The sequence below is a fragment of the Thalassophryne amazonica genome, chromosome 8 (genome assembly GCF_902500255.1).
Source record: "Thalassophryne amazonica chromosome 8, fThaAma1.1, whole genome shotgun sequence".
Taxonomy (NCBI): domain Eukaryota; kingdom Metazoa; phylum Chordata; class Actinopteri; order Batrachoidiformes; family Batrachoididae; genus Thalassophryne; species Thalassophryne amazonica.
In genome coordinates this window covers 5,350,116-5,422,204 of record NC_047110.1, presented here as the reverse complement: position 1 = coordinate 5,422,204, position 72,089 = coordinate 5,350,116, and the positions used below count along the sequence as shown (strand labels likewise).

The 72,089-nt window shown below is 44.8% G+C and overlaps 2 long non-coding RNA genes across 2 annotated transcripts; both read right to left on the bottom strand.

Moving 5' to 3' along the window:
• Positions 1-16,704: 16,704 nt before the first annotated feature.
• LOC117515017 lies at positions 16,705-22,419 on the bottom strand. The gene is made up of 3 exons (XR_004561994.1): positions 22,408-22,419; positions 18,845-18,847; positions 16,705-16,787 (listed from the first exon to the last, which is right to left on the bottom strand). It is a non-coding gene; the product is annotated as an uncharacterized LOC117515017 (long non-coding RNA).
• Positions 22,420-48,742: 26,323 nt separating this feature from the next.
• On the bottom strand, positions 48,743-70,978 carry LOC117515016. The gene is made up of 4 exons (XR_004561993.1): positions 70,846-70,978; positions 63,714-63,719; positions 56,299-56,304; positions 48,743-48,754 (listed from the first exon to the last, which is right to left on the bottom strand). It is a non-coding gene; the product is annotated as an uncharacterized LOC117515016 (long non-coding RNA).
• Positions 70,979-72,089: the final 1,111 nt, after the last annotated feature.

Below are 72,089 nucleotides of genomic sequence, written 5' to 3'. Positions count from 1 at the left end.
TGGCAGGGCTTAATTTGGTACATTATTTTAAGTCTGAAATTGATCGGGATTGATCAGAAGTTGCTATATTTATTGTTTATTTGAAAAATATTTACAGAACAGCCTCAGAATTGAGATTCAATGTTTTTGGTCACAATTGCAAAGGAACTATTTACAGAACAAGTAAAAACTTGGTGGTGAACCCACTCCTGTGAGACCTGGAGGGGGGTGATCGGGAAGCACGGCCTCCCCGATCTGAACCCGAGTGTTGTTCAGTTGTTGGACTTCTGTGCTAGTCACAGTTTGTCCATCACGAACACCATGTTCAAGCACAAGGGTGTCTATAAGTGCACGTGGCACCAGGACACCCTGAGCCGGAGGTCGATGATCGACTTTGTAGTCATATCATCTGACCTTCGGCCACGTGTCTCGGACACTCGAGTGAAGAGAGGGGCAGAGCTGTCGACTGATCACCACCTGGTGGTGAGTTGGATCCGCTGGGAGGGTAGGAAGCCGGTCAGACCTGGCAGGCCCAAACGTATCATGAGGGTCTGCTGGGAATGACTGGCGGAACCCTCTGTCAGCGAGGTCTTCAACTCCCACCTCCAGGAGAGCTTCTCCCAGATCCTGGGGGAGGTTGGAGACATGGAGTCCGAGTGGACCATGTTTTCCACCTCCATTGTCGATGCGGCTGCTCGTAGCTGTGGTCGCAAGGTCTTTGGTGCCTTTCGCGGCGGCAATCCCCGAACCCGGTGGTGGACACCAGAAGTAAGGGATGCCGTCAAGCTGAAGAAGGAGTCCTACTTATCTTTGTTGGTAGGTGGGACCCCAGAGGCAGCTGACAGGTACCGGCAGCCCGTGCGGTCGCAGAGGCAAAAACTCGGGTCTGGGAGGAGTTCGGGGAGGCTATGGAGGAGGACTATCGGTCGGCCTCGAAGACATTCTGGCAAACCGTCCGACACCTCAGGGGGCGGAAGCAGCTCTCCACCAGCACTGTTTACAGTGCGGATGGAGAGCTGTTGACCCTGACTGGGGATGTTGTCGGGTGGTGGAAGGAGTACTTCGAGGATCTCCTCAATCCCATCGTCACGTCTTCCGAAGAGGAAGCAGAGACTGGGGACTCAGAGGCGGACTCATCCATTACCCAGGCCGAAGTCACCGAGGTGGTTAGAAAGCTCCTCGGTGGCAAGGCCCCTGGGGTGGATGAAATCCGTCCTGAGTACCTTAAGTCTCTGGATGTTGTGGGGCTGTCTTGGCTGACACGCCTCTGCAACATCGCGTGGCGATTGGGGACAGTGCCTCTGGATTGGCAGACAGGGGTGGTGGTCCCTCTGTTTAAGAAGGGGGACTGGAGGGTGTGTTCCAACTATAGGAGATCACACTCCTCAGCCTCCCCGGTAAGGTCTGTTCCAGAGTACTGGAGAGGAGAATTCGACTGATGGTCGAACCTCGGATTCAGGAGGAGCAGTGTGGTTTTCGTCCTGGTCGCGGCATACTGGACCAGCTCTACACGCTCCATCGGGTGCTCGAGGGTTCATGGGAGTTTGCCCAACCAGTCCACATGTGTTTTGTGGATCTGGAGAAGGCGTTCGATCATGTCCCTTGGGGCACCCTGTGGAGAGTGCTCCGGGAGTACGGGGTCCAGGGTCCTTTGCTAAGGGCTATCCGGTCCCTGTACGACCGCAGCAGGAGCTTGGTTCGCATTAGTAAGTCAAACCTGTTTCCAGTGCACGTTGGCCTCCGCCAGTGCTGCCCTTTGTCACCAGTTCTGTTCACTATTTTTATGGACAGAATTTCTAGGCGCAGCCAGGGTGTAGAGGGGGTCTGGTTTGGGAACCACAGAATCTCGTCTCTGCTGTTTGCAGATGATGTGGTTCTGTTGGCTTTGTCAAATCAGGACCTTCAGCATGCACTGGGGTGGTTTGCAGCCAAGTGTGAAGCGTCCGGGATGAAGATCAGCACCTCCAAATCCGAGGCCATGGTTCTCGACCAGAAAAAGGTCCTTTGCCCTCTTCAGGTCGGTGGAGTGTCCTTGCCTCAAGTGGAAGAGTTTAAGTATCTCGGGGTCTTGTTCACGAGTGAGGGACGGATCGGTGCAGCATCTGCAGTGATGCGGTCGCTGTATCGGACCGTCGTGGTGAAGAGAGAGCTGAGTAGGGGGGCAAAGCTCTCGATTTACCGATCGATCTATGTTCCGATCCTCACCTATGGTCATGAGATTTGGCTCATGACCGAAAGAACGAGATCGTGAGTACAAGCGGCCAAGATGAGTTTCCTCTGCAGGATGGCTGGGCACTCCCTTAGAGATAGGGTGAGGAGCTCGGTCACTCGGGAGGAGCTCGGAGTCGAGCCGCTGCTCCTCCACGTCGAAAGGAGTCAGTTGAGGTGGCTCGGGCATCTTTTCCGGATGCCCCCTGGACGCCTCGCTGGAGAGGTGTTCCGGGCACGTCCCACTGGGAGGAGGCCCCGGGGAAGACCCAGGACACGCTGGAGGGACTACATCTCTCGGCTGGCTTGGGAACGCCTTGGGGTTCCTCTGGAGGAGCTGGGGGAGGTGTGTGTGGATCGGGAGGTCTGGGCGGCTTTGCTTGAGCTGCTGCCCCTGCGACCCGACTCCGGATAAAGCGGAAGAAAATGGATGTTTTTTTTTATAAACTCAGAACATGAATATGTTTTTGATCACAATAGTAAAGGAACTATTTACAGAACAAGTTTTTTTTATAAACTCAGAACATAAATATGTTTTTGATCACAATAGTAAAGGAACTATTGACAGAACTTTTTTATAAACGCAGAACATGAATATGTTTTTGATCACAATAGTAAAGGAACTATTTACAGAACAAGTTTTTTTTTTATAAACTCAGAACATGAATGTTTTTGATCACAACAGTAAAGGAACTATTTACAGGACAAGTTTTTTTTTTTTTATAAACTCAGAACATGAATATGTTTTTGATCACAATAGTAAAGGAACTATTTACAGAACAAGTTTTTTTTTTAAACTCAGAACATGAAGAACATGAATATGTTTTTGATCACAATACAGAGGCGATTGCTCTGAGACTGCAAGTGAAGCTCAGCTTCCCCTAAAATGTCAAAAAATAAGTGATCAAATATATACTGTTGTGTGTACATGTCATTGACTAAATATGTGCTACAACGCGTTCAACTTTTGTTCAGAATCAGCTTCTTATCACTGGTAACGACGTGGCTTTCCTCTCACTCATTCCCGCAGCTTCACAGTGCTTTAAACATTGTAGACGCTGAGCGTCCACAGAGTTCAATAGCGAAGCAAAGAGTGCAGCAAAACGAGACGAGTCATTGGATAATTGCTGGGCTTTGTCCCACCCATCGGACGCTCAGCGTCTCTGGGGGTCTATGGGGCAGTGGGCGGGCCTCGGCTGGCCCGGACGCTCAGCTTCTGCATGATGATTGGATGAACTGTCTGAGGCTGAATCCCTTTTTGATTGACAGCGAAATGAGCGAATCAACGATCTTTTGGTGTAAACATCCGTGGGAGCATTTTTTAATTTTCATTCTGTTCTGAGTTGAACCGGAGACTTTCCTAATCCTCTTAGCGGCATTTTCTTTGTTAAAAACGACTAGCGACAAATCAAGCTTCTATTTCTGGTGGGTTTTTTTTGTAGCTGCTTGTGTTTGAAGACTGACTTCTATCACTCTTTCTGACTTCTATCGCAGTTTCTGTCCCTACCGAGCAGCGGGTGCTGCTGAGCCCCTCCACCGTCACAAAGCACTCACAGGCGGACACACTTCACACTATTCACACATTTTTCATTCACACATTCACACTTCACACATTTATACATTTTTAACTTATGGTTCAAATTTTAACCAAAGTAATTTTGGACAAGTTATTTAAAATTACTGTCATGTCTGAAGTTTTATAAAGTGAAAATATCAGATATATGTTTCAATTTTAAAGTAATGTGCTAATTTTTAAGGTTTTAGTGAGCACATGCTGTGCCCAGCAGTGCATTATGGGTAGGACAGAGTAATCTCAGTACATTCACGACATGAGAAATGCATTTCAGACACTCTGTTCAGGCTCCACGGACAACAGCATTAAACTCTAGTGCCTAAAACTCTCGTGAATATATTCTCTGGGTTTATAGACGTTGTTATTGTATTTGCGTTTGTTAAATTCCACGCATGTTAAATGTAGCAGACACGGATTATCTGGAATTTTGTTTTGGCAAGCTTTCAAGATCTCTACTGCCATCTACTGGCCAGTAGTGTTAATGGCAGTATTCGTCCTGAAGCTGAGCAGACACTGTATGATATTTTTAATCACTGTACTCTCAGTTCAAACTGTACCACAAAAGTTCAGAGCGCACAATTTATGTTCTCACACACATTGTATGTTCAAAAACCACACGTCAAACTCATGTTTCCAGAAGCAAAACGTAAGCTTTTTTTTCAAACTTAATTTACAAAAACTCTCGATGGGAGACATCAAAGTTTAAAAACAAAACAACAACAACAAAAAAAAACATTACAAGACAGGTCTGCAGTGTTTGCACATGCACAGTGCGAGTGGTTGGATGCTTGTTGCTCTTCAGCAGCAGGATACCCTCACGACGGCAAACCAGAATAATATCAAACAGGTTTGATTTTCATCAGCGATCAGGAGGTGGTCGTGAGATGTTAAATGCAGCTTGTTACTCCATGTACACTACACAATACAGGATGCGCAATTAACCTGAAACTCAGTCCAAAAAATCTCGCACGAATGAAAAATCATCTGAAAAAGGGCTAAAACTTGCACAGTGTAAAGCCAACATTTATGTGTCAAGACAATATTGAGTGCACGTTTTACATCATAAAACGTGCGCACGGCACTAATAAAATGAGCGCACATTCTCTCCACATGCAAAACATTTTGCGATGACACTTCCAGGGCTCCGTAAAAATGCCTGTTTCTTCAAATAAAAATGGAATATTTTACAAAAGCACATTTACGAGGTCTGTTAGAAAAGTAACGGACCTTTTTATTTTATGCAAAAAATATATGGATTTGATTCATATGTTTTTACGTCAGCCAAGCTTGAACCTTCGTACGCATGCGTGAGTTTTTTCATGCCTGTCGGTTGCATCATTCGCCTGTGGGCAGGCTTTGAGTGAGCACTGGTCCACCCCCTCGTCGGATTTTTATTGTCAGGGAAATGGCGGAATGATTTGGGCTTTGCTCCATCAGAATTTTTTCAGAAACTGTTAGAGACAGGCAGCTGGAAACCATTCGGAAAATTCATTTGGCTTTCGGTGAAATTTTTTTGGGCTTCACAGAGATTAAGGAGTGTTACTACCGCTTTAAGGACGGCCCACAATGGCGCACGGCGCGCCGCGCTCCGAGCCACGATCGACAGGTAGAAACGACCATTTCATTTCTAAACAGATGGCTGTATGGCTCCGGGACCGTCGTGTGCAATTTCTCTGGTTATCACAAGAGCTGGACATCAGCCATTTTCCGGCAGATTTCAGTTTTAACAAGAGATTTTGTCATGGAAAGCCGCGCAGAGGCTTCGCGCATCACGACGGATTCGTTGATGGAGCGAGACAAAGAACACCTCCGTTTTGGAGTGTCAGAGGACAAGTTGGGACATGCCCAGCTCTCCACAATTTCTCTTATACTCACTCGACTGGTAAGCCACTGAAAGCCAAGATAGGCATGTTCCAACTTGTCCTCTGACACTCCAAAATGGAGGTGTTCTTTGCCTCGCTCCATCAGCGGCTCCGTCATGATGCGCGAAGCCTTCGCACAGCTTTCCATGACAAAATCTCTTGTTAAAAAAAATCTGCCGGAAAATGGCTGATGTCCAGCTCTTGTGATAACCAGAGAAATTGCACACGACGGTCCGGGATCCACACAGCCATCCGTTTAGAAATGATCTGGTGGTTTCTGCCTGTCGATCGCGGCTCGGAGCGCGGCGCACCATGCGCCATTGTGCGCCATCCTTAAAGCTGTAGTAACACTCCTTAATCTCTGTGAAGCCCATACAATTTTCACCGAAAGCCATATGAATTTTCCGAATGGTTTCCAGCTGCCTGTCTCTAACAGTTTCTGAAAAAATTCTGATGGAGCAAAGCCCAAATCATTCCGCCATTTCCCTGACAATAAAAATCCGATGAGGGGGGTGGACCAGTGCTCACTCAAAGCCTGCCCACAGGCGAATGACGCAACCGACAGGCGTGAAAAAACTCACGCATGCGCACGAAGGTTCAAGCTTGGCTGACGTAAAAACATATGAATCAAATCCATATATTTTTTGCATAAAATAAAAAGGTCCGATACTTTTCTAACAGACCTCATATCTGTAAACACCAACACATGACACACGTCACATTAACGTGTTGGTTTACATAATGAATGACTGAACCAATCAGTGTTTAGCAGAGGCACTTTTACCCAGAATCCTTTGCGATCTGTCTGTGTTTGTTACAAAACCTCAGATTTAGTGCGTTATTCAACATTAAAAGATATATTATATTTTAACTTTGTACAAATGACAGAACTGACATTAATGGAGTTATTCTATCAGTATTCACACAAAACCATAAGTCAGCATGACTTTATTTTCCAAGCCCTCCGCCTTACCGGAGCGTTGTGATTGGTAGAGAGCTAGCTTCGTGGCTGCTCTCAGGGTGCTTCTGTGTGAGAAGCCATGTAGTAAACAAGAGCTTCCAGCACGGGGCAGGATGTTCAAACATAAAAGTGCGGACTCATTGTTTGGGTCTGTTGTCACTTTTGATGCTTCCAAAAGCGATTTTGGTGTTAATACTCAAATTCAGCTTGTTAGTAGTTGCAAATATACCAGACATACTGGAATTTATTGGTTATCTGTAACCTCTGATACATTTTTGGGTGGTTTATTGGTTTATCTTTATCAAAGATAACTTTTCAGTTATCTGATTATCTGTTATCGAAGTTAATTTTTTGGTTATCTGTGCCCACCACTGGATATACCTTCCACTCAAAAAACTTGCTTCTGCCCCTTTGGCACCTCTTCTGAATTGTTTGGGTGACGTAAAGGCTTGGTTGGCCCACAACTTTTTAAGTCTAAATGAGGGTAAAACAAACGTCATTTATTTGGAAATATTGACCCTCTCTTGGACTTGCGCCCTCTTACATAGCATGTGAAACAATCCCATATGGAAAAGATATACATAAATTTTATAACGTTTGTATCTGTTCTATCTGGAACTTGTAAGTAATGCATGTGACAGCCAAACCAGATATAAAATCCTTAGTAAATTTGTACAATATGTAACTTATATAAATTGGGACCTTAAAAGAACAATACGAGGTCTATTAGATAATAAACCGACCCTTTTATTTTTTTTTAAACTTTATTGATCTGAGTCACGTGAGATTGCATCAGCCAACCTTGATCCTTAGTGCGCATGCCTGAGTTTTTTCCCGCCTGTCGGCTGCGTCATTCGCCTGTGAGCAGCCTTTGTGTGGGGAGTGGTCCTGTGCGCTCGGCGGATTTTTCTTGGAAGGAAAATGGCGGAACGATTGGAGCAGCGCTACTGCATCAAATTTTGCCAGAAACTTGGCGACATCCAAGTGGAAACCATCAGAAAAATAAAGACGGCTTTCGGGGATGACGCTATGGGCACCACACAGATTAAGGAGTGGTACAACCGGTTTAAAGACGGACGCATAACGGTGGAGAGCGCGCCGCGCTCCGGCCGACCATCGACGTGCCGAAATGACAAGATCATTTCCAAAGTGAACGCTGTGGTGATGCGGGACAGTCGAGTGACCATCCAAGAAATTGCGGACGAAGTGGACATCAGTACTTTTTCGGCACATTCAATTCTTACAGAAGATTTGGGCATGAAGAGAGTGGCTGCGAAGTTCATGCCGAGGTTGCTGACGGCAGAGCAAAAGCACCTCCGTGTGGAAGTCTCACAGGACATGCTGGACTCCAATCACACTGATCCCAGCTTTATGGACAGTATTATCACCGGCGATGAGTCCTGGGTGTACGGGTACGACCCGGAAACAAAATTCCAGTCGTCACAGTGGAAGCATTCCACGTCACCACGACCGAAGAAGGCGCGCCAAGTGCGCAGCAACGTGAAGGTAATGCTGACTGTTTTTTTTTACTCCTGCGGTGTGGTACACCACGAGTACGCACCACAGGGTCAAACAGTAACGAAGGAGTATTACAGGGATGTCCTCCGTCGCCTCCGTGAAGCTGTACGGCGCAAGAGACCGGAGTTGTGGGCCACAGGAAATTGGCGCCTCCACCACGACAACGCGCCAGCTCATTCCTCCAACTTGATTCGGACTTATTTGTCTAAAAACCAAACTCCTGTGGTTCCACAGGCTCCATACTCTCCTGACATGGCCCGTTGTGACTTCTGGCTGTTCCCAAAAATTAAAAGACCATTAAAAGGAACACGTTTTGAGACGAGGGAGGACATCATGGCTGCAACGACGGCGGAGCTGCGCGCCATCCCGAAAGAGGCGTTTTTGGAATGCTTCCAACAGTGGCGACACGGCTGGGAGAAGTGTGTGGAGTCCCAAGGAGTGTACTTCGAGGGTGATTAGGTTTCCAACCCTCCAGGTAAGCCAGTTTTTTTTTCCCGGCCAAAGGTCGGATACTTTTCTAATAGACCTCGTATATGACAGTAATTCCACATACAGAATCCTTAGTAGATATGTGTAATATCAAACTGAGACTTATAAGCACAACATATGTCAAATATAAAGTTTATTACTGGAACCGATGTAACTTGTACGTTTTTTCTATTTCTTTTCCATATGGGATCTGTCACCAACCTGGGCGTCATTATTGACAAAGATTTTAAATTTGACAAGCAGGTGAATGCGGTTGTCAAATCTGGATTTTATCATTTGCGTCTTTTATCTAAAGTTAAACCTTTTTTAACTTTTAATGTTTTTGAACAAATCATGCACGCTTTTGTTTCCTCTTGTTTAGACTACTGTAATGCACTTTTTATCGGCATCAGCCACAATGCACTTTCCCGCTTACAGTTGGTCCAAAATACTGCTGCGCGCCTCTTGACTGGTAGCAGAAAGCGAGAGGACATTACTCCGATTTTAACGTCTCTGCACTGGCTTCCAGTTCGTTTTAGAGTTGATTTTAAGATTTTATTGTTTGTTTTTGAAGCTTTGAATGGACTGGCCCTGGCATACATCTCGAACCTCATGCAAATTTACCAGCCTCCCCGTGCTTTGAGGTCCAAGGGCCAGCTCCAGCTTGTGGTGCCTGCGACGAAACTGAAAACCAGGGGGGACAGGACTTTTTCTGTGGTGGGCCCTCAGCTGTGGAATGATTTGCCCCTTAACGTCCGAACATCCCCCACTGTAGAGTGTTTTAAGTATTGTCTTAAGACCCATTTTTATGCTCTGAGTGCAGTTGCAGTTGATGCACACATAAAGCAACTTTGTCCAGATTTAGGCCCATAGTGCTGCCTTCACTGTGGACACACACAAACACACACAAGGAACTTAATATATTGTATACCAGAGATTTATTTCCAGGTGTCTGTTGTACTGAGGGACAGATTTTGGTGAGAAGATTTAATAGACTGCACAGAACAGAGCTGTGACTTCTGGTCATATGGTTGTGTTTTAGAGAGTCCTTTTTTGTGACTGTCAGTCTGTATTGAATGAGTTTTGGTGGTTGCTCAGCCCATTTGTGCAACAGAATAACTCTGGCTGTTGGATCCATGTGGATCCTGTTGTCTTGGATATGGAGCTGAGTGCTGTCGTGGCAGATAGGAATGCTTTAAGAGCACCACATCCAAAACCTATGATGTATTTAATGTTTGAAGCACTGGCACGGGCTCAGGCTGTGTTGGGTGTGGTGATGTCTGCAGAGTGGTGGCGGCAATGTTGACAGCGTCAATATTGCTGTGAGTCACAGTATTGATTCTACAACTTCAATTCCAGTGAAGTTGGGACGTTGTGTAAAATGTAAATAAAAACAGGCTACACTGATTTGCAAATCCTCTTCAACCTATATTCAATTGAATACACCACAAAGACAAGATATTTAATGTTAAAACTGATAAACTTTGTTTTTTTGCAAATATTTGATCATTTTGAAATGGATGCCTGCAACATGTTTCAAAAAAGCTGGGACAGTGGTATGTTTCCCACTGTGTTACATCACCTTTCCTTCTAACAACACTCAATAAGCGTTTGGGAACTGAGGACACTAATTGTGACTGTCATTATTGGGTATAAAAGGAGCATCCTCAAAAGGCTCAGCCGTTCACAAGCAAAGATGGGGTGAGGATCACCACTTCGTGAACACCTGCGTGAAAAAAATAGTTCAACAGTTTAAGAACAATGTTTCTCAATGTTACAGTTACAACTTGAGAGGAATAATATTATTTGGTAATCCGAAGATGAAACTACAAAAAATATATAAATAACTAAGTGAATCCAATGTCTGTGTTTTGTTATTACTGTATCCCTTGTGATGAGTGTAGTTTCCTGGGGTAAAAAGGGGGTGGCTGATGGATATAAATTGAAGGATCAAATTGTAGCGGGATTGAGTCAACCATCTGTTAGGGGTACAAGATATCCAAAACATGTAGATAGATTTAATTATATCCATTCACTGTTAAACTGAACACTCCATTTTAGTACAATAATTAAGTTAATGAAACTCAAATTTTGAAAAAGTTATAGTCACTCATTTCCATTAATTAAACTAACTCAAAAATGACTTGTCATAACAACACAGTTCCTTTAGGTGCATTTAAAGTTTTGCGGCATTTAAGTGTTGGTGATGTATTTCCAGTCCATTCTATTCACTCATTTTAATTGAGTTTATGTAATGGAGGCCAGCAGGTGGCGATGTGCATATGTAGGTAGTGAACCTCACTCCCAACAGCTTAAAATAATTCTCTCACAAGGTCAGAGTCCTGGGTTTTTAGGCTTCTGGTTAGAGAGATTGACTTCCATGTCAGAGATCATGAGTTCGCGTCCTGAGGGGAGCGAATGGACAGTCATAACAACACAACACAGAGTCAACAACTAAACTAAGGAATGCATCAAAAAATCTAATCCAAAATGTAATTCAAATTTTTAGGCAGAAAGTTATTTGTCACTGCAACTCACTCATTGAGTTCTGCAGTGATTTCAGTGTGCAAAGACTGAATAATCTGACCAGAGACACTGTGACTGGACCACATGAACAACTAAAAGTTATACTGATGGATTACCAAGACAGATTAACTTGGACTTTGGTATAGCCGAAGGGGGATGTTTGCCACATGTTTGGCCACAGAGTGCTGTGCATTTATCCCAAAAACAGTGTTGTATTTGACGGTTCTGTAACCAGAGCCCGGACGGGACTAACAGACACTCTCAGGAATTGGCTGAAAAATCTGCAGTTAATAACATAATAGTTGACTGGTTTTACAAACATTTTGGCAAGTGGAAAGGACTGGTAGCTTCAATTCTAATTTCCCTGACTGTAGTAACTGTACTGGTCCATTGTATAAGACATTTGTCTCTCAGATGCATCACTGCTGCCTTAGACAACAAATTGGGGCTCCTCATCACTAATAAATGTCACAGCACTCTCCTAACGAAACCAGACCTTCAATGAAGACCAGTATGTTATTACTGCCATTACCTGTCCTATGTTTTATTTTTCTCTCTTCTTCTCACAATTTGTATTTTTCTACTTTTTAGTGAGTCACTGTTACAACACTGTAGATCAGGGGTGGCCACGTTTGGTCCTCGAGAGCCACCTTCCTGACACTCTTAGTTGTCTCCCTGCTCCAACACACCTGAATCCAATGAAAGACTGAGTCTTTTCGAATTAAATCTGCTTCTAATGATTCCTGTATGTATTTGTTCATCACAATGCATTCCGGTGCTGACAGAGAGAATAGTCCAGAGAAGACTAGTTCCCGGCATAAGCTCAATGGCACATTCATATGGGCGATGCAGTGGTAAAGATTTAGCTTTAGCTTTGCTGAATACCATGGCTAGGTCATGGTCACACAGCAGAACTCCGGAGAAGTCTGGGTTTGAATCCAGTGTCATAGCAACAGGTTCAGGTAGACAACAACCAACACAAGTGGGTCTCCAGGAACTAACTTGCCGTTCGACCAGTCAAAGTTCAGGCAATGTTTCTTCAGCAAGGGATGCTCCAAAATAGCTGGAAGCATCATTTTATTGAACACATGGAAACAAATCATCTCAGAATGATTCTCAGCAATAAATGGACTGAATGAGTGCGATGGGTGATTTGACCTAGTTTGTGGCTATCCACTGTGTGCATCACCAGAGGGTGCGAGAGACGATACAATTTAAGGTGCAGAGACCTGGCAAGAGAAGACAGCAGCAAATTAGCATCAGAACCAGAATCAATAAACACCGGAAGAGATTCAGATGACTGTTCTGAGATTAATTTAGCTGAGATCACATTCTGAGTTGAGGAGGAAGAAATGGAGTTTTGACTCACCCGTAGTACTGATTTTGACCGCATGGGGGCACCCCTGACCAGACAATTGGAGATCACATGTCTAGCCAGAAACACAGATCCTCATCCCTATGGTGCCAGCTTTCCTCTGTGGACAGACATATGACCCAACTGCATGGGTTTGTTGGTGGTGCTATGTGGAGAGCTGGAGCTGAGGTGGCTCAGACCTCTCGTGCAGGCAGAATAGCTGAACGCTGGGCTGAGAGGCAGGACTCTTGTCCGGGTTGGTTTGACATCCAACGATCAGTGCGGCTAGCTAGGGCGATGAGCTCGTCCAGATCTTCAGGGAGGTTGACAGTGATGAGATGGTTGTGGATGTGGTCAGCCAGTCCGTGGAAGAAGACGTCTTTGAGGGCAGCAGGATTTCACTCGCTGTTGGTGGCCAGGATGTGGAAGTCGATTGCGAAGTCGGCAACTCATCAGGTCCCCTGCTTAACCCTCTAAAGTCGATTGATGCACCACATCACATGACCTAATTAAGCAGATGTAGCACACAATCTGCTCCACTCTGTCTGTCTGAATGCATGTTGAACGTGTGGAATTCAACATGCATGTTGTGGCTGGCGTGCCTGGCTGGCTTTTGTGTGTCTTCTGTTTCTGTCTTTTGGTTTTCCTCCCAGGTGGTGCGCATTTGGGACTGAGTGGCTGTGTAGCTGAGTTTATCAGGACCTCACCCTGATCACCTGAGGCTGATCACGTGCAGCTCGTCAGGACTCACAGCTGTGGTGCATCTACACGGATTGGAACATGGTGGCATTTAAGTCTGGAGTGCACAGTGTGTGTTTGCCAGAGACTCGACCTTGTGACCAGACGGGTGAGATCGTCGTCTCAAGAGCCATCTCATCATCAGTGGATGCAGAGAACGTCCAGGTTTGATGCATGGTCTGTGAAAGAGGAGGGGGTGAGGTCTCACGCTCGTCAGCACACTTCCTGAGGTACGTTAGATTTTGTGACTAACATTTATACAGTCAGTAAATGTGGTGTCCCTCACACCTTATTGTATTGAGCTGTTATGTTGGTCGTTTTAATTAGCTTCCACTGCAGTGAGTTTGTGAACAGGATGTTCCATGCCTGCAGGGTGGGAAGCTGATTAGTAATTAAGCCAGGAAGTGTTTGCTGTTTGTACACCTTTGAGCGTTCTCTCTGTGTGTTGAGTGTGGACTCACAAGATGATTTCTTCATTCACAGACTCGGTTTGTCGCGGCCACCTGGGGGGTGTCGGCGGGGTCCTGGGGTCCGAACTGGTTCTGGCTCCGGACCGTTAGCGCTGCTGGGAGCGCACCGCAATCCACCACGCCAGACCGTGCACTTTTATATTTATCACATCACTGTTATGTTTATTAAACTCTGTTATCCTTTGTACCGTGCTCTGCTTATTTTATACTGGGTCCTTCAAACGCTGGTCGGTTCTCCGGGCTGCATCCGACACATAACAATGCACACAACTTTTTAAATTTTGTTAATAGGCTAAGCATAGCTTGAATTATGATTAATAATTTATGCAAGTTTTTTGGGGGTGGGGAATAATATTCTCATATTTGCGTCGTGTTTTGCAGACACCCGCAGCTGGAGGAGCGAGAGGGCTGGAATGAAATACGACACCCTCAACTGCAGCAGGAGAGAGGGGTGTAACCATTGGTGGAAAACTCAGGAGCTAGCCAATCAAATTCACCAACTCCATGTGGGTTTGATGACAACCCACAGACCCCATGTGGGTGTGTGTGTGTGTGCGTGTTTTGCGAGTGTGACTTCTATGTCCATCGCTAGAGCAAACAAGTTAAAAAAAAAATTTCTTTATCACTGGTGTAAAAATATATTATCAAACAAACAATGATCCCCAGTCAACGTAATTTGGTTGCTGACAGAAGAAAACTGTGGTTTCGTGTGGAGCAAAAAGCAGATGGCAGTCAGTTTTGAAAGTTGTGTTATCTTTGCCATGCTTGTAGTGTGTTTTAGCGTGTGTGGTGTAGTTATTTTATTTATTTAAAATAATCAGGTGTCTGGAACAGCGCGTCAAGTCTCTCTCTTGTTTTTTTGTACTGCATTTATTGTTCTGGTCTGGACGGACGAGAGCAGGTGGATTCACCGATCTGTGCGCACACATTTGCCCAGTGGATCGGACCGTGTGCTTCTCTTTCCATCTTCTCCAGGACTCGGCGTTGCAGAACTCTGCTCTAGCACTGACTCCTGGAACACAGGAGTTCAGGTAGGGCCCCCCCCCCCCCCCAAAAGTCCAAAACACCTTTTTCAATTGTTTTTAAATACAAAAACAAGGAATTTGGGAAAAATACACTTGGATATTGAGGTGGAATATCTCCAAATTTTTGGAGCTTCTGATGTGCATTGAACAAGAATTGTTTTTCTGAGTGGCACAAATATAATTTGTGTGGCATCTTATTGCATGTAAATAGTCACAAAAAAGAGACACTTGAACCATTTCCTGCTTTTTAATGTGAATTGTTGTATATAACTTTATGCTACAGTTGTACATATATTTTTGAAATTCACAATTTATATGTTGTGGGCTGCCTGTTCCTGCTGCTGCTGTCGTTCTCTTCTGCACAGGTGGCGCCCCTCAAGCTGATCGACACACCTGATCCTCATCTCATCAGTACCTGCATATTAACCCTGGCTCTTCACTCCATCATCGACAGAAACTTATCGTATCTTAGTGTATCTTTCACGGTAACTGGCCTCTTGTTGTGAGTTCCTACGTAGTGTTAATTCTGAGCTCCCAGGCTCTTAGATTGCATTCTGTATTTTTGCTGCAGCCTGTCTGATTTTTCCAGCTCAGCATTTTGTCAGTTACTTTTCTACCTTCAGGTTGTTTCTACAGCTTCAGCTCATAACAGCATTCTGGACTCAGCTAAGACAAACTGTTACTAATTGACTGATTTATCTACTTCTGGAATTCACCCGGTTCAGTACTCACTCACCTGTGTATCTTCTCCAGACCACGTCGACAGCTTGCAGGCGGCCACCTGGCTCCGGATCCACACCACCTGGGTTGATGCCATCAGGACTATGATTCCCTGGTTCCACCGCTGAGTGGGCCGGTCTCCACTCTGCCAGGCTGCCTTCTGCACAATATACTCTCGTGTAAATAGTACTCCAGTGTAAATAAACCAGTGTTCTGATTTACTCTGTTTCATCTTTGCTCTCAACTTTTGGGTTCGCCGTTCACTCCAGCCCGAACCGTAACATTATATTTACATTCTCAGTTATAAAAATGGTTCGTTAAACATATTTCTGGTTTTCACGGTAAAAAAAACTAACTTTTCTGATTCAAATGTGAGGTTTTAGGGTGAATTTAGGGTCACTGTTTTAATGCAGTATGTCAGAATGAAAGAAAAAGTGTAAAGTCACCAGTGATGCTGGTAACTACTCTAATTAGTTACTCTAATCTGACCACTTTTTTTTCGCCTTTATTTAGTATCTGCTGCTAAAAACAGCTGATCCTCCACGACGCGTCTAAACTCTCTTTCTGAGGAGCACATGATGTGAAAACGCAATATAACTTTCTTACCTGTAAATCTGGTCATGTTTTCTGCATAAATGTTATCCATTCTTTGGGCTCAGACGCCAAAGCAGGGGCGAATCCTGCTTTGGCTTTTACTGTTACAATGCTGTCAACAGTTAAATATGAGGTCAAGAAAGACGTCTTTATTTTACTTTTTATAAATAAAGTATTTATTTTCATTGAAGTCAAGAAAGGGTGACTATAAAGTGAGTTTTGGCAAAACAGGCATCATTGTCATGTTGAGGTGGCAGAGGGTTGTTGTTGGCAGCTGGGGAAAGTAACTAAAAAAAAGTAACTATTAATCTAACTTAGTTACTTTTACAACTGAGTAATCAATGAAGTAACTAAGTTACTTTTTCAAGGAGTAATCAGTAATTGGATTACTTTTTCAAAGTAACTGTGGCAACACTGAAAGTCACACAGGTGAGGTTGTGCTGAAACAAATGACACAAACAAGGCCGGGTAAACAGGTTTTGAGATAAATTATGAAGGTAACACCAAAAGTAGTCAGAAATGCCCAAAAATAGCCAAGACTCCAGAGGGTTAAGCTTCATGAGGGAACGTGCTGCTTCACATCCTGGTGATGTGTGCTGGAATACTTGCTGCAAAGCCATCTTGTAAGCTTGGAGAGAGTGACATGAGGAAGCTTGCCTGCTCCACTCTGCTGTAGCCCACGCCACAGTCCGGCTGATAAGCTGAGTGATCATGAATGCTATCATCGTCCTTTCAGATGGAAACATTGATGACATTAATTCAAAATGGAGTTCACACTGGGTGATGACTGGCTTGACGTCTCCGGACTCACTGGAGAAACGCTCTGGTTGTGACATCTGGTTGCAAAAAAAATTGGTTCAGCTGTGGATGCCGGCTGGGCTGAACGCGGTCCCAGAAGTGGATTGCTGGTCATCACGGGAGCCAAATCAGACGAGACCTGAATGTTCAACTTCAAAAGTAGCTGCTCCATCTGTGAGCTCATCATGGAAGACAAAAGAATCTTGTTATTTAGTGAGGTCGCTAAATCCTGAGCTTAGAGCAGCAAGACGGTGTTCTTGCTGGGCTAACTACCGACTATGATGGTGTACCACCAGCTGGAAAGCATTAGAGTCTGCTGTGTCCATCGTTGGCCACTTGAAGCTGGCTGTGACTGCGAGGTTACTGGCATTAGGTGACAAGTATCCCAGCCTCATGTACAGCGTCCGTGTGGCAAGGAACACAGTCAGTCTCATCATCCCTGAGGGTCTGCCAAGCCATTGTGGAGGATTACAAGGATGAGGTCATCAGCTGCCTCACCACTCCAGAAGAATGGACACCTATTTCAGAGATCTTCAGAAACAGGTGGAATATTCCTCATGCTGTGGGGGCTCTAGATGGCAAACATGTGGCTATCAGGAAACCTGCCAAGAGCAACTCCCTGTACCACAGCTACAAGCTTCTGATCTGTGGTCCTTATGGCCCTTGTGAATGGAGACTACAACTTCCTGGGGCTGGAAATCGGTGCATGTGGAAGAATGTCTGATGCACAGATCTTTAACGAGTCTGAGCTCAAGTATTGCCTTGAAGACGGGAGCATAAGTTTTCCTTAGCCAACCCTCATTTCCAAGGATGACGAGCCTGTGCCATACTTCATCCTGGGAGATGATGACATTGGAATCAGGACATATCTCCTGGCCCACAGATGGCCCTCTTCAGGCTTGAACTTTTTCACTTAGCTACATGTGTTTTTTTTTTAGTATTTTATGTATTTTGTTTAATTTTATTGATTCATTTATTCTTGTTATTGTATGAGCATGCTGACTGAAATAAAGAAATGCAAATACAAGCATATGTAGACAATTGTTGCAATATCATCATTAGAATGACAACATGAAATAATGACATGATAATTTAACATCACAATGAACACATGGAAATAATGAAATTAAATACTTACACTAACTGTGACCTTCTTTTTGACCTGGACAGTGAGGTGGGGCCTGAGAAATTCAAAGTGGTGCAGGATCCAGCAATCCCATGCAGTCAGCTCCATGCTGCCGGAACATGAGGGAACCTGCTTCAGCTTGCCCAACCCAGATCTCATGTTGGCGGACCACTTCTTCAGCTGGTCACTGCCTTTGCCCATCTCCATGGCCTTCTGTTCCCAGAGCATGTCCTTCAGGCCCTTCTTGATGTAGCTGGGGTGCTTTTTGTTGAGGATACAGTCTTGCTCGGGGCCTTGAGCCAGTCAACCATCTCCTGCTCCTGCTCCTTGGTGAGGACAGCTTGACCAGCACCCTCTTGCACTGCTTCTGGGAGTTGGAGGCTTTACTGGGAGGGAGCTCATTATCACTGTCAATGGAGACCTGTGCTGCTGGATGAAGAACCTCGGTGACTATGTCTATTGGGGAGCCAGGGGGAGGGGCTGTGGACCCAACTTCAGCCTCTGAAGGTGCTGGGACATCTTCAATAACAGGAGCTGGCTCTTCAGGGGCTCCTTCGGCTGCCGCACCTCTGACCCATACATGGCCATGACCAGTGGTGGTGTGTTTGGCCTTTGCTTCCTTCTTCCTTGGTGGCACGACATCAAGAACTGGTGAAGCTGATATGGTTTGCAGTACAAACAGTCAAGATAGGACTCAAGTGCAAGACAGCCAGGACACAAAGGGCTGAGTTCACACAAACAACTGCTTTACTTCCACAAGGTGGCAGTGTGAATACAATAATGATTAAACAATCCAAAGTGACAAGACTCCAAAAATAATGCAAATAAACTGGGTGCAAACGACTAATAATGTGTGTCGTCCTGGTTCCTGCCCTCTCTCTCTCTTTTCCCAGGTGGCATCCCTTGTGGAGCTGATGAGCACACCTGCTTGCAATCTACATGCCTCCATATAAGCCCTGGTTCTTCAGCTCATCGACGCCAGAGACTCAGTGTTCACAACCTGGTACCTGGCCTCTCAATTTCCGTATTGAGCCTGTCTGTCCGCCACAGTGTTCTTTGATTCACTGTTTTCTGCATACCACGCATCTCTAGTCATCTAGTCTGTAGTTCTGGTTTGAGTGATTGTAGCAGCCCTCTCATTGCCTTCTCTTCCTCCACAGTGACCTCATCCTCCATCAGCTTCCCAGGGGGCCACCTGGACCACGGACCACTCAGCTCCCCATCTTGGACTGCCACCTGTACTCCAGTGCTACGTGGGCTGCGACTACCTGAGTCCACCACAATGCGGGCCGGGTTTCCACGCTGCCTACCTCCAAGACTGTATTCACTATTTATGCAACATTTGTGCTGTGACACCTTCCTGGTTCATTAAATCCTATTGTTTTCTCATTCAGTCTCCCTGCTTTGGGTCCAAGCCTGGTTTTCGGGTTAGAATCATAACAGAAGTCTCTGTCCAACATCATGGACTCCGCAGGGTCAGACCAACTTCAACAAGCCCTGTCCGCCCAGCGAGCCTTCCTGGGTCAGCAACAGCAACAACTTTCCGCACTCTGATCTGGTCCAGGACCTCACCCGACAGGTTTCACACACACACACACACACACACACACACACACACACACACACACACACACACACACACACACACACACACACACACACACACACACACACACACACACACACACACACACACACACACACAGAGTCTTCACTTACAGCTAAAGTAGATAAACTCACCTTAGTTTCACCCCCAGCCCAGGACTCTACTCCGGTTCAGCTTTTGCAGGCCTCCACGTCTCCCATTCCAGTCCCAGAACCATTTATCTGCCACCCAGAACCATATGCCGGTGATGTAAACACATGCTCCTCTTTTCTCATGCAGTGTTCCTTTGTTTTTTCCCAGCGTCCGTCACAATATTCCACCAATCACAGTAAGGTCTATTACTGTTGTGTGGGCCGCCAGAAGAGGAGGTACTGCTGGCCCACCACCAGAGGGCGCCCTGCCTGAAGTGCGGGCTTCAGGCACGAGAGGGCGCTGCCGCCTTACAGGAACAGCCGAGGTGACAGCTGTCACTCATCAACTATGACAGCTGTCACCGATCATCTGCATCTCACCCAGGATAAAAGCAGGATGACACCTCCACCACGTCGCCGAGATATCGACTTCTTTGAGAGGTAACTTTCTCTGCCTGTATTGATAGTCCAAGATTGATAGTCCAAGAGCTATTGTGTTGCAGCTGTCTAACCAGAGGACCGGCGTGGGTCGCGACTGTTTCGTCCTACTTCCCGTCAGATAAGTGGTTAAACAGACGCTGCATGACTGTGTGTTAGAGGTGGAGGTGGAATTCCCACCGATATTGTTACGGGGTGTATACACACCCACACTTGACTGTCTTTGTTCTCCGCCAGCAGTACCAGATCCGACACGCTGAGACGGTGGCCACTTGGGGACTTCGGGACTTGGTGGCTCCAGTATCCTTCGGGTTCGGTGGCGGTGGAAATCGTGTGGTTCCGGTTCATCTCCAGACGGACGTCTCCTATCGTCGAGCCTGCCCACACGACACCTTCATTCATTGACTTGTATCTATTCTATAATCTGCTGTGTGTGGTTGTGAGAGAGAAAACTGACCCACCTTTCGTCAAAAAAGTGACAGCTGCCAATCAAAATCGGCCACGTCACTAAGCCCCGCCCCCTCTATGACGTCATAGCCAATCAGAATTGATGACATCACTATGTCCCGCCCCTAAGCCCCTCCCCTAGTCCCGCCTCCAAGCCCCACCCCTTATGACATCACAGCCAATCATACTCGATGATGTCATTATGCCCCGCCCCTAAGCCACGCCCCTAGTCCCGCCTCCGAGCCCCCGCCCCTTATGACGTCACATCCAATCAGAGTCGATGACGTCAGTATGTCCCGCCCCTAAGCCCCCGCCCCTGGCTCCTCCCCTAGTTCCGCCCCTGGCTCCTCCCCTAGCCCCACCCCCAAGCTCCTCCCCTAACCCCGGCCAAGCACCGCCTCCAAGCCATACCTCCCCTCCCACCCAGGGTCTAATATTTTAATGTCATTTTATTTCATGAATTAAAGAATGATTAAAAATACCTAGATCTTTTTAATGTATTAAAGAATTAACTAATTCTGAAATAATTAAACATAAATCACTGTCTATTATTTAATGCCCCTTTAATATCTTTAATTCTTAAATTATTACGTTTCCTTTTCTGTTTTTTAATTCGTAAATTAAAGAAGGGGAACAAATAGCCGTCTCTCTCGGCTGTAAGTCTTTGCAGCAAGACGGTCAAATACCCACGCATAGAGCCGCTCGCGGAAACATGACCCCACGGCTGTAAAACCTGTTGCAGACGCTGTGTCTGTGTGAGTGCGTGTGTGTGTGCGTGTGTGTGTGTGTGTGTGTGTGTGTGTGTGTGTGTGTGTGGCGGGACACCCGCTGAGCGGAGATGCTGCCCCGAGGTGATGAACCCGAAGAACAATAAACAATGCTCCTTATCACTCACGCCAGATGATGTTTTCTTTTAAGATATTAGCCGATCGATCATGGGGCGCGGGACACCCGCTGAGCGGAGATGCTGCCCCGAGCCCGAACAATAAACAATGCTCCTTATCACTTACGCCAAACGGTGTTTTTAGAGCAAAAGGTAAGGAATTACGCCCCGTGGACGAAGAAGGGTTTAAAAATCCCCTTTCGACGATAGAGTGACATACAGCATTCACCATGGCGAGACGAACTCCGATCCTCCGCTACATCTGCGAGACCCCGGTTAACATCACCATGACAACAGAAGGCTCGCTTGCCCCAAAAAAAGCGAGAATGTACGTCAGCCGTCTGAGCCAGCCGATACCGGAGGAAGATCTGACGTACAGCCTGGAGGGGCACGAACGTTTAACTTACACGTTCGACCCGTATTATGCCCAAGTAAGTTTCTTCACTCTGGCCGAGGGTGAGACTGCCACTCGAGGAACCCCACGGGTGGCGCTTACTTCTGCCGATTGGGGTGTCTTCTCCGCGGCGGCGGGCTTGATGATTCGCGACACGGTCAACCCTGAACCTCCAGGAGATCGGACGCCGGAAAAGAAGAAAACACGCTTCCAACTCACCTGGCTCAGCGCCCAGGGGCCTCGCTATAGGGTGATATTCCAGCGTGGACCTCCTGACACTGTCTCTGAGGGTGAAATTAAGTTGGAGCGGGTTAGTGCCAGCGGCCACGTCAGAAGCGTCACAGCTGCGGCTGAGAGCTGGCATGAGATGTTCAACACCTGCAACGACAGGATTACGGGCCTCTTTACAAGGTGCCTGGCCTGGAGGGACGTTATCGAAGTCCGAAAAAACTTGGCCCCTCTTTTTACTTAAAAAAAATAAATAAAAAAATAAAATAAAAAATAAAATAAAAAAAAATAAAAAAATAAAAAAAACTCTGACGTAGCTCCTCCCCGCATGCACGGGGATTTCTATAAAAACCAGGGGACCACATCTCATTCAAGCATCGGACGACGAACCAGCATGAGCTCCTCAACCTCTCCCATTGCAGCGGCCGACGACATCGCTTGTGACTGCGCGCTCGACTGTGGAAGAGACCAGCCCTCCCTGAGCCAGGCTTCACGGACCCGCGGTGGGTACGAGAGCCCGTGGGGAGTTCAGCTCGAGGCGGTCTGTGGCGAGATCCATCCTTCTCACGCGCTTTCCAGCCCGGGAGGCGTGGGGTCTCTTCCCGCTGTCACGGAGGCCGCGAGTCCGCGGGAGGTACAAGACCTCGAGCCGGCTGAGAAATACGCCACATCTTTCGCATCTGACCGGCCAGACGGGTTCCTGTCAGAGGAATTCCTGAAAACGGTGAAAGTCGGCGTGGCACACTTACTTTTGGCTGTGATCAAAAGTTACAGACAAAAACTCTGTTACGGGTGTGAGATCGATCACCCCAGCCAGCGCCAGCACGAGTGCCTGGACCCGTTAAATGAATATTTCTTTACCGGACATTTTGAGAGATTAATGGTGAGACTCTGGAGACCGACCTTCATCCCAGCTGTGGTAAAGCTCCTAGCCCAGCGCTTCCTCAACCCATCGGCTGCGAGGGTTCAGGGGGCGGTAGAAAACATCCTCACTGAGCTGAAATACACTGATAATTTTGAAGCAAAGATCAACGAACTGTACACGTTTCGGTGAAGACGCAGATCTCGACCTGGAGGGGATGGTAGCCGTCTATAACCCAGACGACTGAAGAAAAACCTGCTTTTTTTTTTTTTTTTTTTTTTTTTTTTTTTTAAATATCATTATATTGTTTTACAGTCATGGGTAATTGTGTGATGATTCTCTTTCAAAGCTTGCGGGAAGTTTATATTATACGTGGACTCTCGTATAAGCTGGAGCGGGTAGTCATTCGCAGGCTGGAGATCCCAGACGCCCCGCCTTCATGCGCTTTGGAGAGGGTCTTCGACGTTATCAGACGTCGTCCCGGGCCCGGAGTCTGAACAGATCATATCTACAGCGCAGCTCTCCATTCATCTGAAAAATCTCTGTACAACGTATTACTGAAAATCTCTGTTTTGACCACTGACGATTTTACACGGTGTAATACGATGCATCTGCTTACATTATACACTCTGTTTGTGGATGTGATAGCGTGCCGGGTGAAACAGATGGGGGTGTCCAGAGGGGAGATTGTTCCTACACTTTTACAGCTGAATACTGAAATAAACCGTAAATGCGGGGGAGATGTATTACTGAGAGTTTTCCAGTTTTGTACGTGAACGTATGCTTTTTTCCTTCACGTATGCTGTGTTTAATAAACATGAACAATTGCTTTTTTCTCTGTGTGACTTTAATGAATGTAATAAAGCACATATTCTAAACCTTATACGGCCTGTGTTCTTTCCTATAATATTGTTGAAAAAGGGTGAAATGTTTTTCATATTGCAAGACAGAGTCATACAAACGAGGTTTTGGTGGAAAAAAGGTGCTCGTATGAATTAATGAGGGGTTTTAACACGGTCTCATTAAAAGGTCGAGGCTGCTCTGTGAGCGCTCTCCGCGGTGCTGAATCAGAGTTCAATTTAACGTTTCCAAGAGCTCCTATTTAAAACGTATACTTTTTTCCTTCACGCATGTTGTGTTTAATAAACATGAACAATTGCTTTTTTCTCTGTGCGTGACTTTAATGAATGTAATAAAGCATATATTCTAAACCTTATACGGCCTGTGTTCTTTCCTATAATATTGTTGAAAAAGGGTGAAATGTTTTACAAATCAAATTTATATAGTGCCAAAACCACAACAAAACAGTTGCCTCAAGGCGCTTCATATTGCAAGACAGAGTCATACAAACGAGGTTTTGGTGGAAAAAAGGTGCTCGTATGAATTAATGAGGGGTTTTAACACGGTCTTATTAAAAGCTCCAGGCTGCTCTGTGAGCGCTCTCCGCGGTGCTGAATCAGAGTTCAATTTAAAACAAAAGACTAATATTTATGGTCGCTAAAACATATAAAAATGCAAAAGGACTATCCGGTTCATCATTCTGAAGAGATCCGTCTTAAAAGATGGGTGATGAGGGTTTAATGAAGGATGTATATTATAGTCCGGTAAATCCGGGGAGTTTTGGAGGGCCGGAGCGTTTACGCAGGGCTCTGCATGATCAACACAGCTCTAAAATTCGTATGAAGCATATCAGAGATTTCCTGTCGGGGGAAGATGCATACACATTACACAAACCTGCCAGGACGCATTTTCCAAGAAATAGAGTATTTGTCACAAACCCGCTTAACCAATTTCAGGCGGATTTATGCGACATGCAGGGGTTATCAGATTTTAACGACGGGTACAAGTACCTGCTGACCGTTATCGATATCTTCTCAAAAAAAGCGTATGCCAGACCTCTGAAGTCAAAGCAAGGGCGCGAAGTCTCACAGGCCTTTGCCTCACTCTTAAAGCAGAGCGGGGTGCCTCTGAAGATGCAGACTGATGCCGGGAAAGAGTTTTTTAACAAACCGTTCAAGGATTTAATGAAAAAACACCGGATTCTACATTTTGCCACCGCAAGTGATCTGAAAGCCTCGGTTGTCGAGAGGTTTAATCGCACGCTAAAGACGAGAATGTGGAGATATTTTACTGCTAAAAACACGAGAAGATACATCGACGTCCTGCCGTCTTTACTCACGGCTTATAACGAGAGTTATCATAAAAGCATTAAGATGAGGCCGAATGAGGTTAATGATCGAAATGTCGATCAAGTGTTTCAAAATTTGTATGGGGCATCCACCCTACGCAGGAGGCCTGTGAAGTGTAAATATAAGGTCGGAGATATAGTCAGGGTCTCCAAGCTCAGGGGAGTTTTTGATAAAAAATATGAACAAAGTTTTACGGATGAAATGTTCACGGTGTCAGAATGTATACAACGTACGCCGCCCGTTTATAAATTGAAAGATTATGACGGTGAGATCATTGAAGGTTCATTCTATGAACCGGAATTGCAGAAGGTTAAAATAGCAAAAGACAGACCGTATCAGGTTCAAGAAATTATTCGTGAACGTTTTACCAAGGGAAAGAAATTTGTATTTGTCAGATGGAAAAATTGGCCCGAGAAATTTAACTCCTGGGTTCCCGCGGACCAGCTGATGGCCGTATAAATATGAGAACTTCCATCTTCAACCGACATATGAGAAATGGATCGGGATCTGAAACACGGATTTTATATGACTCTGCCTTCAAACGCCAGCCTAAAAGTATTCCCGGACAATACAATTTCATGCTACCAGGTGGACTTGGCTCGACACCTGGATCTAGAGGGTGACTGGGATGTGGCGCTGACGGAAATTTGTTATCCGCACACCTGGTTAAATATCCCGGAAAAGCCTTCCTGTACGTTCCAGGTGATGAAAATTACGGGCAAGAACAAACTCGCCGTTCACTCGCGATATTTTGACACGGGATATTATGATAACTTTGAGGTTATTGCAGGGCTGATAAACCCTCGTTTGAAGACTATAGATCCGAATCTGACTTTAAAATATGACGATATCCAGAAAAAGTTTCTGTGGGAAGGAGACGGTACCAGCCAGGTATATTTTGAAGCCCCGACGGCGTACATGCTGGGGATGCACCCTAATCAATGGTTGAGATGCGGACCCGGGGTCACGAGCTGTCCCCGCTACCCCGATATAAAAGCAGGGATGTATCACCTGTTCTGTTATACAGACGTTGTACAGCCTCAGGCGGTGGGTGACGCTTTTGCTCCTCTCCTCCGAGCGTTCGAAATTGGAGGTCGTTTCGGGGAAATAATTACAAAGAAATTCAACCCCGCTTATTACATCCCGGTCTCCAAAAGACATATTGAGACAATACGCATCGAAATCAAAAGCGATCAAGATCAAACGGTGGATTTCAGATACGGTAAAGTGGTTATGACATTACATTTTAAACCGGCGGGATAAAAAAAAAATGGCTGGGGCAGCGCACAAAGCCGACATTTATAGATTTGTGCCTTACTATGAAAATCAAGTCGGGAACGGCCTTCACGGCTTCCACGGCGCTCCTGTTATGTACGGGCGCGGGCTCGGGAACATATTTTCGAAACTGTTCAAATTTGTGTCGCCGCTGATTAAACAAGGATACACGATCGCCAAACCTCACCTGAAAAACGCAGCCCGAAGCATCGCTTCCGACGTAGTGAGCCGCGTTGTTGAGAGGGCCGGACGGAGTCAGGAGCCCGAGCAGCAGCGGGGGTCCGGGATCATGGTGCTCTCAAGAAGGCCCCGGAAACGCCCCCCGGGGAAACGGGTCAAAACGGTTAAAAAGCGAAAGACCCCCGGAAAAAGCAGAACAGTTCGAAGGAAGCATAAGAAGAGGAGGTTGTCCGGGGATATTTTCTCTTAAACAATGTCTCTTTTGCGAAATAATTCCCCCGAATGCACCATGAGCGAATTGGATTTATTCGCCGTCCCCGGGACCCAGCTGTCCATCGAGCAAAGCCAATACGTTGAAGTCAGCCCGTTATCAGCCCTGACGGACATGGGCCCTATCGAGTTTTTTATCCCCGGAGACGGTGAGAGGTATTTAGACCTCAATAATACGCTGCTTTATCTGCGAATGAAAATTACAAACGCCGACGGGACTGACCTGGCTAATGACGCCCGCGTGGGCGTCATAAATTATCCTCTCAATACGATTTTCTCACAAGTCGACGTGACTCTGGGTGACCGGCTGATTTCCCAGTCCAGCGCGACGCACCCGTACAGGGCAATGATTGAGACGCTGCTGAACTTTTCCCCCGCTTCATTGAAATCGCAGTTCACGGGCGGTTTGTTTTACAAGGACACCCCGGGTCAGCACAATTCGACCGCTGTGGATGACGCGGGCCCGAATAAAGGCCTCGTGAGCAGAGCGCGCTTTAGCGCCGAATCGCGTGAATTTCAAGTTCAGGGTCCGCTGCACGCGGACATATTTTTCTGCGAGAGGCTTCTTCTGAATAACATTGATCTAAGAGTTAAATTAATTCGAGCCAGCGATGCTTTCTGCCTGATGGGGCTGGCGGCCTCCACTTTCAAGCTGAAAATTCTGGGCGCGTCCCTATTCGTTAAGAAAGTCACCGTATCCCCTGCAGTGAGATTGGGCCACTCCGCGGCTCTCATGAAAGGGAACGCCGTGTACCCGTTATCACGAATCAACGTTAAGACTTACGTGATCCCCAGCCATTCCAGGATATGCAACCAGGAGAACCTGTTTTTAGGAACCATGCCCAAATATGTGGTTCTGGGTATGGTGAATCACAATGCATTCAGTGGGAGAAGAGATCTGTCCCCGTTTGAATTTGCACACTATGACCTGGAGTACCTCGCACTCAGTCAAAACGGGAGACAGCTGCCGGCTAAAGCTTTCCAGCCTGAATTTAACAACAGACTCTCTGTCAGGGAGTTTTACAATCTCTACACCGCGACCGGACGACACCTCAAAGACCAGCCTCTCTGTATAGACCGGGAGGATTTTGCGCGTGGCTACGCGCTGTACGTCTTCAATTTAAACCCGGAGGAGGACAGCGGCGCTCTGAGCCCCGTCTCCACAGGCACCCTGCGACTTGAAATGAGATTCAGAGTCGCGACTCCGCATACCACCACACTGATAGTGTACGCGTGTTATGATTCTCTCCTGGAGATTAATTCCAAGCGACAGGTCCTTGTGGATTTTTACTGATGAACACCCTGGAATTGGACGCTGTTATGAGGGGCTTAATAGGAGACCTGTTTGCCGGTGTTTTTGCGTCTGACGAGTTATTCCGGATCAAGCCGGGCCCTCCCGTATATTTCATTGTAAACACCCACCCTAGACATTTACCGGGAGAACACTGGTTAGCGCTCACCGTTGAAAAAAATGGTCGAGCCACATTTTTTGACTCGTTCGGCCTCAGCCCTGACTTTGATTACTACCCTAAAAGCATCCTGCAATATCTGGAGAATCTCCCAGATGTTAAAAACATTCTGTATCACAACAAGCAGCTTCAGCACGAGTTATCCGACGTATGCGGACAACACTGCGTGTATTATCTGTATAACAGAGCCAGTGGGAAGTCGTACCGGGACGTGGTGTCTTTATACTCCGAAAATACTATCGCGAACGATGATTTGGTTTCTGATTTTGTGAAAAGATATCGTTATTGCCTTAAGAAAAGCTGCAATACCTCCTGTAACCAGCTAGCAGGGCCTCTGCATGAGTTTAAATATTGTCACGGCTTGTGTTAACCGGCGTTCCTATTTTTTTTATGTTTTTCCGTGTGAAAATGTAACCCCCGTCTTAGAACGCTCTCCCGATCATACCTTTAAAGTTTTATTGCGTTCGGAAAATTTAAACCCCCGTTTTTTAAACGTAGAAAGAAGCCTTGACCTTTGACCTTTGATTTTTGTATGTGTTTTTTTCGCCTGAAAACGGGGTGGATGTGTGAGAGCGGCCTTCCGATCATACCTTTAAAGTTTTAACGCGTTTGCATAATGTAAACCCCCGTTTTTAAACGTAGAAAGAAGCTTTGACCTTTGACCTTTGATTTTTTTATGTGTTTTTTTTCGCCTGAAAACGGGGTGGATGTGTGAGAGCGGCCTTCCGATCATACCTTTAAAGTTTTAACGCGTTTGCATAATGTAAACCTCCGTTTTTAAACGTAGAAAGAAGCTTTGACCTTTGACCTTTGATTTTTTGTATGTGTTTTTTCGCCTGAAAACGGGGTGGATGTGTGAGAGCGGCCTTCCGATCATACCTTTAAAGTTTTAACGCGTTTGCATAATGTAAGCCTCCGTTTTTAAACGTAGAAAGAAGCTTTGACCTTTGACCTTTGATTTTTTGTATGTGTTTTTTTTCGTCTGAAAACGGGGTGGATGTGTGAGAGCGGCCTTCCGAACATACCTTTAAAGTTTTAACGCGTTTGCATAATGTAAACCCCCGTTTTTAAACGTAGAAAGAAGCTTTGACCTTTGACCTATGATTTTTTTTATGTGTTTTTTTCGCCTGAAAACGGGGTGGATGTGTGAGAGCGGCCTTCCGAACATACCTTTAAAGTTTTATCGCGTTTGCACGCTTTAAAACATTGTTATTAAGTACAGAAAGAAGTGTTAATCTTTGATCCTAAATTTTTTTTATGTTTTTTTTCGCCTGAAAACGGGGTGGATGTGTGAGAGCGGCCTTCCGATCATACCTTTAAAGTTTTATCGCGTTTGCATGATGTAAACCCCCGTTTTTAAACGTAGAAAGAAGCTTTGACCTTTGACCTTTGATTTTTTTTTTATGTGTTTTTTGTGAAAAATGTTCCGAATGTGTAGAAAATGCACCCCCGATCATACCTTTAATGTTTTTGCATCGTTGTTATTAAGTAGAGAAGTGTTGAAAGTTGTTTTTTAAACCGTATACCGAATAAAAGTGATGAAGGCCGGAGATGAGTTTCAGTCTGTGTTTTATTAGTAACAATATACAAAAACGTGACTGACTGCGATGTATTTTAAAGAATCTTGATCATAATATCCAGTCAGTTTTTAATTCGATACCCTCCTTTTATGGTGAGAAACCTTCCCAGCGTTGGAAGTCTTTTTTTTTCTTAAGTTTCTTCCTGGCCGGCGAATCGGTTAAAAGAAGGGATTCATCCGGCGAGCTGCTCCGGCCTTTTTTAAGCTTCTGAAGCTGCTCGCGGGCTTGCGGGTTTGATACGCACGCCACCGGGATGTTCCGCTCCTGTAAAATATTGAGGAACTTCACCCAGCCTGTAGGAGGGCTCGATTTCTTGAACGAGGATCCGAGATGTTTCATAAGATCTATGGCGTGAGACCCCCTCACGACTTTCCCCTTGTAAATAAATTCCCCCGACGGACTCCAGCGCGTATCACCCTTCGATAATTTCCTCATAATATATTCAGTGTTTCTACGCTCTCTGGAGGGGATATTCTTCAGGACCTCTGTGACAGTCTCATCCTCCTCCTCCTCCTCCTCCTCCACCCCCTCCTCCTCAGGTTGCTTAGCGACGCGAGTCTCTTGCGGGGGTGAAACGCGTGATTCGAGTTCCCCCTGCTTGATCAGGGTTAAATAGCGCTGCAGCAGAGCCTCATACTTTTTAATTTTTTCATAAGGAGAGTGAGTACGTTCTTCCAGTATACCTCGCATTCGCGAGTCTAAATCATTTTCCGCCGTTTGTCTGATGTTATTTCCGCTCGGCGGAACGGAATGACTGAGTTGAAGCATCTGCTGTGGAGTGAGTAAAAACATCTTTTGCGCCACTTTGAACGCCATTATCCTCTGGGTACTATTAGACTCGTTATAACGGGCAGGGCCGCGGCGAGCAGAGGCAGGAGAAAGCCGCCTGTCTGAATCAGCGCTCCCCGCTTCTTTTTATAACTGGTTTTTCTGTCGGCCAGAAGACGTAAAACTCTTTTTCGTTTTTTCAAGGCCCGGAATTGAGAGTCGCTCAAGGCGATATTCCCCTTTAATATATTCAAAGCGATCTCGGATAAAGTTTTCAGAAGCTCCGGCCTGCAGGTCTTCAGGCTGTGGTGACGCTCCCTCGCCCCGGCTCTGATTAGCGCTTTAAGAGCGGGGGCGTTCCTTTTTAAAAGAGAGCTCATATCCGTTTATCTTTCTGTAAATAAACCGTGGGCCACTCGTGCGGGAGTAATCCCGATCTCAGTCTGAACTGATCTGGACACTCCTGCGTGCAATCCAGTAATAAATACCCGTAAGGTACGCTCGTAGCATCATCAAGTGCCTCCAAAAAAAATTTTTTCTGCCGGGAAACATTTGCTGAGCCAGAATGTTCATCTGTAACTTGTCTCTGGGATTTTTAAACAGCACCATATAATTACAATTCAAACTGATGGTTCGACTGTATTTCCCTTTATGAAACACGTTCTGTGTGATCATGATGACGCTCATATTCCGGTGATGTCTGTACTGGGTGAAAATTCTTACAACTTCAGGATGATCCGTTGCTTGAAAGATGAGATCGTCCAAAATAACCAGATGGCTCTGACCTTCAGGGAAAAGGCTGTCGTCCAGAAATGAGTCAGGGAGTCCTCTTACAAATTTAATATTTTTATTCTTCAGTTCAGAATACAGAGGTTGTTCAGACGTATACAGCCATACAATGTTGTCAGGCACATATCTCATAGCGTGGCTACAATTTTCCAGCAATGTTTTCACAAACACAGTCTTTCCCGAACCACTCGGTCCAACGATGAGACAGGAGAATGGGAGCTGAAGTCTGGGGTCAATCTCCACCGTATTTCCAGAGTGAGACATGTTTCAAAATCCGAACGGTTCGGTTTCCCCGTCCTTTAAAAGACGCCGCTTGTCATACACCACCCTGAAGGATTTTTGAAATGACACGTTTGTCAAACTGAAACTGCTTTTATGACGTTTAATTCCCTGCTGCGGCGTTATGATAGATGCAGCGAGGGCGGGATCTTTTATATAACCCTCGACCAGATCTTTGACGCTGTCAAAGTTTATTTTCTGACAGCTTTCGTGGGTTTGAGTGATCCCCTTCACACGCATGACCGTTTTACCTCGTGCGGTTTTATATGCGTAACTTTTAGGTCCCGCCGCTGCAAACTCTGTGATGACGTCGCCGTTCAACTCGTCGGTGAGCTGCCCCAGATAATTACCGGTAGGCAGCGGGGTTTCACCCCGCCTACAAACGTAAATCAGGCTATCGGTATCATAATACAGAATCCTGTCAGGATTTGCCACAGCCTCCATAAAACCGTACAAGGTCAAATGCGCGTACGCCGTTGTAAACGCCGCAATGAAAATATTGACGGTTTTACCCGGTCGGCTGACGTGCCGCGGGCCGTACCTCCATTGAACCATAGCCGCCTGACTGCTGAGGAATGTTAGATATGTGACCTCGTACTCTTCAGAAAACAGATACCTGAACAGATCGTTAGCATTTTTAACGAGCGCGGTCTGCGTCAGATTTGCCCTCTGGGCGAATTTCCCCCAGAAGGAGTTGAGGCAGATCTTAGCCATCTGTCGTTTTGCCGGATTGTGACTGATTTTTTCTGGGTCTAAACGAATCTTCTGATTCAGCCAGTAGTCCGTGATGTATTTTTCTCTGCTCTCGGAGTCTTTATCAAATTCGGGAGGGAAACCAGAGGCTTCCTGCTTGTGTTTTAAGAAGGTGTTTATGTACCCCTCAAAGATTTTATCACTTTTTTCCTCAAAATGCCAGACTTCAAAAATCTTAGCTACAGCATAGCCTGTATCCAGAGCTTTGTGGAATTCCGGGGTCGTCCAAGTCCCAGACAGAGCTCTCTGCTGCTGACTGTGTGTGCACGCTGCAGCTTGATTATTTTCATCAGCGCAGGTGCGACACAGAGTAAACACCAGTTTACCGTGAGGAGTTCTGTGTGGGAGGACGGGGAATTTTAGCCCCTGGGGCGGGTACACGATGGCTTTGATGAGCCCGAAATAAGTCCTGGGGTCTCGGAAATTTCTCTCGATAATTTCCGGATGCCCCGTGGGATATGTGAAATTTACGTTAACGTAAGGATACAGCGAGGTCACGTCGACGTAATAGACCGTCTCATCTTGCTCAGCCGTGTACCTCAGACGGGCCGCGCAAGTCCGACCGCCGTATAAAGCGTCGCGAGGTTCGAGGGGCGGCGGTAACCCCCTGCGGGCGAGGAAACACCGAACGCTCTCATCCCTCAGCCTCATTTCAAGCCATTGATGCTCCCAAATTACGTTGAGGGTGACGCCCGGCATAGCCCGCAGAAAGGCTATTTTTTTCTGACACGCTGCGTGGAGCTCTCCAAATGAGGTGTTTGTGAGAGGGTTTATTTCATGCTGTGTAAAACACCTTGCACACCCGTGGTAAAAACATCCGAGAAACTCCCACACTTTTATCCGGCCGTCAATCTGAGCATACCCATCAACATAATAACCTCCTATTTTTTTCTCGCCCCTGTTTAGAGCATGATCGATGATAATGTTTTGCGTCTCAGCAACCCATTCTAACCATTGCACGGCCACGTCCGAATATTTTTTATGCCTCGTTCTATAATTGTCGGCGGAGGGGATCGCCAGCGTTTTTGGAGCAAGAAAGTTAGTTTGGAAGACTTTCATACACGCCGAGGCGATTGTAACGCAGGTAAAAGGATCCACGAGTGTTTCAGCGATGAATTCAGACATAAATTTGGAGCAGGCTGCAGCCAAGATTTTTGTATCGTTATCACAATACATAACGGCCTCGGCTTTAAAATCGAAAATTGCGTTTTTTTTCCGCACGTACCACGCGTTAAATTCCTCTCTTTCTCCCTCTGACATATTTGCGACCCCGTAAGCCGCTGAGTCAGGGTACGGACCGACATAGTTCAGATTTTTTTCTGAACTGAACAGGTGCGGAAAGTAACCTTTGCGGATGATTTCGTCTTTCAGCCGGATCCCCAGGGCTTTAGGCATCTGAGATAAGCGCATTGTAAGGAAAGATAACGAATCTATATATTTCTGTTTAAAGGCGGCGTCTGTCATGAGTAATAGTTTACTCCCGGTCATAATCACAGCGGGGGTTACGCCCTGCTGGACTAAATACTTTAGAAGCAAATAGCCGTCAAAACCTTTTGAGTTGTGAGCGATGAACACGTATTCTTTGAATTTTCTCGTTCTAAAATGTTTAAAGAAGCGGGCTACGCAGTCTGTCCCCCATGCGCTCCAAAAATCACCCGTCTTTGTTACAGCGCTGACGTAAAACGGTACGTGTTCCCCGTTATTATCGACATACGTTTCAAAATCATAAAAAACATATTTCTCTGAATGCGTCTCTTCAGCTTTGACCGGCGTCATATAGCAGAGGTGACCCTCGCTCGGCTCCTGGAGAGCCTCGCCGCATATATGACACCTCTTCTGCTTACACACGTGCGGAGCGCTGTTTTTAGAAAACGCTATGTAATACTCACGTTTACATCGAGGGCATTTTTTTCTGTTATCACACACATTAACGAACTTACCGGCGGAAGGACGATACTTCGGCTGTTTATGCAGGCTGTAACAGGTGGGAGACCGACACTCCTTGTTACATTCGCTGCAGAATACAGGGTTATTTTTCTCATAACACTGCGTGGATTCACAAATTTTACAATATGACGGACAATTATGGGAGGCGTGGTTATTGTACCCCTCAAAGCAAAACTTACATACATATTTCACTCCCAAAAATCTCTTTAAATCGATGATTCCGTAAAAATGATTATTAAACAGAAAAACGAAAAGAGTTTTCTGCTGCGCCGGTATTCCTGTCTGGAATTTTGTCAGCTTTCTCTCCCCTTCGGCTCTGAAAAACACCACAATTTTACAACCCAGAGCGTTTTCAAATTTTCCCACCTGCTCTAAAGATACCGGCGTAGCTTCCGTTAATCCGACGCTATTTTGTAACGCCAGCCCGCGCTGCTCCGCCTCGTGCGTACTCAGATGAGGATTCAATAACTGAACGAGGTTTATCGCGAAACATAAACTGTTGTCAGGATTATACACGATATTAAGGCATTTGGATTTTTTCCTCAGAACCTCGTGATGGAGGAGGTCATCTATTCTGCGCTTCCCCGCGCCGTTCTGGTTGCGGATGACTTGAACCACTAATTCCAGAGACTCGTCGGCTAAAACGTTGGAATTTGATTGTATCAATCGTTCTAACAGATTTTGGAAGCCCGTCACATCGCCAGCGTCGTTATATGAGCTGATCAAAGCGGCCTCGTTGTAGACTGAGTCCCCACGAATCTCCATTTGGATAAAGTCCCCGGCCCTGGCGTGTGTTAAAGCCTTTTCGACCGAGTTATGAAGAGCCCCAACGACGTTACGGTAAAATTCCGCGTAGTCGGGAATTTCGTCGGCGCGCTGGAAATTGAGAGGCAGCCTGATTTCGATATTGTTAAAAGCAGGTCTCCTGATGACGTTAGCAGCCCCACCGCCCGTCATGGGAGAGTGTCGGCTGGGTCCCGGTCGTGCATCATCCCCGTCTTCCATCAAAACAGAGATCGCCGCGTTTATCGGGGTTAAACGAGCTCTGTTTAAAATCTCTTCTCCACGCGCATTGCGCGGGGAGGGACTTCTTAAAGGTGAAAAAGCGCGAGCGTCGTTAGGCGTTTGATTTAATTCATCCACCGCGGATTGGACGTGAGGATTAACTTCACACGCGAGGAGGTTTACGGCGTTATTTAACGGAGTCAGACGTACCTGGTTCAACGCCGCGGGACCGGACTCGTCTGGAGGTGAGGTGTGCGGGGGGTCAGGGGGCTCTTCAGTATCAGACTGGACCGTCAAATTTATAGCGTTAATCGCAGAAATGATGTAGGGGTTAATTTCTTCCGATTCTCGTTCAGCCGCTAAATTGTTAAGAGCCTCATTTAACGGTGTTAAACGAACACGACTTAAAAGTCTCTCTCCGGACTCGATGTTATTTTGAGGCGGCGAATTTAACGCCTCGGGTAATGGACCATCTGCTCCAGGAGCGCTCCCCGCTGAGTCGATTATTGAAGCGTTTAAATCCAATACACGTCCGAAGTTATTTTCCCGATGTGAATTCTCTCCTTCCATCTTTTAAAATCTGTAGCAGGAAGAATCTACCTCAAGAAATTCAGTTAATATACCTCTTCAAAATGAATTCTCCCGTTCCATCGGAATAAGAGAAAAAATAAAAAAATAAAAACAGACTACACATTTTCAAGAAAGTTGCGTGACGAGGTTAATCCCAGCTCAGAATATCTTCGAGCCTTGCGTGTCGGTGGAAAATAGACGGTCTCCCTCCACCGCGTGCTGAAAAAAGAGAAAATCGTTAGTTATTAAATATTTAAAATAAATAAATACATAAACTCCGACTCCTTACCGTGTACATCCGCGGATCGTTTTACGGGTCTCTCCCACTGACCCGCTTCTCCATGGGCTGTGACAGAAAAAATCGGGTTATTCCAGAGTTTTAATCGTGATTTAATCTCGATCGCTGTACTTACATCTGCGTGGTGAAGTCGGGGCTTCCAGCCTTCGAACTTCTTCAGGGGGCTCTGACTTGATTTCTAGAATTAACATAAATAAATGAATACAAAGCATCACCCTCGCAAGCGGATATTCTGTACTATTTCAAATATATTACCGAGGACGGGTCCGAACGCGCTCTGGACCGTCTGCGTGGTTTTGTCTAAAAAAAAAAAAAAAAAAAAAAAAAAAAAAAAAAGACAGTTTCAGACGGCGTGCATCATTTAAAAACACTCATTTCTATCAAAACAGATTACTTAAATCACTTACCCTGAAAGCTGATGCGGTTTTCGCACTCTGCTCGAAGACAAGAAAACTTAATTAAACAACATGGTTTTCCAGGATTTTTTCCGCAAATTTATTCTATTTTATACCCATAGCTGGGGGTCCAGGCATCTTCACTCTTCACCGGTTGTAGTGGAAATGCTCGCTGACTCGTTCCCAGGGACGTAAGTGATAAGGAGCATTGTTTATTGTTCGGGCTCCGGGCAGCATCTCCGCTCAGCGGGTGTCCCGCGCCCCATGATCGATCGGCTAATATCTTAAAAGAAAACATCATCTGGCGTGAGTGATAAGGAGCATTGTTTATTGTTCTTCGGGTTCATCACCTCGGGGCAGCATCTCCGCTCAGCGGGTGTCCCGCCACACACACACACACACACACACACACACACACACACACACACACACACACACACACACACACACACACACACACACACACACACACGCACTCACACAGACACAGCGTCTGCAACAGGTTTTACAGCCGTGGGGTCATGTTTCCGCGAGCGGCTCTATGCGTGGGTATTTGACCGTCTTGCTGCAAAGACTTACAGCCGAGAGAGACGGCTATTTGTTCCCCTTCTTTAATTTACGAATTAAAAAACAGAAAAGGAAACGTAATAATTTAAGAATTAAAGATATTAAAGGGGCATTAAATAATAGACAGTGATTTATGTTTAATTATTTCAGAATTAGTTAATTCTTTAATACATTAAAAAGATCTAGGTATTTTTAATCATTCTTTAATTCATGAAATAAAATGACATTAAAATATTAGACCCTGGGTGGGAGGGGAGGTATGGCTTGGAGGCGGTGCTTGGCCGGGGTTAGGGGAGGAGCTTGGGGGTGGGGCTAGGGGAGGAGCCAGGGGCGGAACTAGGGGAGGAGCCGGGGGCGGGGGCTTAGGGGCGGGACATACTGACGTCATCGACTCTGATTGGATGTGACGTCATAAGGGGCGGGGGCTCGGAGGCGGGACTAGGGGCGTGGCTTAGGGGCGGGGCATAATGACATCATCGAGTATGATTGGCTGTGATGTCATAAGGGGCGGGGCTTGGAGGCGGGACTAGGGGAGGGGCTTAGGGGCGGGACATAGTGACGTCATCAATTCTGATTGGCTATGACGTCATAGAGGGGGCGGGGCTTAGTGACGTGGCCGATTTTGATTGGCAGCTGTCACTTTTTTGACGAAAGGTGGGTCAGTTTTCTCTCTGTTGTGACATTCACAACAGTAAAGTGTTCTAATTTAACTCCCTCTATTGTCCGTTCATTTACGCCCCCTGTTGTGGGTCCGTGTCACTACACTTTCCCAACAGGATATCTCGGCCAGCGTCATGGACTCCGAGGGGCGTCACCCAGCTGTTGTACGCGTCAGATGCTAGTAAAGTAAAGTAGCTTATGTAATTAATCTGCTTCGAGGAGAGGCACGCGCTTGGGCTGCGGCGCTTTGGGAGCAAAATTCACGGCTCCTTCACACGTACACTGGGTTTGTGAGGGAGTTCAAGACTGTGTTTGATCACCCTAACAGGGGAGAGACCGCTTCAACTGTGCTGCTGTCAATGAGACAGGGACGCCGGAGCGCAGCCGCTTATGCAGTCGACTTCCGCATCGCTGCTGCGAGGTCCGGCTGGAATAATGCTGCGCTCTGCGTCGCCTTCGTAAACGGACTGTCGTCGGTCCTGAAGGAGCACCTGGTGGCCAAGGATGAACCGCGGGAATTAGATGGGCTTATTGATCTTGTTATACGGTTAGACAATCGGTTGGAAGAACGCCGTCGGGAACGAGACGAAGGGCGTGGCCAGGCACACGCCGTCCCTCTTCCTTCTGGGTCCGAAAAAGGTCCGCCCTTCCCACGCTCCCTGGCCTCTTCGCCCCGTGTGGCGACAGCTCCCCCTGCTGATGAAGCTATGGACACGAGCAGGGCCACATTCAGACCACCGAATAGACAGAGGAGGCTTCCCCGCGGGGCGTGTGTTGTTTGCGGCTCAATTGAGCACCAATTGAGAGATTGCCCCGAACGGTTAAACACCAACGCCCGCCCCTAGAAACTGGGCTTAGGGTGGGCCAAGAAATTCACGTGGGACACACACACATTTCCACACGGCTCCCAGTTACAATCCTTAGCGGGGATTTAACCCTTCAGGCCCCAGCACTGGTAGACACAGGGTCAGAAGGGAATCTGCCAGACAGCAGATGGGCCAGGGAGGTAGGGCTCCCTCTGGTGGCGCTTCCTTCACCATTGCAGGTGCGAGCACTAGATGGCACCCTACTCCCTTTAATCACACACAGGACGCTACCAGTAACTCTGGTGGTGTCAGGGAATCATCAGGAGGAGATAGAGTTTTTTGTGACCCCCTCTACCTCCCATGTGATTCTGGGGTTCCCCTGGATGCTAAAACACAATCCCCGGATTGATTGGTCGTCCGGGGTGGTGGTACAGTGGAGCGAGACCTGCCATCGGGTGTGTTTGGGATCCTCGGTCCCTCTCGGTTCCCAGGCTAAGGAGCAGGTCAAAGTTCCCCCCAATCTGTCGGCGGTGCCGGTTGAGTACCACGATCTTGCTGACGTTATTAGCAAGGATCGGGCACTCACCCTTCCCCCGCACCGTCCATACGATTGTGCCATCGATTTGATGCCAGGCGTGGAGTTCCCGTCCAGCAGGCTGTACAACATCTCCCGACCTGAGCGCGAATCGATGGAGACCTACATCCGGGACTCCTTAGCTGCCGGGCTGATCCGTAACTCCACCTCCCCGATGGGAGCAGGTTTCTTTTTTGTGGGCAAGAAAGATGGCGGTCTTCGTCCATGCATTGATTACCAGGGGCTGAACGAGATCACGGTTCGCAACCGATACCCGTTGCCTTTGTTGGATTCGGTGTTCACCCCCCTGCATGGAGCCAAAATATTCATAAAGCTGGATCTTAGGAACGCATATCACCTAGTTCGGGTCCGGAAGGGAGACGAATGGAAGACGGCATTCAACACCCCATTAGGTCATTTTGAGTACCTGGTCATGCCGTTCGGCCTCACTAACGCCCCCGCGACGTTCCAAGCTTTGGTAAATGACATCTTGCGGGACTTCCTGCACTGATTCGTCTTCGTATATCTGGACGATATACTCATTTTTTCTCCGGACCCTGAGACTCATGTACGGCATGTACGTCAGGTCCTGCAGCGGTTGTTAGAGAACCGGCTGTTTGTGAAGGGCGAGAAGTGTGAGTTTCACCGCACCTCTTTGTCCTTCCTGGGGTTTATCATCTCCTCCAACTCCGTCGCCCCGGATCCGGCCAAGGTCGCAGCGGTGAGAGACTGGCCCCAACCTACGAGCCGTAGGAAGCTGCAACAGTTCCTCGGCTTCGCAAATTTTTACAGGAGGTTCATTAAGGGGTATAGTCAGGTAGTTAGCCCCCTGACAGCCCTGACCTCACCAAAAAGTCCCTTCACCTGGTCGGATCGGTGCGATGCCGCGTTCAGGGAGTTGAAACAGCGCTTCTCGACTGCACCCGTCTTGGTGCAGCCCGATCCCAGTCGCCAGTTTGTGGTTGAAGTGGACGCCTCTGACTCAGGGATAGGAGCCGTGCTATCCCAGAGCGGAGAGACCGATAAGGTTCTTCACCCGTGTGCCTATTTCTCCCACAGGTTGACCCCAGCAGAGCGGAACTATGACGTGGGCAATCGAGAGCTCCTTGCGGTGAACAAGGCTCTTGAGGAGTGGAGACACCTGCTGGAGGGGGCGTCAGTGCCTTTCACTGTTTTTACTGACCACCGGAACCTGGAGTATATCAGGACCGCCAAACGACTGAACCCCAGGCAAGCCCGCTGGTCACTGTTCTTCGGCCGTTTTGACTTCCGGATCACTTACCACCCCGGGACCAAAAACCAGAGGTCGGATGCCCTGTCCCGGGTGCATGAACATGAAGTCAAGACCGAGCTGTCGGATCCACCGGAACCCATCATACCGGGGTCCACTATCGTGGCTACCCTTACCTGGGACGTGGAGAAGACCGTCCGGGAGGCCCTGGCACGGAGCCCGGATCCCGGAACAGGGCCGAAAAATAGACTATACGTCCCACCAGAAGCCAGGGCTGCCGTCCTGGACTTCTGTCACGGGTCCAAGCTCTCCTGCCACCCAGGGGTGCGTAGGACCATGGCAGTGGTCCGGCAGCGCTTCTGGTGGGCGTCTCTGGAGGCTGACGTCCGGGCTTATATCCAGGCCTGCACCACCTGCGCCAGGGGCAAGGCGGACCACCAGAAGGCACAGGGACTCCTTCAGCCGCTTCCTGTGCCTCATCGCCCCTGGTCCCACATCGGTCTGGATTTCGTCACGGGCCTCCCGCCGTCCCAGGGGCACACCACCATCCTCACAATAATGGACCGGTTCTCCAAGGCGGCCCACTTCGTGGCCCTCCCGAAGCTCCCATCGGCCCAGAAGACAGCAGATCTCCTGGTCCACCATGTCGTCCGTCTGCATGGGATACCAACAGACATTGTCTCGGATCGCGGTCCCCAGTTCTCCTCGCAGGTGTGGAGAAGTTTCTGCCGGGAACTGGGGGCCACCATGAGCCTCTCATCTGGGTATCACCCTCAGACTAACGGACAGGCTGAACGGGCCAATCAAGAGCTGGAGCAGGCCCTGCGATGTACGACATCCGCACACCCGACGGCTTGGAGTGAACACCTGGCCTGGATCGAGTACACGCATAACAGCTAAGTGTCCTCTGCCACCGGCCTCTCCCCGTTTGAGGTGTGTCTGGGGTACCAACCCCCTTTGTTTCCTGTGGTGGAGTGAGAGGTCGGTGTGCCCTCGGTCCAGGCCCACCTGCGGAGATGCCGTCGGGTGTGGCGCACCGCCCGTTCGGCCTTGTTGAGGGCCCGGACGAGGGCAAAGGCCCATGCAGACCGTCGATGGTCCCCGGCCCCCGCATATCAGCCCGGGCAGGAGGTATGGCTATCTACGAGGGACATACCGCTCCAGGTGGCTTCCCCGAAATTAAAGGGCCGCTATATATGATACGATACACTTTATTGTCCCCTCAGGGAAATTTGTCTTGGACTCATGCTAGGTGCCTTACAAGAAAAGAGAAAACAAACAATATAGATAAAAACACAACCACATCCATAACAAATTAACATGACAGGAGTCAGGAGAAACACCATAAATATTGCATAATTCCAATTTTAAACATTATTGTTTAACAATTTAATAGACATGGGGACGAATGAATTTTTAAATCTATTCAGTCTACTCCGAGGAACTCTGTACCTTCTCCCAGAAGGAAGGAGAGTGTACTCTGCATGAAGAACATGAACTGAATCCATAGGGCCATTCCGAATCCTCAAGGTCCTCCAACTCCCGGCCTCACTGCGGATCCATCCAGTCTTTCATGTCTCCCGGTTGAAACCACATCACACCTCACCCCTCTGTGCACCCGGTCCGGCGCCGCCTCCTGCCCGTATCATCGACGGGGAGCCAGCTTGGACAGTACGCCGGCTCTTGGATGTCCGTCGAATGGGCCGGGGCTTCCAATATTTGGTGGACTGGGAGGGGTATGGACCCGAAGAACGCTCCTGGGTGAAGAGGAGCTTCATCCTGGACCCGGCCCTCCTGGTCGATTTTTACCGACGCCACCCGGACAAGCCTGGTCGGGCGCCAGGAGGCGCCCGTTGAGGGGGGGTCCTGTTGTGTGGGCCGCCAGAAGAGGAGGTACTGCTGGCCCACCACCAGAGGGCGCCCTGCCTGAAGTGCGGGCTTCAGGCACGAGAGGGCGCTGCCGCCTTACAGGAACAGCCGAGGTGACAGCTGTCACTCATCAACTATGACAGCTGTCACCGATCATCTGCATCTCACCCAGAATAAAAGCAGGATGACACCTCCACCACGTCGCCGAGATATCGACTTCTTTGAGAGGTAACTTTCTCTGCCTGTATTGATTGATTCCAAGAGCTATTGTGTTGCAGCTGTCTAACCAGAGGACCGGCGTGGGTCGCGACTGTTTCGTCATACTTCCCATCAGATAAGTGGTTAAACAGATGCTGCACGAGTGTGTGTTAGAGGTGGAGGTGGAATTCCCACCGTTATTGTTACGGGTGTATACACACCCACACTTGACTGTCTTTGTTCTCCGCCAGCAGTACCAGATCCGACACGCTGAGACGGTGGCCACCTGGGGACTTCGGGACTTGGCGGCTCCAGTATCCTTCAGGTTCGGTGGCGGTGGAAATCGTGTGGTTCCGGTTCATCTCCAGACGGGCGTCTCCTATTGTCGAGCCTGCCCACACGACACCTTCATTCATTGACTTGTATCTATTCTATAATCTGCTGTGTGTGGTTGTGACATTCACAACAGTAAAGTGTTCTAATTTAACTCCCTCTATTGTCCGTTCATTTACGCCCCCTGTTGTGGGTCCGTGTCACTACACTTTCCCAACAATTACGTCATAAACTTGCTCCGGAGGGAGGCTCTCAAGTGGGCTACTGCCCTCTGGAGTACAAGTTCACCTCTGCTTCACTCATTTTCTTGCTTTTCCACAGAGTTTCGGTTAGTTTTCGATCACCCTCAATGCAGCCATTCCTTATCCCAGCAGTTGTTGTCCCTGAGGCAGGAACAGCGGAGCCCTGCAGAGTATGCAGTCGACTTCCGTGTTCTCGCTGCGGAGGCCAGCTGGGACTCCGTGGTGCTGCAAAGTGTTTTTGTTAATGGGTTGTCGGAGGCTTTAAAGGATGAATTGGTGGTTCGTGATGAACCGAAATCGCTGGATGACTTAATTACTTTAGCTATCTGTATCGACAACCGGTTGAGGGAGCGTCGGTGAGAGAGAGGTCGGAAGGCTGACCGTAGTACTGCCGCTCGGATCCCTCCGCGCTCTGGGCCGGGCCCTTCTTTCCCGAGCTCCACTGCTGTGTCCATCCCCAGACCTCCAGCTCCCCCTGCTGACGAGCCCATGCAATTAGGCAGGGCCAAATTATCACCACAGGAGTGCCAGCAGAGACTGGATGCTGGGGAATGTTTATATTATGCTGCAACAGGTCACATCCGTAGTTCTTGTCCCGTGCGGCCAAAAACCAACGCTCATCCTTAGACCCCATGTTAAGGATGAGCCAGATCACATTCACGGGGGTTCAATCCAGAAGCACCCAAATCCCGGGCACTCTTGTTTAATGACCATTCATTATCTATTCCTGCACTAATTGACACAGGGGCTGAAGGGAATTTTTTGGACCGCAAGGTTGTAGTCAATTCTTGCATCCCGGTGGAGGCACTTGACACGCCCCTCTCAGTTTATGCTTTAGATGGCACTCGGAAAGGAACTGTGATGTTGGTAACCGGGAACTTCTCGCTTTCAAAGAGGCGCTGGCAGAATGGAGACACTGGCTGGAGGGGGTCGCAGCTCCATTCACTGTCTGGACAGATCACAAGAATCTCGAATACATCAAAACGCCTCAATTCACATCAGTCCAGGTGGTCTCTGTTCTTTGGACGATTCAATTTCAACCTGACCTACCGACCCGGAACCAAGAACAGGAAACTGGATGCCTTATCCCGCCAGTTTGACATCTCAGATACCCCCTCCACATCGGACCCTATTCTGCCCTGTTCCATGGTTGTGGGGGCCCTTACCTGGGATGTGGAGAGAGTCGTCCGGGAGGCTTTGGACAGACACCCGGACCCTGGAGGAGGTCCTCCCGGGCGGCTTTTTGTTCCACCAGAAGCCCGTTCTGAAGTCCTCACCTTTTGTCACGCCTCCAAGTTCGCCTACCATCCTGGGGTTACTCGGACTTTGGAGCTGGTACGTCGTCGCTTCTGGTGGCCCTCCGTCCGGTTAAGTAGATGAGATTTTTAAATTTAGTTTGTTTTGTACATCCAAAAGGTGTCCACATAGAGGCAAATTAACATTTTTTTCCTGCTGTTAACAGTAAAGGTATGAGGAAGCTACAATGTTAGGTTTACTTGATCTCTCAATATAAAAGTATCAAAGACGACATTTCTGGTTGCGTAAAAAGGCTTGATGAAGTGGATGAAACTTTATTGACAATGGAGGAGCGAGTGGCAAAGTTGGAGACGGTGTGTGAGGGGCTGCGTAAAGTCAATGTGGAACTTAAAGATAAAGCAGAGTGGCTGGAAATTCACAGTCGAAAACAGAATGTGCGCGTATTTGGTTTAACAACGGACATTGAAAAGGGTAATCCGACCTACTACGTGTCCAAGTTGTTTAAAGAATTGTTTGAAGAGAAGTTATAGTCGGAGCCAGAGGTAGAAATGGCGCACCGGGTCGGCCCAGCGGGGAAAGTCAAGGAGCGAGCAATGATTGTGCGCCTTTAGAAAAGATCGACGAGAGAGGAGATTCTGAAAATCGTGAAAAAAGAGGGGGTGCTACACATTTGAGGAATGAAACTGAGGATTTTCCCAGACCTGACTGCAGAGATGCGAAAGAAACGAGCCAGTTTTTGGGAGATCAGGACAAAACTGCGGGACGCTGGAGTGAGGCACGGGATGCTTCATCCAGCCACGTTGATAATAACATTCAGAGGTGAGACAAAAAAGTTTACCGAGCACAGTGCGGCGGACACGTATGTAAAAACTGTCATTGAGCCAGGGATAAATAACACTGGATAAACTCAAGACAAGTTCCAGAGACAAGTGGGGACAAGGACACATGTCGGGACATACGGGACTAATGGGTCTAGATCTATTGGGACTGAGCGCAGGAGGCACTTAATTTTTGATCCTTGATATGGAAATATAAGTTAAGGACTAATGGAAGTAATCAACCTTAGTTATAAAAGCCTATATGTTTTTTTTCTTATTATTTATATATTCAGAGCAGGCGTAGCTCAGTTGATATTTGTTTTCATTACTTGGTGAATTTATGTGTGTGTGGTTGAATGGATGTGTGATTATCAGTGTTTATTTCTTATGAAAGCTCTATGTAACATTAAAAGTAAAATTATAGCAAGAATATTGGATGAATTTTATGTCAGACAAAAAAGGATTTAAAATAGCTCATTTGAATGTGTGCAGTTTAAGGAATAAAGTGAATGAAGTTTTTAATTTAATACAGGAGTATAATTTACATGTATTTGCATTGTCAGAAACCCATCTGGACTCAACTATTAACAGCTCCTCTTTAAGTATATATGGATATAATTTTTATAGATTAGATCGAAATTTAAATGGTGGAGGAGTAGCTTATGTTCAAAGCCACATTCCAGTTAAAATGTGCTGTTACAGACCACCAAATGCTTCAGTAATGTATCTTGACCAACTATGTGAAATGTTAAATGGTGTATGTGCGCTGGGTGTGAAATGTTTAGTTATTCCTCGGCCTCCTTTAGCAGTAACGGTACTTGTAATAAGTGTAGCTTATTCGTAGCTTTGGAGGCCAGGCTGGGCGAATTGGAGACTTGGCTCCGCACCTTGGAAAATCCTACAGCTAGCCAGGCCCCTGTAGTTGGTGCGGACCAAGGTAGCTTAGCCGCCGTTAGCTGTCCCCCAGCAGATCCCGAGCAGTCGGGAAAGCAGGCTGGCTGGGTGACAGTGAGGAAGAAGCATAGTTATAAAGATTTAACCGTTTTTCCCCACTCTGCGACACACCCGCTGAGGATCAAACTCTGGTTATTGGCGACTCTGTTTTGAGAAATGTGAAGTTAGCGACACCAGCAACCATAGTCAAATGTCTTCCTGGGGCCAGAGCAGGCGACATTGAAGGAAATTTGAAACTGCTGGCTAAGGCTAAGCATAAATTTGGTAAGATTGTAATTCACGTCGCCAGTAATGACACCCGGTTACGCCAATCGGAGGTCACTAAAATTAATATTGAATCTGTGTGTAACTTTGCAAAAACAATGTCGGACTCTGTAGTTTTCTCTGGGGCCCTTCCCAGTCGGACCGGGAGTGACATGTTTAGCTGCATGTTCTCCTTGAATTGCTGGCTGTCTGAGTGGTGTCCAAAAAATGAGGTGGGCTTCATAGATAATTGGCAAAGTTTCTAGGGAAAACCTGGTCTTGTTAGGAGAGACGGCATCCATCCCACTTTGGATGGAGCAGCTCTCATCTCTCGAAATCTGGCCAATTTTATTAAACCCTTCAAACCGTGACTATCCAGGGTTGGGACCAGGAAGCAGAGTTGTAGGCTTACACACCTCTCTGCAGCTTCTCTCCCCCTGCCATCCCCCCAATACCCCATCCCCATAGAGACGGTGCCTGCTCCCAGACCACCAATAACCAGTAAAAATCTATTTAAGCATAAAAACTCAAAAAGAAAAAATAATATAGCACCTTCTACTGCACCACAGACTAAAACAGTTAAATGTGGTCTATTAAACATTAGGTCTCTCTCTTCTAAATCCCTGTTAGTAAATGATATAATAATTGATCAACATATTGATTTATTCTGCCTTACAGAAACCTGGTTACAGCAGGATGATTACGTTAGTTTAAATGAGTCAACACCCCCGAGTCACACTAACTGCCAGAATGCTCGAAGTACAGGAGGATTAGCAGCAATCTTCCACTCCAGCTTATTAATTAATCAAAGACCCAGACAGAGCTTTAATTCATTTGAACGTTTGACTCTTAGTCTTGTCCATACAAATTGGAAGTCTCAAAAACCAGTTTTATTTATTATTATCTATCATCAACCTGGTTGTTACTGTGAGTTTGTGTGTGAATTTTCAGACCATTTGTCTGACTTAGTGCTTAGCTCAGATAAGATAATTATAGTGGGTGATTTTAACATCCACATAGATGCTGAGAATGACAGCCTCAACACTGCATTTAATCTATTATTAGATTCAAAAGGCTTTGCTCAAAATGTAAATGAGTCCACCCACCATTTTAACTGCACTTTAGATCTTGTTCTGACATAAATTGAAGACTTAACAATATTCCCTGAAAACCCCCTGTTGTCTGATCATTTCTTAATAACATTTACTTTAATGGACTACCCAGCAGTGGGGAATAAGTTTCATTACAGTAGAAGTCTTTCTGAAAGTGCTGTAACTAGGTTTAAGGATATGATTCCTTCTTTGTTATGTTGTTCAATGCCATATACCAACACAGTGCAGAGTAGCTACCTAAACTCTGTGAGTGAGATAGATTATCTCGTCAGTAGCTTTACATCCTCATTGAGCACAACTTTGGATGCTGTAGCTCCTCTGAAAAAGAGCCTTAAATTAGAAATGCTTGACTCCGTGGTATAACCCACAAACTCGCAGCTTAAAGCAGATAACCCATAAGCTGGAGAGGAAATGGCATCTCACTAATTTAGAAGATCTTCATTTAGCCTGGAAAAAGAATCTGTTGCTCTATAAAAAAGCCCTCCGTAAAGCTAGGACATCTTACTATTTATCACTAATTGAAGAAAATAAGAACAACCCCAGGTTTCTTTTCAGCACTGTAGCCAGGCTGACAAAGGGTCAGAGCTCTATTGAGCTGAGTATTCCTTTAACTTTAACTAGTAATGACTTCATGACTTTCTTTGCAAATAAAATTTTAACTATTAGAGAAAAAAATATTCATAACCATCCCAAAGACATATCTTTATGTTCAGCTGACTTCAGTAATGCTGGTATTTGGTTAGACTCTTTCTCTCCGATTGTTCTGTCTGAGTTATTTTCATTAGTTACTGCCTCCAAACCATCAACATGTCTATTAGACCCCATTCCTACCAGGCTGCTCAAGGAAGCCCTACCATTAGTTAATGCTTCGATCTTAAATATGATCAATCTATCTTTACTAGTTGGCTATGTACCACAGGCTTTTAAGGTGGCAGTAATTAAACCATTACTTAAAAAGCCATCACTTGACCCAGCTATCTTAGCTAATTATAGGCCAATCTCCAACCTTCCTTTTCTCTCAAAAATTCTTGAAAGGGTAGTTGGAAAACAGCTAACTGATCATCTGCAGAGGAATGGTCTATTTGAAGAGTTTCAGTCAGGGTTTAGAATTCATCATAGTACAGAAACAGCATTAGTGAATGTTACAAATGATCATCTTATGGCCTCAGACAGTGGACTCATCTCTGTGCTTGTCCTCAGTGCTGCTTTTGATACTGTTGACCATAAAATTTTATTACAGAGATTAGAGCATGCCATAGGTATTAAAGGCCCTGCGCTGCAGTGGTTTGAATCATATTTATCTAATAGATTACAATTTGTTCATGTAAATGGGGAGTCTTCTTCACAGACTAAGGTTAATTATGGAGTTACACAAGGTTCTGTGCTAGGACCAATTTTATTCACTTTATACATGCTTCCCTTAGGCAGTGCTATTAGAAAGCATGCTTAAATTTTCACTGTTATGCAGATGATACCCAGCTTTATCTATCCATGAAGCCAGAGGACACACACCAATTAGTTAAACTGCAGGAATGTCTTTCAGACATAAAGACATGGATGACCTCTAATTTCCTGCTTTTAAATTCAGATAAAACTGAAGTTATTGTACTTGGCCCCACAAATCTTAGAAACACGGTGTCTAACCAGATCCTTACTCTGGATGGCATTACCCTGACCTCCAGTAATACTGTGAGAAATCTTGGAGTCATTTTTGATCAGGATATGTCCTTCAATGTGCATATTAAGCAAATATGTAGGACTGCTTTTTTTTGCATTTGCGCAATCTCTCTAAAATTAGAAAGGTCTTGTCTCAAAGTGATGCTGAAAAGCTAATTCATGCATTTATTTCTTCTATGCTGGACTATTGTAATTCATTATTATCAGGTTGTCCTAAAAGTTCCCTGAAAAGCCTTCAGTTAATTCAAAATGCTGCAGCTAGAGTACTGACAGGGACTAGAAGGAGAGAGCATATTTCACCCATATTGGCCTCTCTTCATTGGCTTCCTGTTAATTCCAGAATACAAAGGATTCAAAAGAATTTTATTGTCATATGCACAAAGGAACATGTTCCCTGCACAATGAAATGTGTCTACTGCATTTAACCCATCCTAATTGACAGTTAGGAGCAGAAGTTGCCATTAGGCGCCCGGGGACCAGCTCCAGATGTACATCCCTGCCTTGGTCAACAGCAGGGCTGAGCAAACCAAGACCGACCCATAACAAACGACACACACATAACACACAACACACAGGCTGGCCCAGTACATAAACACATATAAAAAGCACACACGAGGTAAGGAAGAGAAAAAAACCCTCATAGCTGCTGCGTTACACAGCAGCAATGAGGGAAAAAAACCCCCATCAGCACAGAAAAACAATAATCACACAGACAAACAAAGACGCAGGACAACAACCGAGATTTGAAAGTCCACTTTATCAGAACACTCCGGAGGCAGCCTATTAGGCGCCATCAACGGCCTTGTCCGACAATCCTGGTAGGGGGAGGGGCTCACCCTGAGCAGTCCACTGTCCACAGTCAACGTCAGAGCTGGAGATGCTGAGGGGAGGGGGATGACCAGGGAGCGAGGCTTAAGTGTTGATCTTCTTGAGGTTTTTTATCGCAGCGGCCTTGAAGTGCAGCTGTGTTTAGGGAAGCCAAATGAATATCCAGATTAGCAGACGCCTGAAAGATTCCACAGTTCTGAGAACAGAGTGGCTCTCAATACATCTGAATGTAGGATGTGGTCTTTATTGACGGTCAAAGCAGATTTCCAGAGCTGCAATCCTGCCTGAGATGTTTTCCAGCGTGCGGTTAACACCCGCCGACTGCGCAGCCACTGCCTTCCCAATCGAATCAATCATGTGGGGCAGCCTGGATGGCCCAATTATTGCTGCTTCCACTTTCTTAATTTTCCGGTAAACCAGCGCCATGCCCGCTCCACACAGCAGAAAGCCGGTCACCACCAAGCCAAATATATACACATCTTTGAAGTCCTCCACAAAGCGTGTAAAGGCACATGACCTGCCATCTCCTCCACGAGTCCATCACGTAACCCATCACATGTGTCCCGGCAGGACAGGTCGGGTCCTCCGCCCCCGAATGTCTTGTGGAAAAAAATAGTGTCAATTGCATTGAGAGACCACTTTAACAGATCCATTTTTGTCATTTTCCAGAAGAGCAAAGCTGCAGCCTCACAGACAACACGCCACAGAAGCAGGAAAGGTAAGGAGGGAGGGAGAAGAGAAAAATGCGTCCGTCTCGGCTGAGTGCAAGCTGGCAAAAAAAAAAAAAAAAAAAAAAAGAATTTAAAATTCTTCTTCTTACTTATAAGGTTTTGAATAATCAGGTCCCATCTTATCTTAGGGACCTCTTAGTACCATATCACCCCAATACAGCGCTTCGCTCTCAGACTGCAGGCTTACTTGTAGTTCCTAGGGTTTGTAAGAGTAGAATGGGAGGCAGAGCCTTCAGCTTTCAGGCTCCTCTCCTGTGGAACCAGCTCCCAATTCAGATTAGGGAGACAGACACCCTCTCTACTTTTAAGATTAGGCTTAAAACTTTCCTTTTTGAAAAAGCTTATAGTTAGGGCTGGATCAGGTGACCCTGAACCATCCCTTAGTTATGCTGCTATAGACTTAGACTGCTGGGGGGTTCCCATGATGCACCCAGTGTTTCTTTTTATTCACCTCTTTTTGCTCTGTATGCACCACTCTGCATTTAATCATTAGTGATTGATCTCTGCTCTCTTCCACAGCATGTCTTTTTCCTGATTCTCTCCCCTCAGCCCCAACCAGTCCCAGCAGAAGACTGCCCCTCCCTGAGCCTGGTTCTGCTGGAGGTTTCTTCCTGTTAAAAGGAAGTTTTTCCTTCCCACTGTCGCCAAGTGCTTGCTCATAGGGGGTCGTTTTGACCGTTGGGGTTTTTATGTAATTATTGTATGGCTTTTGCCTTACAATATAAAGCGCCTTGGGGCAACTGTTTGTTGTGATTTGGCGCTATATAAATAAAATTGATTTGATTACAACGTTTGGACAGAGGTGTCATTTTATTTAAAATGGTGATTCGTTTTGAAGTTATTAATTCTGACCGGAATCTATCTTTCCAACTTTACTCAGCAGAGAGCAACAAAGTGTTTGGAGCTGTGCAGTATAGGTCCACAAAACAGATATTACTATTATTATTACATATTATATTATTATTTTTATTATGCTTATGATTATTATTTCCTTTACATGAGGGACAGTAACGTCAGTTTACACAGTGGTGAAGCAGGTCCAGCTCACGCCAGAGAACCATCACGTGTGATGACCCATGAAAAGTTAATGAGGAACGAATAAATGGAAGATGATTGTTGTTTGTTAGCAGCAACAAGACAGAAGTCCCAGTGAGTGATGTTGGGCGATAATTTCAATTTTTCCCGGGTTGACGGGGAGCGCACTCAAAAACTGGAAAGACGGAAAGAGACTTCAGTTTTAGATGTTGTACTGAATAAATACCTTCACTGAACAGGTCATGACTACATCAGGCTGCAAGCTGAGCACACACACACACACACACACACACACACACACACACACACACACACACACACACACACACACACACACACACACACACACACACACACACACACACACACACACACACACACACACACACACACACACTCAGCCTGCCTCTTCACCCTGCACTCCAGCTCCGCCCCCAGATGGGCGGGCCGTTCCCCTCAGTGTGGATCAGATCAGATGTTGCATTTTGACCTTTATCTTCAGTGACTGTACGCGTTGTATTAAACGGGATGTGTAAAAGTAAAAACTGCTAACCACGCTGTCCGTGCAGCGCGGTTAGCAGAACAACAGTCTGCATCATGGCATATAATGTAAAGTTCTTATCATTACTATCATTATCTGGAGAAGGAAATATGACATGATTAATTACTATCATATGAAGTAGCAAAGTAGAAAATTAGTCATGAGACATACTGCTCCAACAAGTCCCCCTGTTGATGTGACCTTAAGTCACGTCACCTAAAAGTGAAAATAAAAACAACATGAACATCCAAAAATTAAAACGAACTACCAAAAACAACAAAAACACCCGAGAGTACACGAGCCTGTGTGGGTCTAAGAGGAGTACCTCACATCTTGTGGTGCTGGTGGTGCCTGACCCCCTCCAGCAGGACTTAACTAGACCATCTGAACTTGAAAGAACCACTTAAACCAGGCTCCTCTTAGGGAAGCAATGTAGCGTGTGAAGAACTTTTACAGGATTTTACTGCACTAATTGCAAAGCATGGAATATGATAATACTAACAGCATGTGTAATAACACGGTGAAAAGGAAGAGAAAACACCAAATACCTAAATACAAAACATACTAACCTCAGCTGTCCCTGCAAACAGCGTGAACATGTGTTACCTTTAGCAACATGGTGAGATCAGTAAATGGAGACCTGACCATTGACCCTTTACTCAGTGAAAGGTGGAGTGGTCTTCATCCAAGAGGGCCGAGAGGCCACCAGCACTTGGATCCACCAATGTAGTCTCTAATTGTCTAATAGTCTATGTAGTCCAGTCATAATCTGATCAGATCACCCAAGCAACACACAGGGAAATAGATACAAATAAGATCACTTACATTTGCTATGTTGTTGTTTTTTCCTGTTTGTTTCGGGTCCTGTTCATTCCCAACAGATGGTTGACTCAATCCTGTTACCACGTGACCCACCAAGTGTTAATCACCCCTAACATACCCCTGTTTGCCCCTATCTGAAGAACCCTTACTCATCATTAGGAACACCACAAGAGCAGAGACACCGGGTCAGGGTGGAACCATAAACCTAAAATGTTCGTAGCAAAACTCCAGTCGGTCCACCCAGGAGAAGCCATAGATACAACCTAAAAACAATAATACCGGTACAGTGAACTGAAACTCATTGATATTTACATTTACTGTTACCTACCTTTTGTGTGTAATTTTGTTATAAATTTGATTGCAAAACAAAGTCTGCATGAAGGACTTCAAATGTGTTTCTTTTAACCCAGAATTACCACTTAGTTTGGGGAGTCCACAACTTATAGTTCTGCTGGACAAACCTTAGTCCATTAACTATTATATTTATACATCTTTGGATAATTCAGGGGTCTCCAGTGTCCTCGCTGTCCCCTGTCTCTCTTATCTCATGCGTCCGTTGATTTGAAAGAAGGTTTTGACCAGTTATTTAAGTTTGAACATAATTACTCTGAGGACTAGACCACCACTCAGAGATTTATTAAACAGAGTTTAAATGTCACAGAATGCAAGTTTTACAGAATGAGTGAGATCATACCCAGAAGTTCTGAGGGTCCCAGGAGCTGAGAGCTTCCAACCAGGTGTCTGGTGTTCCAGCAAGCTCTCAGCAAAGAGGAACCTCCAACAGTGGGCTCTGTTTATATACTCCTCTGTCTTCCTATGCTGATACAATGATTCATGCTAATCTGAGGTGTTGTCCTTCATCTGAGTGGTCTCCATCCATTTGTTTCGTGGCACTGGTCCTGCCCACGTGTGCCGTGGAGTGTTCTTGCTTCCTCTTTCTCCTAAAGTGACACCTGTGCCTAAACTGATATGTTTTGGGGAGAAAACTGCTAACTGAAAGACTGTCAGCAAGTCTCATCACAGCGGTTTTACCACAAGAACATTAGCACATCTCAAAACTACGCAACATTCTAACAAACAAGTCTAATCATACCCGTGTTATCTGACTGTTAGTGATCAGTACTGACATCCTGTTCCATGTGCTGTTTGCAACATGTGGATGTTTTTCAGTGTATCTTTCTGGGCCTCACTGAAAAAGGGACACATCACATTTATAACACTTTGAAAATGATTATACGAGGTCTGTTAGAAAAGTATCGGACCTTTTTATTTTTTTCAAAAACCTGATGGATTTGAATCACATGTGCTTGCATGAGCAAACCTTGAACCTTTGTGCACATGCGTGAACTTTTTCACGCCTGTTGATTGTGTCATTTTCTGGTAAGCTACCTTTGTGTGAGGACGTGTGTCATGCGCTCGGCGGATTTTCATTGCAAGGAAAAAGACGGAACGACTGGAGCAGTGCCACATCAAATTTTGCCAGAAACTGGGCGACAGCCAGCTGGAAACCATTCAGATGATTCAGACGGCTTTCGGTGACTTTTCAGTCGTGTGACTATCCGAGAAATTGTGGATGAGGTGGGCATGTCACAGCATGTCCTGTGAGACTTCAACACGGAGGAGCTTTTGCTGCGCTGTCAGCAGCAGCATGAATTTCACAGCAACTCTTTTCATGGCCAAATCTTCTGTCACAGTGGAATGTACCGAAAAAGTGCTGATGTCCACCTCTTCCGCAATTTCTCGGGTAGTCACATGACGGTCCCGCATCACCACAGCGTTCACTTTGGAAATGATCTGGTCATTTCAGCATGTTGATTGCCGACTGGAGCACGGCTCATCTCCATCGTTGTCATCCTATTGTTTCCACCTGGCTATCGCCCAGTTTCTGGCAAAATTTGATGCGGCACTGCTCCAGTCGTTCCATCTTTTTCCTTGCAATGAAAATCCGCCGAGTGCACAAGACATGTCCTCACACAAAGGCTGCTTACCAGAAAATGACACAATCAACAGGCGTGAAAAAGTTCACGTATGCGCACGAAATCCATCAGGTTTTTGCAAAAAATAAAAAGGTCTGATACTTTTCTAACAGACCTCGTATAAGTAAATCATCTTTAGAACAGCATGCTAAGAAACTAAAATAATGAAACAAAAGCAAAACTTAAAGCAAAAGCAAATGTAATCATAAATATACAGTGAGGAAAATAAGTTCATGGTTAATTTTCTGAATAAAGATGACAGACAAGAAACATACATTCAGTAAAGGTCCACCCCTCAGGGATCAAACCTAAGGATACTGCAAACCACATCTTGCACCTCATGTCCATGTGCATCATAACTACCATGGTTCCTAACGACAGCCAGTATTTCTCTACTTTAAGTACCACTATGAGGCAAAAAGAAAAGCCCATCTGCCGCCATATTTTATTTAAAAAAATACTAATTGTTTAAAATTTAAAGTGTAAAAAGTAATTAGTGCTGGTAATGATAGCTGTGTTACTGTTAAACAAGTGTCACACACTCACACTTATTGAAAGCTATTAAGAATTTTCGATATCCTCTCCGCTGGTAAGGTGGTAGTGTGAGGATACAGGTCACATTATTCCCATCTGGAGACTTTTTCCTGCAAAGCAAAACTAAAAGGTAAAACATGTTTTGGGCTTCAGATCTCAGCTTCTTTCTGCCTACTAAAGGGCTCTATGCTTAGTACCAGAGGTCACTTGCCAGGCACCAGAAGTGTCAAATCGAGCTTTGGAAAGTTAAAGTCCAGCCACATACAGTGAGGAAAATAAGTATTTGAACAACCTGCGGTTTTGCAAGTCCTCCCACTTAGAAATCATGGAGGGGTCTAAAATTTTCATCTTAGGTGCATGTCCACTGTGAGAGATATAATCAAAAAAGAACAAATCCGGAAATCACAATGTATGATTTTTTAATAATTTATTTGTATGTTACTGCTGCAAATAAGTATTTGAACACCTACCAACCAGCAAGAATTCTGGCTCACACAGACCTGTTAATGTTTCTTTAAGAAGCCCTGTTATTCTGCACTCTTTACCTGTATTAATTGCACCTGTTTGAACTTGTTACCTGTATAAAAGACACCTGTTCACACACTCAATCACACTCCAACCTGTCCACCATAGCCAAGACCAAAGAGCTGTCTAAGGACACCAGGGACAAAACTGTAGACCTGCACAAGGCTGGGATGGACTACAGGACAACAGGCAAGCAGCTTGGTAGAAGACAACAACTGTTATGATTATTTATTAGAAAGTGGAAGAAACACAAGATGACTGTCAAGCTCCCTCGGTCTGGGATTCCATGCAAGATCTCACTTTGTGGGGTAAGGTTGATTCTGAGAAAGCTCAGAACTACACAGGAGGACCTGGTCAATGACCTGAAGAGAGCTGGGACCACAGTCACAAAGATTACATTAGTAACACATGATGCTGTCATGGTTTAAAATCCTGCAGGGCAGCAAGGTCCCCCTGCTCAAGCCAGCACATGTCCAGGCCCGTTTGACGTTCACCAGTGACCATCTGGATGATCCAGAGGAGGCATGGGAGAAGGTCATGTGGTCAGATGAGACCAGAAAAGAGCTTTTTGGAGTCAACTCCACTTACCCTGTTTAGAGGATGAGAACAACCCCAAGAAAACCATCCCAACTGTGAAGCATGGGGGTGGAAACTTTACTTTGGGGGTGCTCTTCTCTAAAGGGGACAGGACGACTGCACTGTATTGAAGGAAGGATGGATGGGGTCATGTATTGTGAGATTTTGGAAAACAACCTCCTTCCCTCAGTAAGAGCATTGAAGATGGGTCATGGCTGGGTCTTCCAGCATGACAATGACCCCAAACACACAGCCAGGACAACTAAGGAGGGGCTCCGTAAGAAGCATTTCAACCTGAAAGATTTGGAGAAGATCTGTATGGAGGAGTGGACCAAAATCCCTGCTGCAGTGTGTGCAAACCTGGTGAAAAACTACAGGAAATGTTTGACCTCTGTAACTGCAAACAAAGGCTACTGTACCAAATATTAACTTTGATTTTCACAGGTGTTCAAATACTTATTTGCAGCGGTAACATACAAATAAATTATATATATAAAAAAATCATACATTGTGATTTCAGGATTTTTTTTCTTTCTTTTTTTTAGATTATGTCTCTCACAGTGGACATGCACCTAAGATGTAAATTTCAGACCCCTCCATGATTTGTAAGTGGGAGAACTTGCAAAATTGCAAGGGCTCTGGCCTTGTGATCAGAGAATTCTTTTGAGCTGCTGGGAGTGAGGTTCCCTACCTACATATGCACATCGCCACCTGCTGGCCTCCATTACATAAACTCAATTAAAAGTTTTAATGGAATGCACTGGAAATACATCACCAACACTTAAATACCCCAAAACTTTAAATGCACTTAAAGGAACTGAGTTGTTACGACAACAAGTCATTTTTGAGTTACTTTAAATAATGGAAATGAGTGACTATAACTTTTTCAAAGTTTGAGTTTCATTAAGTTAATTAATGTATTAAAATGGAGTGTTCAGTTTAACAGTGAATGGATATAATTAAATTTATCTACACTTTTTGGATATCTTGTACCCCTAACAGATGGTCGACTCAATCCCGCTACAATTTGATCCACCAATTTATATCCATCAGCCACCCCCTTTTTACCCCAGGAAACTACACTCATCACAAGGGATACAGTAATAACAAAACACAGACATTGGATTCACTTAGTTATTTATATCTTTTTTGTAGTTTCATCTTCAGATTACCAAATAATAATATTCCTCTCAAGTTGTAACTAGAGTCCTTTATTTGAAACAGATTTGGAACATGTTGGAATCAGTTTGTTTTTTTTTGCTACGTATTGTACTTTGATCAACTAAGTCCATGAATTTCAGAATGTTCCATGGTTACCTTTTGCAATAACAATGTTGAATTAGTATTTATTTTTTATATATGTTCCCTAAACCCAAATGCATATGTCATAGATGGAGCTATTAATGATTAATACAAAGTGAATAATTAAGAATTGTAAATTCTTAATCATCACTAAAATGGATCTCCAGAAAAAGCTGAAATCATAATGGTAAGGGAGCTTTCTGACTTTGAATTTGTTTATCAATGGTTATGCCTGTGTTGTCAAAGAAATTTGAGTATAAATTTCCATAGCATTCAAATGTTTATATCATGTAGCTAGACTTTAGCTGACTGTTTTCTTTGTGATTTTTTCTTTTTTCTTTTATGACAGCTGATTCTCTTGAATTTACTGCTTTGCAGGAATTACAGCCTTTTCAGTATACCGAGCATCACATACAAGATGTGGAATATGAGGTAGATCCGGACAAACATTTCTATTCTGTTATAAATAGTAACTGTTAGTTTATATAGATGAACAATAACAACTGCATTACAAGTGATGGGAATTTCTCAATAATCCACTTTACTAGTAGGAGTCTGTACAAAAATTTTGGGACTATTAAAGACTATTTAAAACAATTTTGTCAATCTTTTAGTATAATTGCCATAAAGGACACTTGGCTTGGAGACATTGATGATACAAAATATGAATTGGAGGGATATTGTTATGATTTGAGGCCAGGATCTGAACAAAGGCTGAGATTTCCCAAATGCAGAGCTGTCACGACAAATGGTAGCATTTCACAGAATACCAGGTTTAATGCAGGACTGGTGGCAAGATACAAAAACAGTGGAGGAGCAGGAACAACCAAAATACAAAGTTTTTTATAATTCATGTTTTTATTGAACTTTTCTTAGGCTTGGTACATGGCAAATTAAACAAGTTTTGTCATACAGAAACAAGTAGTATATGCTTAAAAAATTGGCTCCAGTAACAGACTCCACACATTTAACCCAAAAATAGGCAATAAGTACAAATCAGTAATTGCATGATGATATACACTGATACCGTCACATATACATACCTGCACAACTCCCCATACCTAAAATACCTCTATGTACATCATCTAGACATGTTGCTGAGGTATACCGTATTACAGAATCCTACTTGGGGGAAACACACCAGAACCAAAATCCTAGTGGGGGTCATTATTAACCTTTATGTAATACCAAAACCTGTCCCAAAGGGTCACCCCCTCCTCCCTGTCATCACTCAATCTACTAAGCATACATTCATAGGATGCAGTTGCAGTCATTGCACACACCCATTCTTTCACTTGTGGAGTTTCTGATGCCTTCCAATGTCTTAAGATGACTCGACAAGCTGTTGTTGTACCCACCGAAATTACAGAAAAGTTACCTTTGGTTATATTGGGTAACTGGGACCTATCCCCCAGCAAGCAGAGCTCTGGACTTGAGGGAATCTCTGCTCCAAGCCAGTCACTTAAAATATTTAGAACCTGAGTCCAGAAGGGTCTAATCAAAACACATTCCCACATACAGTGGAGGAAGGCACCAGTTTCTCTCTTGCATTTCCAACACAAATCATCACCCAAAAGTTTCATCCTATACAATCTGGATGGTGTGTAATAATGTAATACATTATATTGTGTTATGTGTCGACGCGGGTTGAGGAGCGGACCTGCGTCAGACGGAACCCAGCGCTACAAATAACCAGAAAAGCGGTTCCAAAAACAATATATTTATTTCACCCACTGGTGCATAAAAAGTGTAAAAACAGAAATAGCGTCCTTCTGGTGGAGTGAAGGCTGGCACGCTCTCCAGCGCCCAAAAGGATCGAAGCCCGGCGCTCCTGGACCCACTACCACCGCCAAACACCCCCCAGGTGGACACGACAAACCGACTCTCTGCGAAGCATAGAAGAGGTGAGGAAAGTTAGCAGTTACAACTAATATCCTTCAAAAGACACACACTATCAGCAACACATACAGGTCTGTATTTTAAGCTTTATGCAAATAAGCAGCTTCTCACAACAGGTGGAGGATCACTTGTCCGCATGCCACAGCAGTGAGAAGCGAGCTGCACAATCCTCATCACAATTCAAGTTTACTGCGTAACAAAATACCAAGTTACTATCAACAATTAGTCAAACACTTAATCACCTTTGATGTGTGCTGACAGCATGTGTCCTCACCCTTCCTTGCTTCACGGCTCGATGTGTCAAACCCAGGCGCGGTCCTCAGCGTCTCACAAACGAACATCACAAGGTCGAGTTCCCGGCAGTTCTGCTTGAATCACACATGACTTAAATGCAGAACGCCATCCAATTATCTGCTTCAGCTGAAAGTCTTTAAGGTTGCATGTGAGCACCATTCACAGGTGCTGCACATGATGTTGATGAGGGTGAAGGATTCTTCAGCCAGCACCTTCTCCACAGACAAATCAGTTCTCATGCCACCTGGAGAGCAAAGAAAAGAAAAGAACACCAAAATATCTAGCCACACCCCCCAACACACAACAATATTGTGTGAGTTTGCCCCTCGCTTCTCTCACATATTTACCACAATAAGCCACAATTACTGCCCATCTATCACTGTTAATCTCTCCACCAAGGTCCCTCTGTCAAATCATCTTTAACTGATCAGAGTCAGTACTGAGGGAAGAATTAGCACTTTTATAAAATTGTGAGGCTTTTCATTTACCAAGTGGAAGTTTCATATAATCAATTATCACATTATCAGTAATATTATATGGCTTTGAGGTAATGCAACTCCTCATTTGCAAGAATTTCCAAAATTTTTCTTTTCCCACCAGATCAAATTTCTGCAACAGCTTGTCATATGACAAAAACGCCCCATCTTCAAATAGCTCCTTAATGGTGCTCAGACCCTTAGCGTGCCATTGTTTCCAATACACAGGCTTCTTCCCAAGACAGACATCCGGATTATTCCACAATGATGAATATCTTTGTAGAGTGTGTGTGTGAGTTTAAACATTTTATGTACTTTGGTCCAAACATCCCTTGAATGTAAAAGTATTGGGTTTGTAATGTTGGACAACCTTTGTGATAATACTTCTATAGGTTGGAAAGGTGAACATATCTCCTTTTCTACCTTCGTCCATGCTGTTTCATCTTCTGCAGCCTGCCAGTATCTTGCTATTTTAGCCATCTCAAAAGCAAAATAATACAATCTAAGATCTGGCAGGCCAAGCCCTCCCTTCTCTTTATGTGCACATAACTTTCTCAGTTTAATTCGTGGTCTTTTCCCAGCCCATAAGAAATGTTTTATTACATCATCCAGTTTCCTAAATATGTTAGATGGTATCTTAATTGGTAACATCATTGCCACATAGCTGAACTGTGGGGCAATTATCATTTTTATAATATTAATTTTTCCCCACAATGTTAGTTTTAGTTTTTCCCACTTATCAAGGTTTGTTTTTATCTTTTGAAGTAAAGGGTTAAAGTTTAGTGCCACTATTTTGTCTGTATCCTCATAGAGTTCGATACCAAGATACTTCATTCCCTGTCGCACCCACTTAAAATTAAACTTTTCCACCATAGATGAAGTACATGATTTGGAGAGAGGCATTGCCTCAGATTTGCTCCAATTAATGGAGTAGCCTGAAAATTTTGAAAAAATTTGAATGGTGTCCATCAGGTGTGGTAGAGAAGTCAAAGGTTCAGATATTACTGCTAAAATGTCATCAGCGTATAGTAATAATTTATGTTCAGTGTGTCCTCCCCTTACACCCCTTATTCCAGGGTGTGCTCTAACAGACACTGATAGAATCTCTAAAAAGATGATGAACAATAATGGGCTCAGTGAGCATCCCTGTCTAGTTCCACGGGTCAGATTAAAGAAAGGGGAAATGTGTTATATGGCTGGGGGGGCCTGGCTGCCGGTTTGTTTCTGTCTTTTGGTTTTCCTCCCAGGTGGCGTGCGTTTGGGACTGAGTGGCTGTGTTGCTGAGGCTGTCAGGACCTCACCCTGATCACCTGCGACTCGTCAGGACTCACAGCTGTGGTGCATCTGGATGGATTGGAACATGTTGGCATTTAAGACTGGAGTGCACAGTGTGTATTTGCCAGAGACTCGACCTTGTGACCAGACGGGTGAGATCGTCGTCTCGGGAGCCATCTCATCAGCAGCGGATGCTGAGAACGTCCAGGTTTGATGCACAGTCTGTGAAAGAGGAGGGGGTGAGGTTTCACGCTCGTCAGCACACTTCCTGAGGTACGTTAGATTTTGTGACTAACAGTTATACAGTCAGTAAATGTGGTGTCCCTCACACCTTATTGTATTGAGCTGTTTGTTAGTCATGTATCAGCTTCCACTGCAGTGGAGTTTTGTGAACTGGATGTTCCATGCCTGCAGGTTGGGAAGCTGATCAGTAATCAAGCCAGGAAGTGTTTGCTGTTTGTACACCTTTAAGTGTTCTGTGTGTAGAGTGTGGACTCACGTAATGGTTCCTTTTTTCACAGACTCGGTTGTTGCGGCCACCTGGGGGGTGTCGGCGGGGTCCTTGGGTCCGAAACAGCTTCTGGCTCCGGACTGTTAGCGCTGCTGGGAGCGCACCACGCCAGGCCGCACCTTTTTGTTATTATATTATCACTGTTATGTATTAAATTCAGTTAGCCTTTGAACCGTGCTCTGCTTATTTCATACTGGGTCCTTCAAACGCTGGTCGGTTCTCCGAGCTGCGTCCGACACATAACAAAATGATTCCATTTGTCATCACTGCCGCCTTGGGTTCTTTATACAGAATTTTTATCCATTTAATGAAGTTGGAGTTGAAACCAAAATGAGATAGGGTAGAGAACAAAAATTGCCGCTCCACCCTATCAAAGGCTTTCTCTGCATCTAAGGAGATAGCAGTTATAGGAGTGTTTTGAGATTGGCTCAACCACATTAAATGTAACAGGAGTCTAACATTATCAGGTCTGACAGCACTGCGCGCTCAGTGAGAAATACCCAGACACAGAGCGCGCACGTGCACCAGGAACAGCAGGCTAACTGAGCTGAGTGAAGCTGACTCCCCACCCACGTGAAAAATTCCAGCAAATAGATTAAATGGTTAGTGCTCCGTTTGTGCTGGTTTGTGCCGTTAAAACTGTTGTTTGTGCTGCTTTCCTTTCTGAGATATTATGAATTATTTTTTAGGTCATCCAAAGGTCACCATCCCCCCATCTTTCTCCAAAACAAACCAGGGTGGTCTACTTTTGTAGTGCTCCGTTTGTGCTGATTTGTGCCGTTAAAATTGGCGTTTGTGCTGCTTTCCTTTCTGAGATATGAGTATTATGTATTGTAGAGAAGCTTGAATCTTCAACTGGACTGGGTTGCTTGACGCGAGGACGTTTCGCTTCAAATCACAGAAGCTTCCTCAGCTAAAATTCTTGCTCTGGTGGTCTGACTTCTGTCTTGACTCTTGTCGAGAAGAATGATCCGAAGTCACAAAAGCTGGAGTTTTAAACCTAACCAGACCCCTCCTACACAGTAAATTTGGCAGTGTTAACACTTAAACAGTCTATTTTAACACTGAGTCAGTGAACATATGGTCCCAATCTACACAGTGTAAAAGTGACACTGAACATAGTGTTGAATTTTCAGAGTTAATTCAACTATGATAAGAGTTAATTTTTTACACTACACTGAAAATTGTTAATCAAATTTTACACTACTAGGGATATAACACCCATAGTGTTACTTACATTTAACACTTTAGAGTTTCAGTGTTAATCAGAATTTACTCATAGAAATCCACTCATCATCAGTGTCAAACCTATTTAACACCAAGTGTTTATTAAGAAATTACTCCCAGTAGTGTTGATTTTTAGATTGACTCCAGGTAGTGCTAAACTTAATTTACTCATGTATTTACACTGTAAGTGTTATTCTTGCCCAACACTTTCATGATTACTCCTACTTACTTTTTATACTTTACCATATCTAGCTAACACTTAAACAAGTAAAACTTAACATTTACAGGGTGAAAAAACAAGTGAAAAAACAAACACCATTAAATCCATGTCTTACAAATTTATTAAAAAAAAAGAAGAAAATCCTTAACCATCCAGGTTAACTTTACACTGAAATGTCACTTTAAGTTTAACAAATTAAAAATACAAAAACACTGCTCTTAAAAGAGATGACACATTGAAAATTGCAAACATTTCACATTAACATTGGAAATATGTGCATTAAGTGCATTTCAGAACATCGGCACATAAATCCATAAAGTGCATTTCAGAACATCGGAGGATAATTCCAGCCATTTTCAACAGAGAACATACTTAGCCACAATCGGAAAAGATTTGCCAATTTGCAACCTCATTTGCTCTATCCACATTAGGAATACAATGTGAAAAACTTCTACAGTTGCTGCATCTTTATGGTACTGTAAACATTGCTCTTAAAAGACATGGTACATTTAAAAAGTTTAACTATTGCTCATAACAGTGAAAATGTGTGCTGTAAGTGCATTTCAGAACACTGGCGGATAAATCCATTAAGTGCATTTCAGAACACTGGCGGATAAATCCATTAAGTGCATTTCAGAACAATGGCGGATAAATCCATTAAGTGCATTTCAGAACACTGGCGGATAAATCCATTAAGTGCATTTCAGAACACTGGCGGATAAATCCATTAAGTGCATTTCAGAACAATGGCGGATAAATCCATTAAGTGCATTTCAGAACACTGGCGGATAAATCCATTAAGTGCATTTCAGAACAATGGCAGATACTTCCAGCCATTTTCAACAGAGAACATCGGCAACAACTGTAGGCATTTCTTTCCACATTTCTATCCCTATGGAGCTAAATCCAGGCCAAACGTTTTGTAATGTGAAAATAAAAGAAAGATTGAAAAAAATAAATTTTGAAACTGAAAATTCAATGTTTGTTCTTGAATTTTATAATCATTTAAAAAGTATTATCAAAATAAATATAGGTGTAAGATATATATATTTTCAGTTTAAATAAAATTTTGATTCAGCTCTATAATTATTTTGAGCAAATAATTTATTTTCATTCATATTTCTTATTTGCACCTTCAGTTCTTTTTTCACTTTTAGATCTTACTTTTGGCCCCATTCTGGAGGGCGTGGCTTCGATTGAGAGGGGCGTGGAATTGTGAGTGACAGAGCAAAGTCCTCCCATGATGTTGCTTTCAGTAAACGTGGGTACTTTGATAATGACTTAAAATTTTCTCTCCACTGTATTGTCTTGATACCTGTAAATAAAGTGATGCAAAAGATGTCTATTACAAGTAATTCTAGACCACTCTTGGTCATTTTTGATGTTTAAAAACTGGGAAATATGCAACATTGTAAAGTTTAACACCTACACCTAAAAAACAAATGTGTCCCAAATCCACACAAGACTGTGAACGCAGCATCGCTGCATGGAAATGAGGCAGGTTGCTCATTTTACAGGCTGCAGTGGAGTGTTACAAGCTTTCCAACTGACACACAGAGAGACCTGGCTCAGCAAATCTGAAGGAAGCTTTAATATGGACAGAACCAAGCAGACCGCCCGTAAATCCAAATCCAAAGCCCCCGGAAGAGCGCTCCGGCTATCGACGATGTGAAGAAGCCTCACCGTTACAGGCCCGGCACCGTGGCACTGAGAGAGATCCGCTGCTACCAGAAATCCACCAAGCTGCCCTTCCAGCACCTGGTGTGAGAAATCACTCAGGACTTCAAGACTGACCTCCGCTTTCAGAGCTCCGCTGTGATGCTCTGCAGGAGGCCGGCGAGGCTGACCTGGTCGGCAGCTTGCAGATCAGCAGCTTGTGGATTTCTGGTAGCAGTGGATATCTCTCAGCACCTCAGTGACGGGCCTGTAACGGTGAGGATTCTTCACACCGCCTGTAGCAGGAGCGCTCTTCCGGGCGGCTTTTGATTTACAGGCGGTCTGCTTGGTTCTGGCCATATTAACTTTATGCTGTGAAACTGCCGGCCACTTTGTTACATCGTCATTAAATTCACTATCCAGTACAACATACGGATCCACTGAACCAACTGCTACACATCGATCACAATAATCAGCTTTATCTCAAGGGTTTAAAGGGTTCATTCTCTCTATTTTCTTTCACGCGCCAGCAGCGTAGTAAATAAACAATGGAGATGGGAGCAGAGTCATTATCAAAGTGCCCACGTTTCCTGAAAGCAACATCATGTGAGGACTGATTGCTCTGCTGTCACTCACAATTCCATGCCTCTCTCAATCAAAGCCACGCCCTCCCACGCCGGAACGGGGCCAAAAGTTTGAAACTGAAAAAAAAAAAAAAAAGATCTGAAAGTGAAAAAAAGAAATATGAATGAAAATAAATTATTTGATCAAAATAATTACAGAGCTGAATCAAAAATTTATTTAAACTGAAAAATATATATCTTACACTTATTTTATTTTAATAATACTTTTTAAATTATTATATAATTCAAGAGCCAACATTGAATTTTCAGTTTCGAAACTTTTCATCCTGCTGCCTGATTACCCTCTAGGAAACATTTGCATAAGTCAACATCTTAAAATTTGTAAAACTATGCAAAATTGTAAACATTGCTTTAATCACCATGCTGCATTAGATGGCAATATGGAACTATAAAAAAGGAGGACTCTGTTGGTCCATATGCCATTTGAACATCCACTGGTTTAAAGTACAGCAACTCTTCAACATCAAACACCCTAAATGCATGAAATGGTTTAAGCAAAATGTTAAATGCATGGTAATGTTCATCAAAACAAATGGTCTATACACCTGAAGCAGTAAGAATAACTTGCTCATCTTTCACAATAATAGTCCTGATTTTACAAAATACTGGCATCTCATCAACTACCTCAACGCATACTACTAAGCCAGGGCGATATTCAGTGCCATGGTACTTTACCCACCTCACCAACAGAACATTAGTAGATCGGTCGTTACGCATGAAGCCTCCGCGCGGCTTTCCATGACAAAATCTCTTGTTAAAAGTGAAATCTGCCGGAAAATGGCTGATGTCCAGCTCTTGTGAAAACCAGAGAAAGTGCACACGATGGTCTCGTATCCACAGAGCCATCAGTTTAGAAATGATCTGGCGTTTTCTGCCTCGTCGTCGCAGCTCGGAGCGCGGCGCGCCGAGCGTCCTTAAAGCCGTCCTTAAAGCTGTAGTAACACTCCTTATTCTCTGTGAAGCCCGTAAAATTTTCACAGAAAGCCAGATAAATTTTTCGAATGGTTTCCAGGTGCCTGTCTCTAACAGCTTCTGAAAAAATTCTGATGGAAAAAAACCCCAAATCATTCCGCGAATTCCAGACAATGAAAATCCGACGACGGGGCGGGACCACTCCTTCCACAAGGCGTGCTCACAGGCGAATGACGTCACCAACAGGCGTGGAAAAACTCACGCATGCGCACGAGGGTTCAAGCTTGTCTGACGTGAAAACATATGAATCAAATGCATATAGTTTAAAAAAATAAATAAAAAGGTACAATACTTTATTGACAGACCTCGTAGATGTTTCCTGAAGCCTGAAAAAGTACCAAAAACATAACAACATCCTGCCTGAGCACATTTCAGGCGAAGTGATTTACCAGGGCAGAAACCATGAATCAGTCGCATATGCCTCACAAGAATGTTGGTACTCACACAGTCTGGCAAACAAAACAAATCAACCCCATGGTTAACTTAGAAAAACACACAATATCCAAAACATTTTTTGAATTGCCCACCCCATGTGTGTTAATGTGCATTAACTACTGTAGGAGTCTGGCCCTGACCTCAGAAACACGTGGGCACTCTTGGACTTTGCCGATATCTATGTTGTACACAGTTGTTTGTATGAAGATGTACATGTTGTTGAGCACCGGATTGTAAATAGTACCAAATACATAGTGCGCTTTAAAGAGCTCATCAAAAGCTCCAAGAGAACTGGTTGACTTGCATGGTATGACCTGTTTGTCCAGAACAATGAAGAATTGGTTGATGGCACGCTTCTTCATCCCAACGACAAGCAGATAGGGTTGAGTGGTGGTGTTGATGGCATCAGCGTGGTCCTGGATTCTTGTTCCACTCTGAAGATAAAAGAATGCGTAAAATGTGTTTACACCACAATCCTCAAAAGGGGGGGACCTGACAAGCATATAAGCTACAATACAAACCTTCTTGAACACAACAAGATGCTTTCAGCTTGAGTTGCAGACACCTTGCCTGGTCTTTTCCGGCCTTGGGCTGAAGGAGGAATCAGATGGAGGAGGAGGATAATGGAGGAAAGATCACTGTCCCATCCTGTACACTGAAACAAAAAAGATAAATGTTATATAATCGTATATCTATCAATTAAAAACAGGTCCCTTTAAAGCTACAGTTGAAACCAGAGAATGAAAATTGAAACCGGAAAAAGTCAAAGTCCCAGAGAAAGTAAATCAGCTCACCAGAGTCAAGAGTGAAAGCATCCATTTCCTCTTCATATGACGTAACTTCTGTGCAATGGATAAGTTCTTCAAGGTAGCTTGAGGTAGGAAGAGCCTTGCACTGCTCGATGACCTTTTGTTTAAATGCAGTAGGCCACCTAGATATAGAGACATAACATATACATCCAACATAGAGAAATGAGATAACAAAATGGGCAATGGGCGGACCATCTCACAAACACAAAAACTGGGTTTTGGACTAGGTGTAATATAGAGTTAGGACTAACCTCTCCAAAAACTTGGCAGCTACATTTTCTCCAAATAGCAGGATGAAGTCTTGCTCCACCTGCAATAGATAAATGAGATGCAAGTCACTTCCAATTGAAGAGCAAAATGAAAAGATAAACCTTAAACATTTCTAAGATTATAAATGTATGCAACCCATAGAGATTTGTGTGTGAAATATTGTATCTTTGCCTCACCTTTTTAGGCATGCATGTTTGACTTCCTGAATGCCCAAACTGATTCAAAATGGCTCAACATTTGAATCCACTCCTCATACACAAAACCTGCAACATTGTAATGCTTCACTTAATTAAGTCATGTTCATCAAATTTGTATGGGTTTACTTTTTAGAATAAATGTGGAATCTCTGATTTTCATTTTGAGTGGAGTTAAATAAAAGTGAGTGGTGCCCGGATTGAAGATAGACTCAGAAAAAGCAACACAAGAAAAGGATGGGGAGAGGACACCAAATGTATAGAGTGGTAGAGACAGTTGCACATAATATTATTATACTATATTACCAGGCCTTTGACATCTTTGAAGCATGGAAATTCAGTCAAGACATTTGGAGATTTCTCTTCATCCAGGACCATATTGCAACGATATTGAAAAGTCATCTTCATCTTCTGCTTGATAGCGGCCTCATCAGAGGAATGCTTCATGAAGGACATTGCTTCTCTGCACTGCTCTTCGCTCAGGGTCATCTCAGGATTAAATGAAGCATTTCTCCTCGCTGTTGGCCCTCCACCTGTCAGCTCACATTAAGCTTCAAAATTAGAATAAAATCATTAGTTATGAAAACAGTTTATTACTGATGAAGTTGGATAATTGTAATATAAGACAACTTTTGTGATTAAAATGCTTTGGACACTGGACTATTTGGAAATGGCAGTTCACTAGGTTCCATAGTTTGACTCATGCATCAGGTCTCTCAAGTGTAACCATTTTAGTCACATGTGAACTCTACTCTTGAAATCGTACAACCCAAAAATCAAATTTGGGCTCAACAGTGTCATTAAGTTTAGTTGTGTTGGCGTTCTTTGGTTCTTTCTGTGGCCTACAAGGGTGATTCTTTAACTATGGGCACTATTGGCCTTGTAAATGTAATTTCCACCACACCATTACCTTACAATATAAAGCGCCTTGGGGCAACTGTTTATTGTGATTTGTATTTCTATTTCTATTTATATACAGGTGCTCTGATGTCACTGTTTATCTCCATAGAAACTACCCAAACAATCTTTCATACAAACTGTTTAAAGGGACATTACAGTGTTGTGGTGGAAATTATGGCAATAGTGTGGGACAACTACATTCTGTTTAAAAAACTCACAACAGTTGTATGACATTGAATACCCCAATTATGTTTTGATTATTTTACTGATATTTTATTCAGAGATATTTTAAAACATTAGAAAAAACGTTTCTTTACCATTCATTTTTATCATTGAAGATCAAAAGTCTGGGTGTGGGACAAGCACAAAACGGCAATATTTGCATATAATGATGCTGAAAAAAGGTGAAAAAGTCATCATAGACTACTAGAACAAATTTCTTAACACACTTTCATTGTAAAGATAACTATAAAAGTGTGAAATTTCCCCTTTTTTCTGTTTTTCATACAATATGATCATAGGACATAATAAGTGCCCGTAGTCTAAGAATCACCCATAAACAGAATAATTTGCTTTCAACAGACCAGAAGACTTACATATCCATTTTTGGAATATGGGTCCATCAGGTAAGGGAACAAGGCGACTATTCCTTGAGCATACATCTCTCTCACATGCCGTGGCGGTGATGTCCTGACAAGAAAAAATTGGTTGATTAATTTCAGTGCTTACATTAAGCTTCAAAGCAATGAGAATTAACCCTCAAGCAACCAAGCTATTTAGCAAATAATATGACCGAGTGGGGTTATGTATAACCCCACTGACTTTATATTGGAATGCTTCTATATAAAAGATTGTTTTAGTGTTCTCCTTTTCATCCTCACTATGGGCATTAAGAATCGGTCTTAATGCTTGTGCGGCTGTAAATCTTGCTATTCTAGGTCTGTTGGCCATGCTTCCTTGGAAAACAGTAAAATACAATGATTAAAGTTGGCAAGTTACAATCCATCTGAAACTATAATGTTGAAAATCTCAGATCTTCCCAGAGTCATAAGTGACCCTGCACAAGTTTGGATTATACTTGCGACACAGATCAGCCGATCCTTGCAAAATTATATTAACAAATGCAGGACAAATAGATAGACAAATTCATGGCAGTTAACTATTTCTGATTAAAATGACAAAAAAGGTGCACATCAGTCACTTGAGGTTTAAAGAATGGCACTTAATATCTATGCTTTACCTACAAGAATGGAAGAAATGTCTTGTCCAGCATCACACTAATGAAAGAAAAGCTGTGCTTTGGGAAAAAACAAACAAACAAACAAAACATCAATTACCCATGAGTTTCTGTCATATGTGCAGCAAGAATGTTAACCATCTGTCGCCGTGAGGAGTCAGTCAGACTTTTTGTTCGGTTGTATTCTCTGACAATACGGTCTCCACCAGGTTTCCTGATCAGTGCAGCGTGAACCAACTGAAACAGAGAAGACAAGCCAGTGCTCACTAAAAATTAAATAATCTTCAAAAAACCGACAGTAAATACAGCTGAAAAAAATAATGAAGTCTGCAATCCAACAAGGAGGATATCCCAACAAACACAAGCACATCAGCTTACATGTTCGGCATGCTGATCTGCCTTCTGCCGCTTTCTGGAAGGACTGTCATCCTCATCCAGGATGATGGTGTCGTCAGAGCTGCAGGCTGAAAGTTCCAGCTCTGGTTTGGTTAAGACATCAGGTTGTGGCCTGGCAGATGAAGCCGTCCATTCTGAACAGCTGGATGAAGGTTTTCCCTGGGACTCTGGGTGTAGAGCAGGAGAGAGAAAACTTTTTCACAACCTAAACGTATAATTAAGCCTTACTCTAGATTCCAAGGACTATGATGAAAGAAATAGGACATAACAGAAAACAAATTTACTGTCACCAAATCTGATAGTAAAGACACCACTGTTGGGTTGCTGTGCTACTTCTTCAAAGACATCTGCATCCACCTCAGTTCCCGTCTCATCATAAACTCTGACCCCTTCACTGACAGGTGGGATGGAGAACTTCTGTAAAGCTTATGAAAAGCACAAACAGGGAGATGTTCCAGATGAACAAAGTTATACCACAGATACGTCCTCAGTGATATCTTTTGACGATGCCACTTGTATGGGTATGTTGATCTACCACCTTTGAGTCATCAATTTTAAAATACAGTGGTCCCTTGATACCACATCAG